Raw genomic sequence first — 72,089 nt, 5'->3', positions numbered from 1 at the left:
ATTTTTGTTTGAAAAGCAACCACTTTGGCTCTGATACCAATTGTTGAGAAAAAAAACTTTGGGAAACACTTTAACAAACGTTAGTACAAGATATGATTGCGGAATAAGTTAATCTCATAGGATCATATTAGCTCAACAATAATAAGTTAGAATTGTTAGATAGTTAGTTGCGGAAACATAAACTACGGAAATGTAAAGGAAATATAAATAGCAACAAGTTATATCAAGTATACATCAAACTGATTCTTAACATGGTTTACAATCAAACACGAGTTAGTAAGTGTGGTCTGTTTAAGATGAAGAGAATCTTGGATGTAAGGTAGATATAAGAGATAATGATCTTTGTATGAGATTTCAACAGATCATAAGAAGAGATAAGAAATGAAAAGAAGTCATAAGTTTTTCTTGAAGAAGAGGACTCTATTTATAGAGCCTCAAAAAGTTACATAGAGAATACAAAATACTAAATTACCGACTTATCATGACCATGTAAGGTTCACTGGTTAATACAATGCTAATAAGACAAGGCAGATAATGTAAATGCAAACTCCATTGCGGATGAGGTGATTGTGGTTGACATCTTCAGGTTGCGGTTGCGATAGTCAAACAAATTGCAGTAGGAAGAATAGATTGCGGTAGGAGATACGGCTACGGATCATCAAATTTAGAGGGTCACTTTATGTATCAACATGCATTAAAAATGTAGTTTTTTGAAAAAAAAATCATTTTTCAAGTATTAATTTCAAAATTTAAGTAATAATCATATGCATATACTCATTCATATGTATATGGACATGTTTTTTTTTTAAAATGTGCATGTGCATAATCACATGTTTTTTAAAAATATGCATATACAAAAAAATATATGAATATGCCTTAAAAATACAATTTTTTTTGAAAATTTCTTTTTTTAAATATTAATTTCGAAATGTAAGAAATGTTTTTGATTTTATTCTGAAAGTGCATTGTTGTTTTTGGTTCTATTTTGAAAGTTCATTGTTGTTTTTGGTTCTATTTACAAAGTTCATTGCTGTTTTTGGTTATATTTTGAAAGTTGATTGTTGTTTTTGGTTTTATTTTAAAATTTCATTGATGTTTTTGGTTCTATTTTCAAAGTGCATTGCTATTATTGGTTATATTTTAAATGTGTATTTCTGTTTTTGGTTCTATTTTAAAAGTTCATTGTTGTTTTTAGTTTTATTTTCAAAGTGCATTACTGTTTTTGGTTTTATTTTGAAAGTGCATTGTTTTTTTGGTTCTATTTTGAAAGTACATTACTGTTGTTGGTTCTATTTTCAAAGTGAATTGTTGTTTGTTGTTTTTGGTTATATTTTGAAAGTTCATTGTTGTTTTTGGTCCTATATTCAAAGTGCATTGTTGTTTTTGGTTATATTTTGAAAGTGCATTGCTGTTTTTGATTCTATTTTAAAAGTTTATTGTTGTTTTTGAAAATACGATTTTTAAGGCATATACAATATATATATATATATATATATATATATATATATATATATATATATATATATATATATATATATATATATATATATATATATATATATGAGAATACATTAAAAATGCATTTTTTTGAAAAAATATTTTTTTAAATCTTAATTTCGAAATTTAAGGAATATTTTTGTAAATTAAAAAAAAAATAATAATAATTGAAAAAAATTTACAAATATATGAAAATATGCCTTTTATGTCGAAAATAAGATTTAAAAACAATTCAAAAAAAATGCTTTTTTAATGTATATTTATATTTTTTTATGCATACATATATTTTCAAAAAAAAAAAATATGCATGTATACCAACATATAGTTACAAGCATATAATTTTTTTTTGCAATCCTCTTAGATATGTATTAACATGCACATGTGAAATTTGGTAACTAAATTCATTGTAAATAAAAAGATTGTTGGTTCTTTTCCTCAATTTAGTTCTCCATTGATATTATATATATATATATATATATATATATATATATATATATATATATATATATATATATATATATACACACACACACAGACGGATTTTGATAGGTATTCCTAAATCTTAATTGGCATGTAACCACAATGCACTTGGTATTAGAGGTGTTCGCGATTCAGTTTGAATCCGTGAAACTTGCTAAACTGGCCATCGGTTTGGTTTTACGGTTTGTATTTTTCTTTACAGTTAGGCTTGCGGTTTGAAACTTTCCAAACGGTAATGAACAGTTGGGCTTACAGTTTTTAAGATTTCTAACCATATAAAAACCGGACCAAACCGTAAGGTTTGTATATATATTAATTATTTTTTTATATGTAATTGTATTTTATTTTATTGTATTGTATATTAATTTTTATATACAAATAATAAAATTTAAAACCCACAACATCTAATTATCCCAACCCAATTGTAGTTTTTTTTTTTGTGAACTGAAGCCCAATTGTAGTTTATTTAGTGAAATGAAGCCCAATTAAGACAACTGAGTGTCCACCACCAACTCCATGCAATCGTTTAATTCGTTTCCACATGCCCTAATCACAAAGACGCGAATCGCAAAGCAGAGTATCGACTGTGGTTGTTCTTCTGTCTCTACTCTCTATCGTTAATGAAGATATCTTCCATTCGACTACGCTTCACAGCCATCGTCTGCAACAGCTCCGTCTACACCTTCGCTTCCAGCAGCTCTGCCTCCAACTCTGCTTCCAGCCTTCCAGGTCCCCTTTGTGCTTGCCCTCTTTCTCATCTCATTGCTCCCTCTCTGATAAGGTATGTGACTATGTTCCGAGCTTAGTGTTTTTTTAGTTAAGGAAGTCCAATAATAGCAACAACAGCTCTATCATAGATTCACATTTTCACAGTTGTGATGAAATTCGTTTTTATTGATTGATAGTTCTGATCAAATTCGTTTTTTATTGATTGATAATTTATAATGTTTAACATCACATGACACAGAACATAGTTTCACAGTTTCACTAAGATTCACAGTTTTGAATTATTTTTGTTCTTTTTTTTTTGTTTCTCCAAGTCCATAAATGGATAAAGATAACATCTACATTTCAATTAGTGAACCTGAGAACATCATTGATGATGACGATGATGATGATGATGATGATATGGAAGAGATTTATGTAGATGATATTGTTGATTTGGAGCAAAATGGAGGTGCTACTGATAATAACCAAGGAAAGGGACGAAAACACTCTATTATTTGGAAATGCTTCAACAAACCGGATCTAGTTCCACCTAAAGGACCACGCACCGCATGTATTCACTATAAGAAAAGTTATCTCTATGAACCAAGTGAGAATGGTACTAGTGCTATGATGAATCATTTGAAAAGGTTATGCAAGTTTGATACACTTAAATGTAAATTAGATAAAAAAAAACAAACAACGAAAATATTTTTTTGGAAAGGGTGAGGATGGAAAGTTACAATGTGGTTGTTTCATAAAGGAATTGGGTAGACAAGCTCTTGCTAAAATGATTATTATTGATGAACTACATGTTAGATGCCATTTTATGCATCTTTTAGGGTATTTTAATTATCGTACATTTTCATTTCATTTGTTTAAATAATGTTTAACTCATGTATTTCGTTTGAATTCCCATACTACTCATGTTTTATTGTCAATATGAGATAGTTCGAGTGGAACAGTGCTTTGGGAGTAGTTGGATGCGCGTTTGGAGCTTAAAATGGAGTAATAACGTATGGAAGATGTTGAGAAATGCCTGGAAATTGTTTTGGTCAAAAAACATTCAATCGAATAGATCACAGGAAGATAGAATCTGCAATTTAAAGTTAAAGGATGTTGCTAGCAGTTTTGACCCCCTGTCAGTATTTTGAATGTATTTCATGAATCGTAAGTCCGATTGATGCGATTCAAAATGAGCTAAAAAGTAGACGAAATTTCGGACGTCTTAGACAAAACATACTGATAAAATAAAAACAAACTTGAAGATCGATTAGATCTATAAAACAGTTAAATTAATAAACGAGTAAACAGCAAGAACACAAGAATGGATCAAAGATGTCGAATGATTAATAAACAATCCTCTGCAGAGCTCGATAAAGAACTTCTACTGTAGAGGATTTAGGGTTTACAAGAATGATGAAGAAGATCTGTAAAGCTATCGTAATTGCTATCAATCGTTAACCTAATATGCATGCAAGCACATTATTATATACTAAACCCTATCAGCTCACGGTTGGACAGGCCCAAACCGGAGTGCAAAACATGGACTATTAACCGAGCCCAATGACGCAATACAAAATAAATCTGCTACCCAACAATCTCCCCCTTTGCGTCAAATTGGAGCGAGATCATTACTTCTTGCTTGGGCTAGCAGTGGGAGCCTTCTTCTTTATAGTCTCAAACAGACGTGAGATAAGGGCAAGGATCGTCTGTCTGAACCGGATGTACCACTGAATCATGTCGTCAAAGTATTTGATATCATCCACTGTATTTTCTTTGCATCTGTGGATGATCCCCAGCACATCCTCTAGACAAGCAGTGGTATAAAGATGTTTATCCGCTAAGGCAAAGAGACATTTCTGTCCTTCACTCCTAGTGAACATGACCGAGTTTCGCCTGGGGTCAATCTTTCCCATCTTCATCTGGTTTAGATCACTGGCTGAGCCAACAGGAGAGATCTTCAGTTTCTTCTTGAAGACATTCGCAATCTCCTGATCCATCAGTGCGACCTCCATGATGTAGCACACCAACATCCTTTTGAGATGGTCAATGATCGGACCATATTCAGCTTCATTAGTCAATAGGATGTTGTGCAGAACGATCCAGTCATGGGGGTTGAGGTTCGGTAAATCTGCTAAGGATATGGCATGTTCGGTTTTTGCAGATCCTCTGAGCACTTTGAACCGAACGTTGATAAATCTCCCTTCAGTGTATGGCTTCAGAACCCGAACGTTGATGATCCTCTGAGCGCTCCAGGTTTGGTACTGGGGTTGAGTGGCCTTCAGATAGAACTCAATCAATTCCCGATCAACCTCCGGATGACGATGAGGGAACTCAGCAACGTTGGCGAAGGCGTGAAAGATGAACGCCTTTCGGGTTAAGGGCATGTCGAACTGAGAGTTGACAGAATTGTAGCAGTCAAAGGAGATTACCGGTTCAAGCCATAAGATACTCGGAGTATCGATTGCCTCCTTTATCATCCTCTCGAGAGTCCAAGCAGGAAACAGAGTCTTCCTACTCTCGAGAAGGTCGTGGGCTTCCTTCTGTTTTCGCTCAGCTTCTTCAGCTTCTCTCGCCACACGAACATTATCGTCTTCAATATTGCGACGCCTTTTGCGTTTCAGCAAGTCAACAATGGTTTCTTGATCGACTTCCTCTTCTTCCTCAGCTATCTTCTTTCCTTTATCCTTCACACTTGAACCAGAGGCTTGACCTATAGGAGGAGGTTCGGTTGTGTGAGCAGCTTTTGAGGAATGAGGTGGTTGCGATCCGGACTCCTTTTCTCCCCCTTGTTTCGGAGAGGACACGAAACTGGGTAGCCCTTCAATTTTACTTAGCAGATCCAGGGCAGGAGCGAGTTTCTCTGCAAGGGTACGCCTCACAGAGTGATTCAGGATCGGATCGTGCGCTTCAAGGATGTTGGATATAGCTGAGTGTACATCCGAAACACACGTCTTGATAACCTCCCGTTCGGATCGAAGAGTGTCAATTTGTTGTTGAGAATTTGAAAGTTGAGCACTCTTGACCTTTAGGGCAATGGTCTTCCTTGCTAGAACATCCATCAACGAGTTTTCGGCGGCCAAATCCTCTTGGAGTTTAGAGAGACGCTCGTCAATGGAAGTACGGAGGGCGGAATTGTCATCACTGAGCGATTGGCGAAGTGTGGCAAATGACTTCAATTCCGTGGAGACAAACGTGGCCAACTGTTAAACAATCGGTTCCAACGTTGTCTTGGTAGCAGAGGCACTCTCCTGCAATGATTGTAACAGGGTAGAGGCATCTGAGAATAGTTTATCGACTTTTTCGGTCGCTGCCTCACAAGCTTTCGTCGAGGCATCTATGGCGGCGGTGGCAGAAGCGACCGAATCTTGCTGAGCCCTGGAGAAGGCATCAACAATCTTCTGAAGAGCAGCTTCAGAGAGAGATGATTGAGAGTTGGAGGAGGAAGCAATGAGCAAGTCGACCTTCTTATGTAGCTCCTTAAGGTGCTTCTTTATGACCGGAGCATCCTCATCATCGTCGCTTTGCACTTGAAACGGACTGTAATAGACCGAATCAAATGTCATGTTTTCCCCGCCAAAGAATGGGTTATCTCCATCAGAGGCATGACCGGGAGATGATGGTGGTGGTGAAGCTGGTGGTGGTTCGGTTATATGGGTGGGTTCTTGTTGGGTTGTTTCGGGTGTAGGGGTAGGTGTAGGTGTAGGTGTAGGTTCGGTTTGTTTTTGAGTAGGGGTGGGTTCGGGTGGTTGTTGGGTTTCGGTTGTGTGTATGGGTTCGGTTACTGGCGGTGGTTCGGTTGCATCGATATGAACCCCCGTATCAGATATGTTGGTTGTAACCTTTGCTGTGGATGTTGTTGTTGCATCAGTGAAGATGGGTGGTGGCATTGGGAATGAGGTTTTGGGAATATGGGTAGAGGGGTTTATGGTGGGAATGGAAGTAGGAATTGTTTGAGTAGGAGAGGGAATAGGAGAAGTATGGATTTGCATGTCAGGGGTAGGTGATCTAGGTGGTGTGTTGCCCCTTGGAGGTGTGTTGCCTCTTGGAGAGTCGTCAGAATCCGAACACTTTCCCTCCGACTCACTGGAAGAGGAAGCGATAATGAGCTTTCGCTTTGGTTGAGTCTTTCGCCTCTTCTGCTGCAGGGACTGAGCAGCTTTGGTTGCTTTCCTCTTTTTAGGAGAAGGGCCTTTAGCCCCTTTGGCCACTTGCTTCCCTTTGTCTGCCTTTTTGCCTCTCGGAGCAGGCTTATCGGCATCATGAATGGACTTGAGCATCTCCGGCGTGAGATCCCTCGGACCAGACTTCTTGAACTCCTTGTAGGTCCGGATGATCCTGCTGTCAGCTGGAACATCAGCGTACATGGTTTCCGGGATGGAACCATTGAAAGGGAATTTCGATGCATCAGAGATGATAATCTTCGTGGTATGAAAGGTACCAATTGAAGACATTGGGGCACCGGCAACGGTGGGGACATTGTTCTTGTCCATCACCCACTTTGTGATCAAAGTCCAAAACCTGGCATACGACACCTCAGAATGTCGTGAAGAAGAAGATAAACTCTGGATGAGTTGTTGCCAGAGAACCAACCCATAGTCGACGTTGATGCCGTTGTAAACTCCGTACAGAATGGACAGGAATAGTCGACTGGAGCCATCTGAACCTGAGCTCCTTTCTGAGAGACCCTTGAAAAGTACAGTGAACATTCCGTTCCACTGTGGCGGTAAACACGACTTTTTGAACTTTGCGACGGAGGTGAGCGCCTCCGTGTACACCATATTATAGAACATATTGAAGAGATGCCCCATCGGAATAGTCTCCGGATTAACCCTTGAAGGGTCAGCTTCAAACCCCAGCAGTGAGCCAAATCGTTGCTTGGAGATAGAGGCTTTATGATGAGCAACTTCGAAAAAGATCCTGTCGACGACTTTGTCGTAATGCGCCATCGCGTAGATCTGTGAGAGGAACTCCATTGGCACTGATTCTGCCCGTGAAAGTGCAGGTGCGATTGGCAAATACTTCAAACATTCGATGAATGGGACCATGTAGGAGTCATATGCGTGAGGGGTTAAGTCAATGATGAGACATTGCTGAGGGCGAATGGGCAGGATATGAGAAGTAGCGTGAATGGAGGATGAATCTGTTATTGTTGAAGAGAGGGAAGAAGATGATGAACAGTTAGGGTTCAGGGAATTCTTTTGCTCTGGGAATTTTGATTGCAGTAAAGAGGTAAATGGTAGATGCTAACGCCTTTTTATAATGGGGTTTAAGGAGAGAGAAGGATCTTTCAAATCTTCAATCGAAATACCAAGAGTTTTTCGGAGTGACTGATGCGTGACAGTTGTGGAACCGATGATCACGCATGAGAGAGAGTGTCGGATTCCGAAGAACACGCCTCCCATCAAGCACCGTTTCTGCTAAACCGTTTCAAATTCACACGCGCCTTTCTATTCCAGAGAGGAATCGTTTCAAATTCGCACACGCGTCTGCGACGTCAGTTAGAGATTAGACGCTTCAAATTCGCACGCTTTCCCTGTTCCGCTGTTTGAAATCAAATCAATTAATCTCCCGCCTGAGTCAGCAACTCTTCATCTTATCCCTTTAATGTGTAACGGCATCAATTGAATAACACGCCCACCTGGATTAATGTTGACCGCATCTTATAATTAATTACCAATCCAAAGAAAAAGCCTGTAATTATTAGTACCAGAATTTTGGAAAATCAAAGATTTTCGTGCTAAGGGTGTAAAAAGAAAAGAAATAAAGCAAATATTTTTAGGAATGATTGTGATGTCAATAAAGACACGAAACAAATGATCACGGGCATGAATCTCTTCCTTCAAAGTCAAGAGAAACCTTAAAGTGTTAGTGTCGTTTCCCGTTGAATAACGATCAAACACTTATTAAGAAGTGTTGAAAGGCTTCTTTTAATTAGGCCTCTTAAGGTGGCTTTAGCTTTGATTCAACAGTTCTAATCTTGAAATAAGATAGAAAGTGAACAAAGTACTTGTGAAACCGGTGTAGTCTGTTGAACAAGTAGGTAGGAAATAATTTTAAAGTGGCTTGGAAAATATAAAATCTCAAAAAAAATTTAAAACTGGATCCCAAGGGAAGAAATGTTATGGTGTTTAACAATTTCATAGGAATCACACAAAATAAAAACTTGAGATTTCATGAGGATACGTCCGTCAATTCGTTAGTGAAAACTTGAGCAAATTGATTGTTCACCGTCAATTCAGATTTGGTGTTGAATTTTGGGTTTCAATCAACTCGTAGTGGCACGAAACTAAGATCATGAACACAGTTTTTGAGTAACCATAAACCTCAGTGGTAAATTCTGAGAGTCTCAAGGGTTACTTTGGTGAAACGAATTTAATGGAGAAATGTAATGGAGATGGTGTAAGAAAGCAAAGTACCTCTGCTAGGAAAAGTAGGACTAAGCAGAAAACTCTTATTTCATGTGAGAAGAGAGTTAGGTAGCTCATGATTAGAATAAATGTGATAGCCTAATTGGGAATACAAGGTTTGTGTATACCAAGTCATTAAGGCTAGTATTCAGAATCTGATGAGGCTTGGGGCACATACAGCAGCATGCTTCTAGGGACACTTAACTAATCCAACAATTATATCCCCATAAACGAACGAACACTCAAAGAAAAATTAAAGACAAAAAGCAAATAAAGAACAAAATATTTTTGGAGTTTTGATATATATATAAAAAAAATAAAAAAATAAGACTAAGAAAGAAAATAAAAAGATTTAAAAAAAACTTGGAAAAGAAAAGAAAAACATTAAAAAAAACTTTGGAAAATTTTGGAACCGAACCCGAGTGTTCGGTTGATTTCGGTTGAGAAAAATTTTGAAAAACCGAACCCGAGCGTTCGGTTGGTTTCGGTTTTGAAAAATTTTGAAAAACCGAACCCGAGCGTTCGGTAGATTTCGGTTTTGAAAAATTTTGGAAAACCGAACCCGAACCTTCGGTTGATTTCGGTTTTGAAAAATTTTGGAAAACCGAACCCGAACCTTCGGTTGATTTCGGTTTTGAAAAATTTTGAAAAACCCGAACCCGAACCTTCGGTTGATTTCGGTTTTGAAAAATTTTGAAAAACCGAACCCGAACCTTCGGTTGATTTTGGTTTTGAAAATTTTTGGAAAACCAAGGAATTTGGACTTTCAAAAAGGAAAGACTTTTGACAATAAGATAAACAACTTTGTACATGAAATTTACAACCAAGAAAACTACCTTTGAAATGATGAGCGAGTGCAGATGATTCAACCGAACCCGAACGTTCGGTCTATTTCGCTTCTTACGTTTGAGATCGAGAGGCAGTTTGTGGTACTAACTCTGATTCCATCATACCTAGCCCTTGTAAAATTTTATTGAATGATGCTTCAGGAAGAGCTTTGGTAAAGACATCAGCCAGTTGATCAGTGGTTCTAACAAAGTGAATTTCAACGTTTCCATCTTCCACATGATCTTTGATGAAGTGATACCTCAGTGCTATGTGCTTGGTCTTGGAGTGTTGCATTGGGTTATGACAGATCCTAATTGCACTTTCAGAGTCACAATATAGGGGAATCTTTCTCATATTGAGTCCATAGTCTCTGAGTTGACTCTGGATCCAAATCACTTGAGAGGTGCAGGATGCAGCTGCAATATATTCTGCTTCAGTTGTAGATAAGGACACACAAGTTTGTTTCTTTGATTGCCAACTAACCAACTTCCCGTCAAGGAATTGGCAGCCACCAGTGGTGCTTTTCCTGTCGCGTCCACAACCTCCAAGGTCTGCATCTGAGTAGGCTTGAACGAAGAAGCCTGAGTTGGAAGGATACCATAGACCTAAAGAGGTAGTTCGCTTGAGATATCGTAGAATGTTCTTCACTGCAAGCATGTGAGGTTCGCGTGGGTTTGCCAGAAATCTAGCACAATAACAAACAGAAAACATTATGTCAGGCCTGCTAGCAGTGAGATACATTAGAGAGCCTATCATTTGACGATAAAGCGTAATATCAACAGCCGGTTTATCCAGGGATGGAGTGAGCTTGGTGCCGAACGCCATTGGAACTTTGACTTTGGAATCTCCCATCATGCCAAATTTTGCAAGGAGAGTCTTCGTGTAAGCTTCCTGATTAATAAAGATGCCTTCGGGTCCCTGTCTAATATTTAAACCAAGGAAAAAGTTAATAGGACCCATTGAGCTCATTTCAAATTTAGTCTCCATCAGCTTTCTGAAATCAGCCCTTAAGCTGGGATTCGTAGAGCCAAAGAAGATATCATCGACGTAAATTTGAACGATCATAAGGTGGTTACCTTCCTTCTTGCGAAAGAAGGTTGGGTCAACCGAACCTTGTTTGAATTTGGACATCTTTAAGAATTTAGTCAGCGTTTCATATCAGGCTCTCGGAGCTTGGTTCAGTCCATACACGGCTTTATCCAAAATGTAACAATGATCAGGATACCTTTCATTCACGAATCCAGGAGGTTGCTCCACGTATACTGTTTCTTCGAGTTCACCATTGAGAAATGCACACTTGACGTCCATTTGGTAAACTTCAAAGTTTTTGTGTGCAACATAGGCGAGAAAGATTCTAACAGATTCCAGTCTATCAACAAGAGCGAAAGTCTCTTCGTAGTCGATACCTTCCTCCTGATAGTATCCTTTCACTACCAGACGTGCTTTGTTCCTTATAACGTTCCCTTCCTTGTCCATTTTATTCCTGAAGACCCATTTGAGACCAACAACCGAGGCATCTGGAGGAGTTGGAATAAGTCGTCAAACTTTGTTCCTTTCGAATTCATTCAGTTCATCTTGCATAGCTTGAACCCAATCGGAGTGATCAAGAGCAGTGTTAACTGTCTTTGGTTCAATTTTTTATACGAATGAGTTAAACATGCAGAATTCGATTTTAGAAAACAAGGAAGTCTGTTTTGCCTTGAGTTGTGATCGAGTCAGAACTTTTTCAGATACATCACCAACAACTTGAGAGACAGGATGATCTCTGGTCCATTTGGTGAGAGGAGGGTAGTTAGGATCAAATGTTGGATCTAATTCAACGTTTATCATTTCTTCTGGTTCGGACTGGCTATCATAGTCGTAAGACATATCGGCTTGCTCCCCCTCGATAGATGATCTTACAGGAATGTCTTGAGAATCTTGAGCTACAGAGGTTTCTTGTGGTACTGAGCTTTCAGGCGTTGATGCACCTTCGGATGGTGAGTCACTTTCGGTTGGTGAAGTGCTTTCGGTTAGCGAAGTGCTTTCGGTTGGCGAAGTGCTTTCGGGAGTAGTTTGAGACCTTAGCTCCCCCTCAACTTGTGAGCTCGACTGGGATGATGATGGCGGATCCTCCCCCTCGACTGAAGCATTGGGTGATTGAGGCTCGTCAGAACTTGATCCTCCTTCATTCATTCTCCTTGCAGCGTCTTCAAAAATTTGCTTCATGTGATCTACCTTGTTGTCTGCTGCACTGGATTCAGAGAGAGTGGCCTTCTCTGGTTCATCAAATAGCTCCATGAACTTCTCGAATAGATTAGCGATCGAGGCTGTGACTTGGCCAGTTTGAGGAAAGATTTCCCCAGCTGTGTCTTCGTTGGCCTTTAGCTTTTTGACATAGCTATCATCAAAAGTCACGTAGTAAGTTTCTTCTATTTTCCTCGAACGCTTGTTTAAAACCCTGTACGCTTTAAAAGTGAGAGAATAGCCCAGAAATATCCCTTCGTCAGCTTTGACATCGAACTTGTTGCGGTTTTCTTTAGAATTGAAGATAAAACAGCGTGAACCGAACACATGGAAAAACTTCACGTTTGGCTTCCTATTGTTGATGATCTCATAAGGAGTGAGAGTGAAGCGCTTGTTAAGATATGACCTATTCTGTGTAAAACAAGCAGCAGAAATAGCATCAGCCCAAAAATACAAAGGTAAGGAAGCGAAACTTAGCATGGTTCGGGCAGCTTCACACAAAGATCGGTTTCGTCTTTCGACGATTCCGTTTTGTTGAGGTGTGTAGGGAGCTGAGAAGTTGTGACTAATTCCCTTTTCTGTCAGGAATTCTTCGAATTCTTTATTTTTAAATTCTAGACCATTGTCGCTCCTGATGTTGCGAACGACCTTCTTCAGCTGTACTTCAATCTGCTTGATGAACACCTTTAGCTTATAAGTCGCTTCAGCTTTAAGCTTCAGAAAGAACACCCATGTAAATCGCGAAAAGTCATCAACAATAACAAGAATATACTTGCTACCACCGATGCTTTCGATAGATGATGGACCACACAAATCAATATGAAGTAATTCTAGTGGTTCAACAACTTTAGTGTTTATTATAGAAGGATGACTTTGATGACTCTGCTTCCCCATTTCACATGCAGCACGCAAATGGTCTCTATCGTACTTAAGCAATGGAAGACCTCGAACATGGCCTCCAGTGACAAGTTTGTTGATATCTTTAAAGTTGAGATGAGAGAGCCTTCGGTGCCACAGCCAGCTTTCGTCAGATTGTGCTTTTGATAACAGGCAGATAGCTGGGTTTCCTTTGATGGGTTTGAGGTTTAGAGAAAACATTTCACCTTTACGCTCCGATTTGAGAATAACTCTTTTCGTTTTCTTCTCAATTATTTCAGAGCCCTCATCGTCGAATGAGACTTTGAGACCGGTACCTCCAACAAGCTGAGATACACTGATGAGGTTGTGTTGTAGCCCTTCCACGTATGCAACCTTCCTTATCGTGAAATCACCATTTGTAATCATTCCATATCCTTTTATGGTGCCGAAGGCGTTGTTTCCAAACTTGACGTTTCCACCATTTGAAAGAGACCTGTATTCCCTTAGCTCTTCCTTCCTTCCTGTCATGTGACGCAAGCAGCCACTGTCAATGTACCATTCTTCGTCAAACTGCTCGTCACTGATAACCTGCAAAAATTAAGCAGATTTAGGAACCCAAGGTTTCTTGGGTCCACGTGAGCCTTTCATAGGAATAGGAATAGTAAGAGAGATGTCAACAAGGTATGTTCTTTTTATTAGTGTTGTTTCATCTTCCTTTTTGATGGTAAAAACTTTAATTTTATTGGGATTTGATGCTTTCGGTTCAGATTCAGGTTTAACTGATGAGACCTTTTGTTTTCCTTTTTGTTCAGCTGATGATTGAGATTTTTGAGAGGGAATAGAATGGAATTTAGAACGAGGTGAAGAAGAGATAGAAGAGTTTGAAGAATTAGAGGAGTTAGAATGAGAGAGCTTAGATTGAGATGACTTCTTGGCTTGAGATTCTAGGTGACCCTTTTGCTTTTGATCATTAATGGGACAAACCTTAGAATTTTGATCTCTTTTGATTTTCGAAGCGAACCTTTGCTTTCGGTTGATGTAGTTCCCTAAACCGAACTTCTGCTTTCGGTTGGAATCATTCTCAGAACCGAACCTTTGCTTTCGGTTGACGTTTTTCTCCGAACCGAACCTCTGTTTTCGGTTGTTGTTTTTCTCTTGCGATTTAACAGGACCTTTTTCTGATTTTAAGTTCTTGTCTTGATGTGAGAAATAAGCATTCTGAGATTGCCAAAACTGTTTTCTTTCAGAGAGATTCTTCCTGTATCTCTGATTCCTTTGACGTTTTTGATTTCTCATCTGCTTCGGTTGATGATGGATGTTAGCTTTCGGTTTTTGTTTTTCTTCAGCTGGTTCACTCTGAACTGATGAAGTTTCACTTGGGGATGTGAATTCTTTTGTAGGAATTTCATTTTACTGAGGAACTTCTTTCGTACCACTAGTACTTGGCACATCAAATCTATCAGGTTTATTCAAAGGTTCTGGCACATATCTGCCTTTGCTTTTCCACGAAGTTCTTTCAGACAAACCTACCGTTTCATCAGCATTGTCAATGGGAGCTGACCAGAAGAACTCGTCACAGCCATCAGCATTGTCTTTGTTTACAATAGCTGTGAGTTCAGCAGTCTGATGTTCGGTTACGCCTGTGACCTTGTACACCTGATTTGGAGTGGTTCTTACTTTTTGATATACTACTGCCTTCTCTGCAAGAATCGGGGACTTTTGTTGGGACATACGAGCGAACTCCACTGAATTTTCTGAAATAAGATTCTTGTGGTTTTCGGGTTCGCTTTTGACAAATTCTGAACAGTCAACTGTATCCTCTACAAAAATTTCACTCATATTGTCGTCCTCATTAAGCTCAGATGCATTTTCAACATCAATTTTATTTTCTGAGCTCAAGTTGGCGTTTAAAGAGTCAAATTTTTGTATGGTTTCGGTTCTCAGTTTCAGTTTATCATTTTCATCCAAAAGGTTTTTAAGCATGTCCTTATGGTCCTTAGACTTAATAAAAGATTCGATTTTGTCCAGTCCATACATATATGTCGGATTAACATCCTCAGATGAAATAACACTCTCACAATTATACGCTTCAGCATCAATTTCATCCTCCTTAAACTCAAGGAAGGGTAAAATCATGCGATGAATCTTTTGTCCTATTTCACAATCCAAATGAAGCTGAGTAATATTAGTGTAAAGACGTTTGGCAATCAAACAAAAAACATTTCGCTGTTTCAAAAGCTTTAAATTGTCTCTTTGCAAATAAATGTTTTCATCTTTTATTTTGATTAATTCCGACTCCTTCAGTTCGATCCACATCTGCCGTTCCTCACTCTTCGAAGACACCCTGCTTAATTGGTCAGTTAGGTTAGAATTGGTGACTCGAGTTTGAGTTAAACTACTATCTAGATGAGAGATTCTTGAATTAACACTTTTTTAATTCTTTTTCATATGAGCATTGTGGGACTTTAAATGAGACAAAAGTTGATTGTACCTTCTTGATCAGTTCATCAAGCTCGTTGAACTGCACGCTGAGCAGTTTGGCTGTAAAGCACAAGTTCTGTTGCTCCTTCGTGTCATCATTCCCACCATCAGTGTTGTATCCCCTCATCTGAGATACGTCGGACACCATCAAGCATCTTCGTCCACTGCTCTCTTCTTTCACCACATAAGCCTTTCCATGAGAAGGCTTCCTCACTTCATCATCTTCAGAGTCGGTTGACCAGACCTCCACGCCACCGAACTCATCATCAGCTACCGAACCCTGCACAATTAACGCATTCATATAAGGGTTAGCAGTAGATTTCTTCTTCCTGATTTCATCTAGCTTTTTCTGCAACAAAGCTTCTTCATCCTTTTCCTCATCCTTTTCTGCCATCTTTTTAAGGACACAATCCTTTGCATAGTGGTTCTTTCCTCCACAATAATAGCAACTCACTCCCGAATCTCCTTCAGCCTTCGGTTCCTTCTTTGATTCTTCAGCCTTCGGTTCATCTTTGACCTTTTCATAACTATAACTCCCCTGCCAGTTTCGGTTTTTGTTGGTGGGGAATCTCTTCTTGATGAACCTCTTAGGGTTTGACACCATCATAGCATAGTCTTCAGAAGTGAGGTCATAGTCCTCCAAGTTGAGGTCTTCTTCCTCCATCACCGCTTTGCTTTTGGACAGGAGGGCCAACGAACCTAGGCTTGAAACCACATTTTTCTCCTGTAGCACGATCTTTTCTTGAGATTTTAGAATGCCCACCAGTTTCGCCAAGGAATAGGATTTAAATTGCTCGTGCGCTTTAACTGTGGACACAACTGCTCTCCACTCAGATCTGAGTCCGTTCAAAAACGTAACCTTCTGCTCGATAAGCTTCCTTTCAATGTCGTGTTTGATCATCTTGCTAAGAAGATGATTGAAGCGATCGAACGTTTGAGTCACTGTTTCTTCGGCTCCTTGCTTGAATTCACCAAACTCAGACAAGAGTAAGGTTTGAATGGAGTGTTCAAGATCTTCGTTTGTAGAGTACAATTCATGTAGCCTGTCCCATATCTCTTTTGCAGTCGTGCATGAACTCACCAGCCTAAAAGTATCGGATTGAAGAGCGAATCTAATCAATCTTAACGCTTTGATATTGCACTGAAATTTATCTTTTTCGTCTTGCGCAATATCTTTAACATCTTTCAGAAGATCATTGTACTCCTTTTGAGTTTTAATAATCCTTGAAGTTGCTGAATGAGAAAAGGGTCCAGAAACGATTGCTTCCCAGATGAGGTATCCATTATCCTCAGATCCTATAACGTAATCTTCAAAGTGATGCGCCCAGACTTCATAATCATGGGTGTACAGGATGGGAATCTTCGTTGTTGATCCAATGCTGCTCGAAATATTAATAGGATTGGATTGCGACTCGTCCATAATTGATCGAATAACCTGTTCAAAGATCAGACTTGTAATATATCAAATTAGGGCAAAACAATAAATATCAAGATACATCAATTATGAGATGACGGCTTAATAAATATCAATAAATGCGGAATAACCCTAATCGAAACCTTTTTCACAGAAAAGAAGTGTATGATTTACACAACCTCCTGCTCTGATACCAATTGATAAAATAAAAACAAACTTGAAGATCGATTAGATCTATAAAACAGGTAAATTAATAAACGAGTAAACAGCAAGAACACAAGAATGGATCAAAGATGTCGAATGATTAATAAACAATCCTCAGCAGAGCTCGATAAAGAACTTCTACTGTAGAGGATTTAGGGTTTACAAGAACGATGAAGAAGATCTGTAAAGCTATTGTAATTGTTATCAATCGTTAACCTAATATGCATGCAAGCACATTATTATATACTAAACCCTATCAGCTCACGGTTGGACAGGCCCAAACCGGAGTGCAAAACATGGACTATTAACCGAGCCCAATGACGCAATACAAAATAAATCTGCTACCCAACACATACGATTGCAAATATGGTCCATGCGATCGCATGGAGCCTTTATGCGATCGTATCTTTGGTTGTAGCTTGGATTCGAGGTTTTTTAGTGCCAAAAATTCATCCAGAAGTAAAAAAATGAGAACATGCGATTGCAGCTTACTTCTATGCGATCACGGGTCTCCCAAAAAGCGCCAAAATACCATACTACTTCATTAAAAAGGCACGTGACACGTTTTCTTCAAAACCTGCGATCACAACTTTGATACATGCGCGTCATTTTTGCTGTTGGATGTATAAATAGACCCTCATAACTTTCCTGTAACCTAAGTTGGCGATTCCAGAGGTACCAGATGACAAAAATACGATTTTTGAGGCGTTTCCTCTCCGATTTCAACGATTTCTGAAGATATGAAGACTGTGGATAATCTTCTTTAAGTAGATTAGTAAGATTAGTTGTTTGATGTTTGTTTTCATTTGTTTTTATCAGATTTTAGCCATGTCCGGCTAAAACCTTACTTTTCAGTTCTGCAAAGACAAGTACTTTTCATGTGATTGATCTTTAGATCTGGTTTTTGATTTGTGTTTCTATCTAGATTGTTCAGTTTTATTCTTAATGAATGTTTGATATTGATTCTTTTTTTCTGATCACCTAGCTAGAGTTTTATCATTCCGGTTAATCATTTATAGAATACGTAATTGTGCTTGTCAACTCATAATAAGTAACAAGTAATAAACCAGTTCCATGTTTGGGATTTAACTTTATTATAAACTGTAAAAATCATATCTTTACACTTCCGAGTTTGTGACAAGTATTGGGTATTGTTGGGAATTTACAAAGAACTTAATGCAACTTTTCTGATCTTAGTTAAGAGCAAGTTTGAGTTCACAGTAAAATGTTAGGGTTAATTGAAGAGCTGTTTTGGTTAACTAAATAAGGTAAATGATATTATACTAGATCTTGTTAGTTTTTCTCAGTACCATCTTTGATAGAACACATCTCAAATAACCAAATCAATATTGATTGCATGATTAGGAATGTCGCAATAGTGCTAAAATTGTTTTAATATCGTTTTTCGTTTAATTTTAGTATCAGTGCATTTTTAGGTTTTAATTTAACCAAAATCCCCCTTCTTAATAATTTTTGTCTTAACTAGATTGTGCCTGATGCAAAAAGGCAATGACTTTTAAGCTGCTTCCTTGAGGATTCGACCCTGCTTACCTATGTTATATTTTTAGTGCAACCAACAGTGATAATTTAGTTGTTTAATACGCACGCGACTGCAGTTTTAACAAATTAGCACTGTTGTCGGGGACACGATACTGCTAATTTTTTTGTGTCAAAATCTTTAAGTACAGGTAATCTAGACTTCAGACATGGTCGAGCTAACAACCTTAAAAAAGGGCGACTTTCCGAGAGGCAACCCGATGAGTATTTTTAGTTTTTATGCTTTCAATAAAGACATGATCGTAGTTACAAGCAAACTTGGAAAAATTAGAGGATCATCAGAGTTGCTGAAATCCAGATTTTTCATCAACATTCATCGTCAAAATCAGATTTCGGCAAACTTATCAGGTACATATTTTCCTAGCTGCACATTTTTGTTTTTATTTGCTTTATTGACCTGTTCATTCATCTCTAAGCATCGAGGATAATGCATGATTTTAAGCTTGGGGAAGGGGTTAGTGTAAAATGTTTGCATTTTTGTGAAAAAAAAAAATTAATTTATCAGTTTTTCATTTAAAATTTTCAAATTTTATTTTTCTTTTTGCATTTATTTCTATTGCACTTGCACATAAAAATTCAAAAAGCCAAAAATATTTTAGTTTCCTTATTATTTTTCAGCATTCATAAAAAAACCCAAAAAGATTTTTGTTTCTAGTTATTTTATTTTTTATTTTATGCATAATAAATTTTTTTAAAAATCAAATTAAAAAACTAAAAAATTACATGAGATGAGGATATCTTTTTTACATTTGATAACTCTGTTAATATGAAGAGTTATAGTTACCAAAAATAACGATCTCATTACATTCAATTTTAAGAATTATATTTTCAAGTGTTTTAAATGTTTTCAATATGAACTAACATATGAGTCAAATAATTTTTATAATGGAAGTGTGGGATGGAAAAATGAACAGTGTTTTGAGAATAATTTTCTTCAATACCCTAAAAAGAACCTAGATTTGATAATCCTTCTCATTCCTTGAAGTACTGAACCCTATAGTTTTTGCGCCTTTTGAGGTTAGGAGGGAACTCTTGTTATACCCACAATTTGTTATCATTTTTTAATGTTATAAATGCTACATCAAGCAACTTGAAAAAAATCTACAATTCAAAGTCAAATCTACAATTCAAAGTCAAATCCAAGTCAAGTTCAAGTCATAATCAAGCAGCAAGCAAAGTCAAATCTGAAGAATTGATCAAGACAAAGGAAATGTGTGGTATAATGAGATGGATCCCTCGATAGTGGAATTATAGGGGTAAGCTTGGATTTTCTGTCCATAATGGAGCTTACCGCGTTTACTCGACGAGTTCGGAAAAAAACGTAGGGTTGGTCAAGCTAAGTTCTTATAAATCAATTTTTGTGAAATGATTTTTAAATACATTGTTTTCAGAAATTGAATTCGACGTAAAAATTATTTCCTAAAGCTTGGTTTGACTTATTAAATATGAAATTTGAATCGTTAATATAAAGTATTGAGACTGTTATCTAGGTAGTGATTTCATTGGAGCTTTCTCGTTGTGAAATCTGATCATGTGACAAAAAAGAGTGAAGTACTTTATTTTAATTTTTCTTTTTATTTTATTTTAAATTGTTTTTAGGTTATCTACATCTTTCCATTTGTTTATAATGTTTATTTTTTTTTCTTACTTGAGGGCAAATAAGGTTTAAGCTTGGGGAGATTTTTTAGATGTCATTTTATGCATCTTTTAGGGTATTATTATTATTATTATTATTTTAGCATCATATTTTGTACATTTGCATGTCATTTATTTAAATAATGTTCAGCTCATGTATTTCGTTAGAATTCCCGTAATGCTCATGTTTTATTGTAAATTTTAGATAGTTCGAGTGGAGCAGTGCTTTCGGAGTAGTTGGATGCGTGTTTAAAGCTTAAAATGGAGTAATAACTTATGGAAGATGTTGAGGAATGCCTAGAAGTTGTTTTGGTCAAGAAAAATTCGATTGAATTGATCATAGGAAGATAGAATTTGCAATTTAAAGTTAAAGGATGTTGCTGGTAGCTTTAACCCCATGTCAGTATTTTGACCGTATCTCATGAACCGTAACTCCGATTGACGCGATTCAAAATGATCTGAAATGTAGACGAAATTTCAGACTTCTTAGGAAAAACATGCGGTCGCAAATCTTGTCCATACGATCGCATGGAGCCTTTATGCGATCGAATCTTTGGTCGCAGCTTGGATTCAAGGTTTTTTAGTGCCAAAAATTCATCCGGAAGTAAAAAATGAGAACATGCGATCGCAGCTTCCTTCTATGCGATCACAGGTATCCAAAAAGTGCCAAAACAGCATCCTACTTCATTAAAAAGGCCCGTGACGGGTTTTCTTCAAAACCTGCGATTGCAACTTTGATATATGTGACCGCATACACAACGTTTTTGCTGCTAGACGTATAAATAGACCCTCATAACCTTCAAGTAACCTAAGTTGGTGATTCCAGAGATACCAGATGATGAAAATATGATTTTAGAGGTGTTTCTTCTCCGATTTCAACGATTTCTAAAGATTTGAAGACTGTGGATCATCTCCTTCAAGTAGATTAGTAAGAGTAGTTGTTTGATGTTTATTTTCATTTGTTTTTATCAGATTTTAGCCATGCCAGTCTAAAACCTTAGTTTTCAGTTCTACATAGACGAGTACTTTTCATGTGATTGATCCTCTGGTTTTTGATTTGTCTTTCTATCAAGATTCTTCAGTTTTGTTCTTAATGAATGTTTGATTTTGATTCTTGTTTGTCTGATTACCTAGCTAGGGTTTTATCATTCTCGTTAATCAGTTATAGAATACGTAATTGTTCTTGTCAACTGGTAGTAAGTAATAAGTAATAAATCGGTTCCGTGTTTGGGATTTGAGTTTATTATAAACTGTAAAAATCATATCTTTACGCTTTCAAGCATGTGAGAAGTATTGGGTATTCCTAGGAATTTTACAAGGAACTTAATGCAACTTTTCTAATCTTAATTTAGAGCTTGTTTGATTAGGCAGTAAAAAGTTAGGGTTAATTGAAGAGTTATTTTTGTTAACTAAATAAGGTAAAAGAGATTATACTAGAGTTTGTTAGTTTTTCTCAGTACCAACTTACATAGAACGCATCTCAAATAACCATGTCAATATTGATTGTATGATTAGGAAAGTCGCAGTAGAGCTGAAATCGTTTTTAATATCGTTTTTCGTTTAATTTTAATATCTCCGCATTTTTAGCTTTTAGGTTAACTGAAATCCCTCTTCTTAATTATTTTTCTCTTGTCTAGATTGTGCCTGGTGCAAAAAGGCATTGACTTTTAGGCTGTGTCCCTAAGAATTCGACTCTGCTTCCTTGTGCTATATTTTTAGTGCAACCATCAGTGATAATTTAAAAGTTTAATACGCGCACGACAACAGTTTTAACAAATTGGCGCTGTTGTCGGGGGACACGGTACTGCTAATTGTTTTGTGCCAAAGTCTTTACGTACAAGTAAAATCTAGTCTTCAGGCATGGTCGAGCCAATGACCTTAAAAAAGGGCGGCTTTCCGGGAGGCAACCCGATGAGTAGTTTTAGTTTTTATGCTTTCAATAAAGAGATGGTCGCAGTTACAAGCAAGCTTGCAGAAATCTGAGGATCTTCTGAGTTGCTGAAATCCAGATTTTTCGTCAACATTCATCATCAAAATCAGATTTCTGCAAACTTATCAGGTACATTCTTTCCTAGCTGCATATTAATGTTTTTATTTGCTTTATTGAGTTGTTCATTCATCTTTACGCATTGAGGATAACGCGTCATTTTAAGCTTGGGGAGCAGGTTAGTGTAAAGTATTTGCATTTTCGTTAAAAAATTTAATTTTTCAGTTTTTCATTAAAAAATTTCAAATTTTATTTTACCTTTTTCATTTTATTCTATTGCATTTGCACGTAAAAAATTCGAAAATCCAAAAATATTTTAGTTTCCTTTTTATTTTTCTGCATTCATAAAAAAAACCAAAAAAGATTTATACATTTCTAGTTATTTTATTTTTTATTTTCTACATATTAAAATTTTTTGAAAATCAAATTAAAAAAATTTAAAAAAAATAAAAAATTACATGCGATATAGTTATCTTTTTACATTCGATAGCTCTGTTAAGATGAAGGGTGATAGTTACCGAAAATAACGGTGTCTCATTACAATCAATTTTAAGAATTATCTTTTAAAGTGCTTAAAATGTTTTCAATATGAACCAACATATGAGTTAAATAATTTTTACAATAGAAGTGTGCGATGGAAAAAAAACAGTGTTTTGAGAATATTTTCCTTCAATACCTTGAAAAAGAACGTATATTGGATAACCCTTATCATTCATTGAAGTACTGAACCCTATAGTTTCTGTGTCTTTTGAGGTTATGAGGGAACTCTTATTGTACTCACAATTTATTATAATTTTCGAAGTATTGATGATATGGTTGGTCTAAAAGTAAAATTCGCGCCCAGTCTATATATATATATATATATATATATATATATATATATATATATATATATATATATATATATATATGATAGTTTAAATAAAAACAGCAAATAGTGTGAGAAGGTAATAACACTATTTTTATGATATTATTCTGCAATTAATTTTGTATCCACAGTTTTATGTTATTATTCAACAATGAATAAACGAATAGTCATAGGTTAAATTACAATTAGAATTTACTACAAAAATGCACATACATAAATTTATAATAGAATAAAAAGATTCTAATGAATATATGAATAATCAAACGTTACTATTCAATCGAGAATTTGTTCAACGCTACACATATACAACATTGATTACAAAATAACAACATAAACATAGTGTTTTTACGTTCTCACACTATTTACTGTTTTTATTTGAACTTACGTCTATATATATATATATATATATATATATGTGTGTGTGTGTGTGTGTGTGTGTGTGTGTGTGTGTGTGTTAGAAATGGTACATCAAGCTACTTGAAAAAAATCTGCAATTCAAAATCAAATCCAAGTCAAATTCAAGTCGAAATCAAGAAGCAAGAAAAGTTAAATCCGAAGAGTTGATCAAGACAAAGAAGACGTGTGGTATAATGAGATTGATCTCTCGCTAGTGAAATCATAGGGGTAAGCTTGGATTTTCCGCCCATAATGGAGCTTACCGCGTTTACGGGACGAGTTCGGAAAAAAAGGAGGGGTTGCTCAAGCTAAGTTCTTATAAACGAATTTTTGTGAAATAATATGTAAATACACTGTTTTCACAAATTGAATTATATGTAAAAATTATTTGCTAATGCTTGGTTTAACTAATTAAATATGAAATCTGAATCGTTAATATAAAGTATTGAGACTGTTGTCTAGGTAGTGATTTCATTGGAGATTCCTCGTTGTGAAATCTGATCATGTGAAAAAAAAGAGTGAAGTACTTTAGTTTAAGTTTTCTTTTTATTTTATTTTAAATTCTTTTTAGGTTATCTACATCTTTCCATTTATTTATAATATTTTATTCTTTTTTTTTTACTTGAGGGAAAGTAAGGTTTAAGCTAGGGGGCATTTGTTAGAGGCCATTTTATGCATCTTTTAGGGTATTTTTAATATCATTTTAGCATCATATTTTGTACATTTGCATGTCATTTATTTAAATAATGTTCAACTCATGTATTTCGTTAGAATTCTCGTACTGCTCATGTTTTCTTGTCGATAGTCCGAGTGGAGCAGTGCTTTGGGAGCAGTTGGATGCGTGTTTGGAGCTTAAAATGGAGTAATAACTTATGGAAGATGTTGAGGAATCCCGGAAGTTGTTTTGGTCAAGAAACAATGGATCGAATTGATCACAGGAAGATAGAATCTGCAATTTAAAGTTAAAGGATGTTGCTAGCAGCTTTAACCCCCTGTCAGTATTTTAACCGTATCTTATGAATTGTAACTCCGATTAATGCGATTCAAAATGATCTGAAAAGTAGACAAAATTTCGGACTTCTTAGGCAAAACACGTGGTCGCAACTCTGGTCCATGCAATCGCATGGAGCCTTTATGCGATCACATCTTTAGTCGTAGCTTGGATTCGTGGTTTTTTAGTGCCAAAAATTCATCCGGAATTAAAAAATGAGAACATGCGATCGCAGATTCCTTCTGTGCAATCGCAGGATCCCAAAAAAGTGCCAAAATAGCATCCTACTTCACTAAAAAAAAGGCTCGTAACGTGTTTTCTTCAAAACCTGAGATCGCAACTTTTATATTTGTGATCGTATGCACGTTGTTTTAGCTGCTGGACGTATAAATAGACCCTCATAACCTTCCAGTAACCTAAGTTGGTGATTACAGAGGTACCAGACGATGAAAATACGATTTTGGAGGCGTTCTTCTGCGATTTCAATGATTTCTGAAGATATGAAGACTGTAGATCATCTCATTCAAGTAGAATAGTAAGATTAGTTGTTTGATGTTTCTTTTCATTTGTTTTTATCAGATTTTAGCCATGTTCGGCTAAAACCTTAGTTTTTCAGTTCTGCAAAAACGAGTATTTTTCATGTGATTGATCATTAGATCTGGTGTTTTATTTGTGTTTCTATCCAGATTCTTCAATTTTGTTCTTAATGAATGTTTGATTTTGATTCTTATTTGTATGATCACCTAGCTAGGGTTTTATCATTCCAGTTAATCAGTTATAGAATACGTAATTATTCTTGTCACCTAATAATAAGTAACGAGTAATAAATCAGTTCCGTGTTTGGGATTTGAATTTATTATAAACTATAAAAATCATATCTTTACGCTTCCGAGCTTTTGAGAAGTATTGGGTATTGCTGAGAATTTTACAAAGAACTTAATGCAATTTTTCTGATCTTAATTAAGAGCTTGTTTGAGTAGACAGTAAAAAGTTAGGGTTAATTGAAGAGTTGTTTTGGTTAACTTAATAATGTAAAAGAGATTATACTAGATTTTGTTAGTTTTTCTCAGTAAGAGCTTAAATAGAATGCATCTCAAATAACCACGTGGATGAATAGAATAAGTTACCGGTAGCCATCCTCGACTGGAAAACGAAGGATCTGAGGAACAAGAGGGTTGAGTTAGTGAAGGTGTAATGGCTACACCGCAAGGGCTCGGAATGGATTTGGGAGCTGGAGGACGAGATTAGGGAGCACTACCCAGAGCTATTCCCAGACGCATCTGACTTCGAGGACGAAGTCTATAATAGGTGGGGGAGATTTGTAACACCTAGTTCCTGGTATGTATTTTAAATAAATTTATTAATTTTTACAGGAAATTGATGAGTTGGAGGCCCCGAACTTTTCGAGTAGGAACGGAAATTGGACGCAGAACTTAAAGTCTACTTGACGAGTTGAGGGACTCAACTCGACGAGTACGGCTGCCAGAATGGAATCCTAATTTTTAGGGTTTGCACCCTATTTAAACACCTTAACATCCAAAGAATGGCCTCATTTGTAGCCTCCATCACTCTAAACCCTAGCCACAAAACCCTAATCTACTTTTGGAGAGTTTTGAGCCATATTGTGCTTTCTTTGTGATTTTGAAGCTTGAGAACAAAGGAGAAGCTTGAGGATTCAAAAGGAAGCTAGTATATCTAGAGTTTGAGCTGCATTTCTAACTCATTTGAGGTATAAAGTTGATACCTTGGCTTTCTATTGCTTAGATCTTCATTTAGGGTTGTATATTGTCACTTTCAGGCCATATTGAAGTCATTTTCGGAAATTGAGTGTATCATGAAGTTGTGACTTTAGATCCAGCCACTCATGAGCTTATGAGGCTAAACGTTGCCAACTTTATCAAGCCTTGGCCCTTACCCATGCCCTATATCTCTTATATAACATAGTTTTAGTGTTTCTAGCTTCATGACACCATGCATGAACGTAAAGTTAACAACTTTGAAGGTAACTTAGTCTTAGGGAACCAGATCTATGGTTTGGGAGCATTGAACTCGACTGGAAGTGACTGGATGGATTTAGAATAAGGGGGACTCAACGATTTGTTCATCCAATTGGGCGAGTTGGGTCGTGGTCACCCAACCTTTTCTATTACTAAGCAAACTCGTTGAGTCTAGGAGATGACTCAGCGAGTTGGCCATGGTTTTTGGGTTTTGAAGATTGAAGAACTCGACGAGTTCAAGGAGGAACTCGGTGAGTTGTGAGTGAAATGTCTTGACTCTGTTATGAGGAAGAACTCGATGAGTTCACGAAAGAACTCGATGAGTTGGATCGAGATTTCCAGGGTTTTATGTATCATGGAACTCGACGAGTTAATGGACCAACTCGGCGAGTTGAGTCAACCAGGATGTTGACTTTGACTTTGACCATTAACCAAAGTTGACCCTTAGAGGGGTTATGAGTATAAAAAAGGGTACTTAAAGGAAATGCTTATGTGTAGGAGTCTGATAGGGATTGATTTCAGAGCATGAGCCTTTACAACTATTTCCCAGTTATCGAGGTGAGTTACCTTCTAGTAGAAGTGGGTCTAAGGCACTAATATCGACCCACTAGTATTTGATTATAGTTGAGATGATTGAGTTTCTGATAATTTTATGGTATGCCACTATTTGTTATGTTTTATGTGCTAGTATGTTTTGTTGCTATGCGTTAGTGGTGGGAAGGGTAGGATAAACCCTGTTACCAGTCGAAAGGAACAAAGGGGTAAGCCAGCACCTAAATATGCTAGGCAATATGTGATTTATGTATATTCACTAGGATATTATGTGGTAGTGGTAAGGGTGAAATAGCCCCTGGTTTCTGGTTGAAAGAGACCAAAGGGGTAGGCTAGCACCCAGGTATGCTAGGCAGATACCGGTTGAAAGAGACCGAAGGGGTAACCCAGTACCCAAATATGCTAGGCAGTATGTTATTATATCGTATGTGGTATGATGGGGGAACTCAGTAAGCTTTGTGCTTCCGGTTTTCAGTTTTGGTTTCAGATACTTCCTCTTCGAAGGGAAAGGAGCCGACATGACTCCAACGCATCACAACGCAATTTTCCGCACTATAACGTTCTTGGGATTTGTACTCTGACATTGTTATGACTTATTTTGAGACATGTGACATATGGGTTTTTATGATATGAAATAACTTAATGATGTTTCCAATAATTTGTTTTATGAATTATTAAATTAAAAATGAAAATTTTGGTCTTGGATTTTGGGATGTTACACTGCAATTCAAGTTATTAGAAATGTTGTCAGGTATGATAGATCCTCGCCTTCAATGGTGGCTAAGTTCAAGGAATGTTTGAAGATAGAAAAGTTAAATGTTACTGGAACTGTTTGTTTAGATGTTTCCACGATGTGACATTCGACTTACTTGATGTTAGAGTCAGATTTGAAGTATAGAAAAGCATTTAGTCGGTTGGAAGAAGATGGATATTATGCAAGGTTTTTTTTAATGTGGGTCCTAGGAGCTTGTTGAAAAAAGTATATGCAAAGAAAAAGTATAATGCCTCTAAAGTCGGTCCATGATATGTGTTCATTGCATAGCTATATTCATGAATGCATTGAAAGTGATGATTGGCAATTGAGTTTGATGGCTATGAATATGAAATGAAAGTATGATAAATATTGGGGAAATACAGAAAAGATGAATCCTTTATTGTATGTAGCTGTTGTTCTTGATCCTCAATACATGTTAAAATATGTCAATTGGAGTTTGGAAGAAACGTACTATATTGATGATATTGCATCTGACTTGAAAAAGAAGTTAAAAGCCACTTTGACTCGTCTTTATAAATTCTATTTGGAAAAAGATCTTATGCATGCCAAAAGTTTTTCTTCAAACAAGAATCGTAACAAAAGGAAAGTTAATGAGAGTCTTAGCATGCAAGGGAAGCGTATGTTAATATATAAGGCACATTTGGAAGATAACAAAACAAGAGAAGTGAGTGAGCTTGAAAGATATTTTTTTTTTCCAGATAATCAATGGCTAAGCTATGAGTCATTTGACTTGTTGGATTGGTGGAAAACAAATGAAGAAAAATATAATATTTTGGGAAAAATTGCAAGGGATGTCTTGGTTGCTCCAGTTTCTATAGTTGCTTTAGAATTTGCATTTAGCATGGGGGTAGAGTTTTGGATTCAGTTAGGAGGAGTCTTTCTCATAAAACAGTGCAAGCGCTGTATGCACATAAAATTGGATTCGGGGTGTGTTTAACAAAACTGCAAAAGTTGGTTCTGAAGATATGTTGAAAGAAATTGAAGACCTTAAAGAAATTGAAATGGTAAGTTTTTGAATTTTCAAAAGTTATATATTTTCTCTTAGTTACTATTTCCAACAAAATATAACTTGTATTTTAGATTTTGTAAGCAAACTTAATATTTGTACAGACAATATCAATTGAAAGGTACCCTTTCTTCTCATGGTTTTATATTGAATTTTTGGTGTGATGTTTTAATATTGACTTTTTTGGACAACAAAAACTTATGAATTTTATAACATTTTGGAAGTGAGCTTGTTGATAATGTTTTTTGGACAATAATTTGGCTGTTTTGTACAACTTATTAGGTTGTATGTATTAGTCTAATGTTTGATGTAATGGAAACAATATGTTTTAATTTACTGTTCTGAATGATTTTTTAGGCTGCATGAATTGGACAAATGGTTGATGTAGTAGAACAATGTTTGATAATTTCATTTACTGTTTTTTATTTATTGTTTTGGTAGTTTTTTTTTTAATTTTATTTTAACAGCTTTAATATTGCAATTTTTTTAGCAATATTTGCTAGAATTTTTATTATTTTGACAGTTTCAATATTGCACCTTTTTTTTTTTTTTTTTTAACTATTTGGTAATATTTTTGTTGTTTTAATAGTGTTAATAGTGCATTTTTTTCTTTTTTAAATTAGTCTAATGGGTTCGATTAAAATAGGCCAAAAAAACCCAAACCATGAAACCAAACCGAAGCCAAACCATTAGTAACAATATAGTTTGGGTCGGTTTTAAATTTTTAATGGTTCATCTTCGGTTTTCTCTTGACAAAAACTGTTACTAATAGTTTGGATTTGATTTGACCTAAAAACCAAACCGTGAACACCGTTGCTTAGTATATATTTGGTCTTTAAAATTTAAATAATTGTTTGAGATTTATTTGTCTATTTTCTTTATATTGATATTCTATGCTTATAAATTATATAAACAAAAATATCGTATCGAGTATGAGTTATATTATTACAACAAAATCATTGCAAGAAAGAACACCATTAAAATATGAATAACGTTCCTTGTTAAATCGAACAGTTCCTTATTATCTGCATGTTAAGTATGGGTGAATATATTAACCGATAAATCTTATTAAAACCAAATTAACCAATATATTGAACCATTTTAACAGAAAAGGTATGGTGCAATTTTTAATTTTGATTAATTAAATATCGATTATTGTTTTTATCTAAAATCAAACCATATAAAATGAACTGAACAAATAATATTAATAAATTTTTTAATGTAATATAATATTAAATATATGGTATGTAAATTATATTAGGATTTGAAAATTTAAACGGTAATTAATTGGAATTAGATAGGATAAATAATTTTTTTTATCAATACCATTATATATACACAATAATTTACTTTTTATAGCAATGGGCTTTATGTTTTCCAATTTTTATAGAAAATTATTTTTATTTTATATTATTTTGGACCATTATAATTAACTGATATTAACCATTAATCGACCAAAATCGTTAATCAAAACAAATATTAACCGTTACCTAATGACTATCGAAATACATTAACCAATTGTAATGGTTATGGTTCGGTTTTGAACAATAACCGAACCAAACCATCTCATGCACACCTCTAGTATTAAGATTTTGGTTTGAAGTATAATTAGCAAAAACGAATGATGATGTTAATTATAGTTGATCATAAGATGATGTTAATTATGGTTGATCATAATGCACTATGAGGGGTTAGAACTTAGGGTTCATGTATTATAAATATAATATTCGTTCAATTTAAATAGATGATAACACAAGTGTTTGTAATTTGAATTATAGAAGAATATAATCTAATACTTTATTTGTGATTTTTGTTAAGTCCGGCATATTTTGTTAATAACATTGAGAATTATATATATGAAGATTAAAAGATAAACCTCAGATTAGAAAATAATCCTCCTAACTAACAACCATGAGAATAAAGAATAATTTGATGCCAACTGATTGAGATGTTTACTACAAGGTTCAACACATGAACAAAAAAACAAAAGAGTCAATGAACGAGCGCCATAGACTTTCTCGATTTGGGAGGTTGAGGTTTCCTGGAGTTTACTTAAGTGAGAGATTAACAAGCCGTCAACACACACTTTGGACCCACTTAATTAGGATCTTGAGGGATATTGTATGGTTGATTGCAATCGTTCAAATTGGTTGAATTTGTGGACCATCTGGTCCAAATTTTACTTTCCAATTGTAAGTATGAGGCTTCTTAGTCGGCCATCAATTTTTGACTTTTTGCAATCTATGATATTGTTCCAAACTGTTGGAAGTATTACAGACTTTAGAATTTGCCTCGACTATATTTTTGGCTGTCTTCATCATATAATTTGTTGTTTGGATACTAAAATGTTAATATTGTGAGGAAAACCGAATAGGATTAAAGTTCTAAAAAATTCAGGTAATCACATTTATTCTAATAAGAAGAGAACTCAAAGACATTCTAAAGTCCTTGTTGCATTTTCTTTATTTAAAAGATAAAAAGTATATTTTACATCAAATTATTCGTCCATCCAAATTAGGCCTATTCGGTAACTTGGTCGGTTAGTAATATTAGGTTTTAAGCATTTCAACAAATAACAAATACATGTACGAATTCATATATAGTAATAGTGCAAACGAAAAATGAAAGACCCCAACTTTCGTATTTATGAAAGACCCAAACTTTCATACTATTTCAACATTATTCTTAAGTTACTTCCTCAAAACATGCTACATGCATATTTATAAAATAATATTTTATATTGATAAAGTGATTACAAAGAATTGAATACAAACCGACCATGTTTTATTACATTTCATATCTACCCAGGAATCTATTATTCATATACATACTTGAACATTAGAATACAGAGAAATAATATTAACTATTCTAAATCTTTCAGCAGTATAAAACTAAATTGGATACTCATCACCTGCAATTGTTAAACATTGAGAGGGATAAGCGATAACACTTACTGAATTCAATAAATAGATACAATATAATCTTATGCCTTATATATACCAATATGACAGAAGCAAAAGGGAACAAGAACAACAATAGCATATGCGTATCATATGTCAGACTTTCAATATCAACTCAAGATTTGATTCAAAGATTTACAATCAATGAGACATAACGATTTCAATACTTGATATGCATTAATAAAGCTTTGGCCTAAATGGCACAGAAGACATAAAACTTCTGATTAACATTTTGGTAGATTTCAGGCTTATAGCCCTGTCTAACCATTTGCCAATACCATAGAATAGAGTTCATTCTCTTACGGAGTCATGCTCTACATGGTCAGAGGCTACATACCATTCATATCTAAACTTTTGCCAATACCATAGAATAGAAGTCATTCTCTTACGAGACATGTTCTATATGGCCAGAGGCTACATACCAGTACCACCATGAATCTAAGTCCTTTCACTGATCACATGGTCAAAGGTATAGCTTTGCTATTAAAAATAGCGAATAAAAATAACACGGGAAAATAACTCAGAATAATAACACTGCAAAACACATAGCACATATAACACATAACATACAATTGTTCCTATATATTGAACTCACCATAAAATAATCGGGGTTTAAAATAGTAATTTGAGTAGTACTTCAGCTCGATAAATAGTTTTCGTCGTTGAAAACCGGGAAATATATTGAAAAATAGGCCTTGCGAGGGTAGAGCTTCAAACCGAAAAGAATAATTTCTCGGGCTCTTAGGGCACTTCGGGGCGTATTCCGGGCTTTAAAAATGTTACCGGGGCTTCGGGGTAATTTAAAATAGTGAAAATATTGAAAAAGGGGCCAAAAATGCCAAATTTGGGATTCTAGTCGGAAGATCTCGCAACCCCCTTATTTATAGGGTGCGAGACCGAAGTCGGCTGGGAAGGAACCAGGCAGCGAAGCAGCTCGGTGGCATCAGCAGCGAGGGGCACGAGGCTGCTGCGTGGCTCGGACATAGCTCGCATGCGAGCCTCCAGGTGGCTCGCTTCGCAGATCAACACGAGAAGGCAGGTGGCGGTCTCAGATTGGCTGAGCCTTCGGTGCGAGGGGGTTGCGACACGCGTTGCCAGCTCCTCGGATGACTAAGCTGCTTCGGACACAAGGTGGACACGGGGCGAGATCCGGACCAATCAGAAGGTGTCAGCGAGGCTGCGGTCCAATCAGAAATTGCCACGTGGATCATCACTATTCATGCGAAAATTAAATAAAAAATGTGCCAAACCTTATAAAATCCATAACTTTTGCACACGAGCTCCGTTTTTGACGTTCTTTATATGCACGCGTAGCTAAAATTATGGTCTACAACTTTCGTTTAGACTTCGTCGGCTAATTTTGACTTTAATTTTAATATTATTATTTTTAACAGACCGGGACAGGAAAATCCGTTAAAAATTCATAACTTCTTCATCCGACGTCCGTTTTCGTCAGACTTTTTACCGTTGCACTACAAATGATGAGACCTTCAATTCTCATTTAGGTTGTGTTGGCTAAAAATCACTCGATCTAAAATTCGAGTTTTTTTAGCTATCTACTGCTAAGCTGAAACTTCGAAAAATCATAACTTCCTCGTACGAAGTCAAATTTTGGCGTTCTTTATATGAAAGTTGATTATTTTCACGAGTTCTACAACTTTCATTTACATCACTAAGGCTAAAAATTAGTTTATCAAAAACTAAATTTTTACGCGAAAAAGTATTTTCCAGATTTATCACAGATATTCGTTTGGTCATAATTTCTTCGTTATAACTCGGATTTCGACGAGGTTTTCGCCTAAATGTTTCTAACGAGATTCTTTGAAACATTAAATAATAAAATTTCACTTATTTCAAATTTTATATTTTCGCTAAATTTCACTATTTGGCTTTTAATTGGAATCTCATAAGACTTCCAACATTTTATGAGTGATTCTAAACATAGTTTTACTTCATTTCTAATAAAAACTATCTGTTAGAACTCAACACTCAATTTTATTCACTTTTAATAATAACAATATACAAATTTCAAAATGTGTATGTTATAAAAAAACAAGAACACAATCAATTTATGTAAGGTCCGAATAAGGATCTTTACCAGCAATCAAGCAATAAACACTCACAGAATAAGAACAAGATGAAAAGAAACCAAGCTTGCACACGATTATATTCAATAAATCATCAGGTACAACTCGATGGACCGCTCTGTAAACTCTATGGCATCAACAACCACAAAAGACCAACTCCTCCACTATTTATACTCGACTAGACCGCAAACTGTGTTTGCGACCGTAAAAAGGGTTTACGGCCGTAAACTCTGTTGACGGTTGTGAACACACAAAATGACCAAAATGAAATAAACAACTCATAAACTGTATTACAGACTCATGCCAAACAAAATACACTGAAAGCCTAGACCAAACCATTAACTGGACTCTTCAATCTCCCCCTTGGTTTGGTGCTAGCTTGGACTCAGTTGTCGACCACTAGTACATCGGACTTTCCCATTGCTCCGTTCCATATTTTCTTCTCTATAATTGCAGCCACCATCGATGTGTATTCTTTTGCAGCAGGCTCAAAGATATCTTCAGCCACCACAATCTTATGAGTAGCGAGATAATGTATGTCCTGCTTGCCAAATTGAAGCAAATCCCTTTTGTCATACAGACGGATGCAATCTTCCTTAAGCTTGATGACAGTAGCATCTGTGGATTCATCATACACCCAATATTGCATGGATGCGAGAGAACCATCTGAATAATTTTGAAGAACAGGAATGTGCTTAACTTGAGCAGTAGCAGGCCACATCACTGACCGAAGTGGCTGACTTGTTTTGGGATCAATAACCTTTTTGTGGACCTTGACAAAAGACTCCGCAGTCTTCATTGACGGAAAGACCTTGGCCACTTGATCTTCCAAAAAGGATTTGAACTGACTCACCCTGGGATTGCCTGATGGATTTGAGAAAGGAGCATTGGACAGCTCAATAAGATCAATCTTAGTAAAAGAATGAAAGTCGTGAGCATCTTTGTATAGTTCTTTATTGTCGCTCTTTCTCCTCACCATAAACATATTCATGGTGTCATGGAATCCCCACGAGATGATTCCTGACCTATCGCCATACATATCTCTGAAACGATGCACGCCCATATCCGCAACGATGATCTGTGGATTATCCCAGGGTGCCTTATGATATACGCTCCTTTTGAATAGCAATTGACCTTTGTCAGTAGACTTGTCCAATTTGGCGCGTTTTAACGTTGCTGTACTTGGAGCTTGATCTGGTTCCTTTTCAAAACGGTCCTCGATGATGGTGGTTCTGGTAGGTTGAGGAACAATGGGAGCATCTTGGTTGGGAATGTAAATTTATGGCTCGTCAACGGATGACTTGAATTCATCGCCAAGTTTATCTTCCAACTTTTTCTTCAAATCGTACTAGCTGGCGGTCAACAGGCCAAAATGTGTCTGAAGATCTGTAATCTGCTTTGTCTTCAGAACTTTATCCTCATTAAGTTGGGCCACTTGAATATTGAGCTCTGTGTTTTCAATTTCAAGGTCTGCGACCTTGATAACCAGCCCAATATTTCTCTGATTAAGATCAATATTCATCTGATTTAGTACGTTGATCTATTTTTGCAGTCCAAGAAGTGAGGGAATCTCTCCTCCTGAGCTGTCACCCCTAATAATAATTCCTTTTCCGCGTGAGGGTGGTGTAGAAAATTGTTCTTCTGCCAGGAGTCTAGCTAGCCTGACTGAGGCAGCATCATCCTCTGTCCTGGGAGGAGAGAAACATGTTGGGAATAAAGAGCCACCAGCTTCATAGAAAGTACTAGGACCTTCACTAACGGGTTCAGCAGAGACTATTGCAGGTGTGGTTGTTGGTGGAGCTGTAACACTTTGAGTTGCTAGTCTAAGGACGAGTCTGCGTCTTTTACTTGGAGGAGGAGAGGCTTGAGTAGTGGTGGGATCACTTTCCACTGGTTCAGATGTAGGTATGACAACATCAAGGGGAGGAATCCTTGATACTGTCACCATAGGAGTTGCTATTTCTGCCGATGGATTGGTAGGAGTAGTGCGGCTTCAAGAACATCGTCTTCTTCCTTATCTCTGTTGCCGGATGAGTAATTTCATCGACATTATCAAGCAACTTGTAGAGGCTTTCTCCGGTTATAAAATCTTCATTGCTACCGAAGTTTAAGGGGATTTCATCATTATCGAATCCTGTGAGGTCGAGATCCTCATACAATTTAGTCTCAGCCCCCGACCCCTCATTGTAATCCCCTTGAACTTGTACCGAATGCAATTCGTGTTCCTCGGTGACTTGGGCATTTTCAGCTGCAGTTTCATCGGCATCATGATCTAAAATGGTGATGACATCATCAGGAACAACCCTTTCAGAGGAAGTGGGCTCAGATGATGCTTTATTAGATGTTCCATGAGATTCGGAAGATTCATCAAGCTCATCAAATTTCCCGAACTTCACCAAAGGATGTAATCCTTGAAAAACAACCTTGCCCTTCCGGTTTTGTTTAATAAGACCAACAGTGTGAGGCCCCAAGGATTTTATATCCAGCTTGTCACCATCCTTGACCATCTCTGGAAATTGATCATCGATGAACGCTTGAATAAACCTCAGATATAACTAGAATGCATCTCTGGTTCCCCGGGTCATGGCATTTATGTTCACCAAGAACTCATCAAGAATAAAATTTGAGAAGTTGAATTTAATGCCAGCAGCCAAAGAGACAATCGCCCCTGTGTTCCTGAGAGAGATTTCATCAGCTCCTGATCTCCTGCCTGAGATGCAGCTCACGAACACGTGTGCTAGGAATCGCTAGTAAGGAGGCAAGAGCTTTTTCACTGTGGGAGTGTAGGTACCCTCGTATCCCATCTTCTCAAGAATCCGTTGTACATCATCAATCCCAATTTCAGTAGGAAAATTGGATTCATCATTGACCAGCAAAGTATCTCTGATGTACTACTCCGTGATTTTGATCTTGCAACCTTTAACCACAGCTTCAATCAACATTTCTCCATTGACTTTTGACATCTTAGCCGTCTGCCAGAACTCCCGGACAATGTTCTGATAAATGACAGGATTCACAGTAATGGCACATGCTAATCAACATTCTCTTAGTCTTTAGATCATTGATTTAAAGTCTCCATGAGCAGCCGGGGGTTCATCCAACACAATCGCCAAGTTGTGCATGTCAGCAAATTTAAGATTCGCCATTGATCTGCACTAAACAGGCCAAGTAAGAAAACAAAGTATTTAAAAAATTTAAAGCTTTATGTTTTCTTAATTAAACAATTTTGTATTGGCCTTAAAAATTAATATCTTGATCAAAAATTTGAGTTTACGGTCAATATTGGTCAAACAGGGTTTACGGTCCAAACTGGTCTTCTGACCGTGCACTCAGATGAGTTTACGGTTGCAAGCCCAAAGCGAGTTTACGGTCGTAAGGCCAAAAAGGGTTTACAGTTCTTGAATATCCCCAAACCGTAAACTCTCCCAAAACCGTAAACGCCGATAAACACTAAAACTTCGATTACTCCTCCAGTTTTAGTCGATTCGATGAACATATTGCCTTTCCCCAGTCGGTTTTAGCGTACCTTCGAAGTGAACTAGTTGATTTCGCAAATAAAAACTCTAAAAAATTTCCAAGGAGAGAGAGTAATGGGAGGAGGCTTGCGACTATAAAAGGGAGAAGTGGGAGAGGAAAGGGTTTACAGCAGTAAACTCTTCCTTTTATACTCCCTTAACTTTTACCTGTCTCCCACACAGTATTATGCACAGTCCAAATCTCGATTAAATTTTCTTAAAAATAAAACCTTTTGAGGATAATTTTTTTAAAATAAAAAATAAAACAAAATAAAAATAAAAATAAACTAATTTCTAAAAATTTAAGAATTAAAAATTAAATTTTTAACAATTATAAAAATAAAAATAAAAATTAAATAAAATAAAAAGAAACTCAAAAATAAAAAGAAAAAGAAATTTAAATTTTGAATAAGCATAGACAAAATTTATCTCAACATTACAGACAGGCTCTTGTGACACTAGGATCAAAGTTGTTAGACAGCCTTAATCCACTTGTCGGTACCGTTCATCTTCACGTCTTTGTCTGGTCGATCGTCGGTATTATGGTCCACTTTAACACGAAAAATTATGACAGATTTAGGACATGCTATTAGTTACAAGACAAAGTGATCCTAAGTTCCTAGATGTTATATCTTAATGACCATTCAGCTGACGACGACCAAGGATATTGTCGTCCACCTAAATTGAGCAACGAGATCTATAGACAATCTTTGAGTGTTCAATTTTAATTGTACTGGAACATGTTTCCCACTTCCTGATATGTCCCAGTAATCAAGGGCTTCCAGAATACTCCTTACATCGGGTGAGCAGACAATTATAAAGAGAGAAGATAGATTAAGAATGCATATGGTATACACCCAGGTCGGATCTCATCTAATCACGCAGAGGGTGAAACATATGACTAACCGAAGTTTTAGAGGGATTGAGAAGTAGAATGGTGCATATACTATGTACCAGGTCAGATTGTGAGTCACACAAAAGAGACAGTATATGACTAACAGATAGAAAGAATTACATAGATAGAAGATGCAGAGAAATAGAGTTGCATATGTTACAGTCTAGGTCAGATTTTGAGTCACGCAGAGGAGGTAACATATGACTAACAGATAGAAAGAAAGAATATAACCTTCTACGGACCTAATTTATCGGAATTCACTAGTCGCCCCATCAATACCGGAATCAAGGACAGAATCTGCACATCGAGGAAAAGTTATTCCACGGTTCCAGGTACAGGTTCTTTAATGTGACCAGTAGATTACCATATATATATCTCCTTACTCAACCTATCCAAGCGTCGTATTGTCAGGCTAAACAGATCTAACTAGGTTAAAATTTGCCAAGTCTATAAATTTCCTAAGTTCAACTCTGCCTAGTCATGTCCATTTAGAATCTTTCATGCCTACCGACACATCAAACCCAGAGCATAGACCCTTCAACTTTGGGTACGTTTCGCAGACTTAGATTGCCTGTTATCACTTGATAATAGCACTTCCCAGTCCTTTATCAACAAGCAAAACTATATGCAACAACTTTTTTAATTTTTTTGAATTTTTAATGTTTTTGGATTTTTGAATGTTTTCTGAAAAAAATAAAACAGAAGCAGAATGTTTTTGGATTATTTTAATTTTTTTCAATTTTTGTTTGGTTTTGTTTATTTCTCCCCCTAAATTTGTGCATGGAATAGAATGAAATGACTGAAATGCTCAAATTTAAACTAACCTAAATAATAACAAAAATTAATCCTCAAAACGAATCATTTTCAAAAATCCCATAAGCACATCGAATCGAGCTTTGTTAAAAGGCTTAGTGAACAGATCCACCACATTATTGGCAGTGGGAACCTGTTCTAGCCGGATGAGCGAACGCTCATAACAATCTCTGATAAAGTGAATTTTGATGTCAATGTGCTTGGTTTTGGAATGTCGGACTAGATTTTTAGTGATTTGAATAGCAGCCTCATTATCACAATGAATTGGGGTTTCTAGATAATTCAAACCGTAGTCCAACAGCTGATATTGGATCCAGATAACTTGAGAACAACAAGCTGATGCAACAACGTATTCCGCTTCTGCTGTTGAGGTAGAGACGGTATGCTGTTTCTTGCACTGCCACGACACCAGCCTATTACCAAGGAATTGGCACCCTCGTGATGTGGATTTCCTGTCAAGCTCACAGCCTCCGTAATTACTGTCAGCAAAAGCATATAAATCAAATTCAGAATTCTTTGGATACCAAAGACCCAATTATGGGCTTCCTTTGATATACCGAAAAATCCTTTTGACAGCAATAAGATGTGAAAGTTAGGCTTAGCCTGATAGCGAGCGCATTGACACACTGCACACATGATATCGGGACGGCTTGCAGTGAGGTACATCAGGGAACCAATCATCGATCTATAGTGAGTCTGATTTACGGATTCGCCATCAATATTTGGATTCAACAGGGGTCTTTCAGCCATTGGTGTCGATGCAGGCTTTGCGTCTTCAAACCCGAACTTCTCAAGAATATCCTCCACATACTTAGCTTGATGTAGCAGGATTACGGTTGAACTTTGTTTGACCTGAAGCCCCAGAAACATGGTCATTTCACCTAGAGAACTCATCTCGAATCTCTTCATTATCACGCCTTCAAACTCTTTGCAAAGCTTTGGACAGGTAGACCCGAAGATAATGTCGTCAACATAGATCTGAACTAGTATCTGATCATTATCCACATGCTTGATGAATAAAGTTTGATCAATAGTGTCGCGAGAGTATCCATGCTCGAGCAAGTGCTTTGTTAGAGTCACATACCATGCTCGACGAGCTTGATGTAACCCATACAATTCCTTATCCAACTTGTAGACATGATTAGGGAACTTTGAGTTAACAAACCCAGGGGGTTGATCAACATAAATTTCTTCCTTCACCTTGCCATACAAGAAGGCAGTCTTGACATCCATTTGGTAGACCGTGAATTTCATGTAGGAAGCGTATGCGAGAAAGATATGAATAGCCTCCAAATGAGCCACGGGAGCATACACCTCAGTATAATCAAGACCCTCAATTTGTCGAAACCCGCAAACCACCGACCTTGCTTTATTACGCACTATTACAGCAGAATCATCCTGCTTATTACGATAGACCCAACGCGTATCAAGAGGCCTTTTGCCTTTTTGATAAGTTATAAAACTAACTTGAAGATCGTTTGGATCTTTATAATAGGTAAAATAATGAATACGAAAACTGCAAATAACACAAGTATGGATCAAAGTGTGTCGAATGATTAGATCAACAATCCTCAGCAGAGCTCGATAAAGAACTTCCGCTGTAGAGGATTTAGGGTTACAAGAACGATAAAGAAATAATGCTCTGATCTATCAAGATAATCGTTTTCTATCGTTACCCTAATATGCATGCAAGCATATATATATTTATACTAAACCCTATCAAGCTCTCAGTTGGACAGGCCCAAACCGGAGTAACAAAACTGGACTTATAAGCGAGCCCAATAGACGCAATACATATCAAAATGCTACCCAACAATCTCCCCCTTTGCGTCAAATTGGAGCGAGATTACTTCTTCTTTTTGCTTGGGCCAGCAGCGGGAACTTTCTTCTTGACAGTATCAAATAGACGTGAGATAAGCGCAAGGATCGTCTGTCTGAACCGAATGTACCATTGTATCATGTCATCAAAATACTTGATATCATCCGCTGTATTTTGTTTGCATCCGTGGATGATCCCCAACACATGCTCTAGGCAAGTAGTGGTGTACAGATGTTTATCAGCTAAGGCAAAAAGACATTTCTGTCCTTCATTCCTAGTGAACACGACTGAGTTTCGCCTCGAGTCAATTTTTCCCATCTGCATTTGATTCAGATCACTGGCCGAGCCAACAGGAGATATTGTTGGTTTCTTCTTGAAGACGCTTGCAATCTCCTGATCCATCAGTGCAACTTCCATGATGTAGCACACCAGCATCCTCTTGAGATGGTCGATGATCGGACCATATTCAGCTTTGTTGGTCAGAAGGATGTTGTGCAGGATAATCCAATCATGGGGATTGAGGTTCGGTAGATCTGCTAAAGAAATGGCATGTTCGGTTTTGGCAGATCCCCTAAGCACCTTGAACCGAACGTTAATGAACTTCCCTTCAGTGTACGGTTTCAAGACCCGAACGTTGATAATCTTCTGAGCGCTCCAGGTTTGATATTGAGGTTGAGCAGCCTTCAGATAGAAATCAATCAAGTCCCGATCAACCTCCGGATGAGGATGAGGGAACTCTGCAACGTTGGAGAAGGCGTGAAAGATGAACGCCTTTCGGGTCAGTGGCATGTCGAACTGAGAGTCGACAGTATTGGAACAGTCAAAAGAAATAACTGGTTCCAACCACAAGATGCTCGGAGTGTCGATTGCTTCCTTTATCATCCTCTCAAGAGTCCAAGTAGGAAAAAGAGTTTTCCTACTCTCGAGAAGGTCGTGGGCTTCTTTCTGTTTTCGTTCAGCTTCTTCAGCTTCTTTTGCCACACGAGCACTATCATCTGCATCATTGCGTCGACTTTTGCGTTTCAACAAGTCGGCAATGGTTTCTTGGTCATCTTCCTCTTCATCCTCAACAATCTTCTTGCCTTTGTCTTTCACACCCGAACCGGAGGCTTGGCCTACAGGAGGAGGTTCGGTTGTGTGAGTTGCCTTTGAGGAATGAGGTGGTTGAGATACAGACTCCTTTTCTCCCCCGTGTTTCGGAATGGACACGAAATCGGGTAGCCCTTCAATTTTGCTTAACAGGTCTAGGGAAGGAGCGAGCTTCTCTACAAGGGTACGCCTCACAAAATGGTTAAGGATAGGATCATTTGCTTCGAGGATGTTAGAGATGGCTGAGTGGACATCCTAAACACACGTCTTAATGACCTCCCGCCGGACCGAAGAGTGTCAATCTGCTGTTGAGAATAGGAGAGTTGAGCACTCTTGACCTTCAGAGCAGTGGTCTTCTTTGCCAAAACGTCCATCAACGAGTTCTCAGCAGCCAAATCTTCTTGGAGCTTTGAGAGACGCTCGTCAATAGTAGTACGGAAGGCTGAGTTGTCGTCTGTGAGCGATTGACGAAGTGAAGCAAAGGACTTCAACTCAGTAGAGACAAATGTGGCCAACTATTGAACAATTGGTTCCAACGTAGTCTTGGTGGCATTAGCACTTTCCTGTAAAGACTTTAACAGGGCAGAGGCATCAGAAAATAGTTTATCGACTTTTTCAGTCGCAGCATGACAGGCTTTTGTTGAGGCATCGATGGCGGAGGTTGCAGAAGCGATAGAATCTTGCTGAGCCCTTGAGAAAGCATCAACAATCTTCTGAATAGCAGCTTCAGAGAGTGATGATTGAGACGTGGAAGAAGAGGCAATAAGCAAGTCGACCTTGTCATGGAGCTCCTTAAGATGTTTCTTTGTGATTGGAGCGTCATCATCATCATCGCTCTGAACTTGAAATGGACTGTAGTAGACCGAATCAAACGTCATGTTTTCCCCGCCAAGGAAAGTGTCGTCTCCGTCAGAGGCGTGACCAGGAGATGGTGGTGGTGGTGAAGATGGTGGTACAGTGGTATGGGTAGGTTCGGGATGGGTTGTTTCAGGTGTAGGTGTAGGGGTAGGTTCGGGTGCTTTTTGGGTTTCGGTTGTGTTTATGGTTTCGGGTGCTGGTGGAGGTTCGGTTGCATCAGTATGAACCCCCGTATCAGATACGTTGGTTCTAACATGTGCAGTGGATGTTGTGGTTGCGTCGGTGAATATTGGTGGTGGCATTGGGATTGAAGTGTTTGGAATGTGGGTAAAGGGGTTTATGGTGGGAATGTAAGTAGGAATAGTTTTAGGAGGAGAGGGAATTGGAGAAGGAGGGATTTGAATCTCAGGGGTAGGATATCTGGGTGGTGTGTTGCCTCTTGGAGAGTCGTCAGAATCCGAACTCTCACCCTCTGACTCACTGGAGGAGGAAGCGATAATCAACTTTCTCATGGGTTGAGTTTTTCGCCTCTTATGCTGCGGAGACTGAGCAGCTTTTGTGGGTTTCCTCTTCTTAGGAGAAGGGCCTTTAGCCCCTTTCGCCACCTGTTTCCCTTTGTCAGCCTTCTTGCCTCTTGGAGCAGGCTTGTCAGCGTCATGGATCGACTTCAACATCTCCGGTGTGAGATCCCTCGGACCAGAATGCTTGAATTCTTTGTAGGTTCTGATAATCCGGTTGTCAGTGGGAATGTCAGCATACATAGATTCCGGAATGGAACCATTGAAGGGAAATTTGGAAGCATCTGAGACGATGATCTTCGTGGTATGAAAGGTACCAATCGAAGACATCGGTGCACCGGCGACAATGGGGACGTTGTACTTGTCCATCACCCACTTCGTAATCAAGGTCCAAAACCTAGCATAAGATACCTCTGAATGCCGTGAAGAAGAGGAGAGACTTTGGATGAGTTGTTGCCAAAGAACAAACCCATAATCGACATTGATGTCATTGTAGACACCATACAAGATGGACAGAAACAATCGACTGGAACCATCAGAGCCAGAACTCCTTTCAGAAAGGCCTTTGAATAACACAGTGAACATCCCATTCCACTGTGGCGGCAAGCACGACTTCTTGAATTTGGCGACGGAAGTAAGCACCTCCGTATAACCCATGTTGTAAAACATATTGAACAGGTGCCCCATTGGAATTGTCTCTGGATTAACCCTCGTAGGGTCAGCTTCAAACCCTAACAGGGAGCAAAATCGTTGCTTGGAGATGGACGCTTTGTGATGAGAAACGTCAAAGAAGATCCTGTCAACCACTTTGTCGTAATGAGCAGTCGCATAGATTTGCAACAGGAACTCCATTGGAACTGATTCCGCCCTTGAAAGTGCAGGAGCAATCGGCGAAAACTTCAAACACTCGATTATGGGGAACATGTAGGAATCATAAGCATGAGGGGTTAGATCGATAATGAGGCATTGTTGAGGGCGAATGGGCAGTATGTGAGAAGTGGCGTGAACAGAAGACGAATCTGCCATTGGTGAAGAGAGTGAAGAAGATGATGAACAGTTATGGTTCAGGGATTTCTTGCGCTCTGGGAAGTTTGATTGCAGTAAAGAGGTAAATGGTAGAGGATGTTGCCTTTTATACTGGGGTTTAAGGAGAGAGAAAGATCTTCCCAAATCTTCGATTGAGAATGGAAGGGTTTTTCGGAGTTGACTGATGCGTGACAGTTGGGGTTGCCAATGATCACGCATGAGAGAGAATGTCAGACCCCTAAGAACACGCCTCCCATCAAGCGCCGTTTAGATATGAAGCGTTTCAGATTCACACGCGCCTCTTCTGCGCCATTTGGAGAAGAACCGTTTCAAATTCACACAGGCGTCTGCGACGTCATTTGGAGATTAAGACGTTTCAAATCTACACGCGTTCCCTTTTACGCCGTTTGAAATCAAATCGATTGGACTCCCGCCTGAGTCAGCAACTCTTCATCTCAACCCTTTAAAGTGTAACGGTATCTTTTGAACAATGCTTCCACGTGGATGAAAATTGACCACAGCTTATAACAAACCACCAATCCAATGAAAAAGCCTGTAATTATTAGAACCAGAATTTTGGAAAATCAAAGATTTTCGTGCTAAGGGTGTAAAAGAAAAGAAATAAAGCAATCCTTTTTAGGAAAAATTGTGATGTCATTAAAGACATGAAACAAATGATCCCGGGCACGAATCTCTTCCTTCAAGGTCAAGAGAGACCTTAAAGTGTTAGTGTGGTTTCCCGTTGAATAACGATCAAACACTTATTAAGAAGTGTTGAAAGGCTTCTTTTAATTAAGCTTTTTAGGGTGGCTTTTGCTTTGATTCAACAGTCCTAATATTGAAATAAGATAGAAAGTGAACAAAGTACTTGTGAGACCGGTGTAGTCTGTTGAAAAAGTAGGTTTGTAATAATTTTAAAGTGGCTGGGAAATATAAAATCTCAACAAAAAATGAAGAACTGGATCCCAAGGGAAGAAATGTTATGGTTTTTAACAATTTCATAGGAATCACACAAAATAAAAATTTGAGATTTCATGAAGATACATCCGTCAATTCATTAGTGAAAACTAGAGCAAATTAATTGTTCACCGTCAATTCAGATTGGGTATTGAATTTTGGGTTTCACTTAGCTCGTAGTGGCACGAAACTAAGATCATGAACGCAGTGTTTGAGTAACCATAAACCTCACTGGTAATATCTGAGAGTCTCAAGGGTTACGTTTGTGAAACGAATTTAATGGAGAAATGCAATAGAGATTGTGTAAGAAATCAAAGTACCTCTGCTGGGAAAAATAGAACCAAGTAGAAAACTCTTATCTCATGTGAGAAGAGAGTTAGGTAGCTCACGATTAGAATAAATGTGATAGCCTAATTGGGAAGACAAGGTTTGTGTATACCAAGCCATTAAGGCTATTATTCAGAATCTGATGAGGCTTTGGGCACATACAGCAGCATGCTTCTAGGGACACTTAACTAATTCAATAATTTCCCCATAAACAAACACACAAATAAAATTAAAGCCAAAAAGTAAATAAAGAACAAAATATTTTTGGAGTTTTTGATATTAGAAGAAAAGAAATATTTTTGGAGTTTTTGATAAAAAAAAAAATAGGACTGAGAAAGAAAATAAAAAGATAAAAAAACTTTGGAACCGAACCCGAGCGTTCGGTTGATTTCGGTTGTGAAAAATTTTGAAAAACCGAACCCGAGCGTTCGGTTGATTTCGGTTTTGAAAAATGTTGGAAAACCGAACCCGAGCGATCGGTTGGTTTTGGTTTTGAAAATTTTTGGAAAACCGAACCCGAGCGTTCTGTTGGTTTCGGTTTTGAAAAATTTTGGAAAACCGAACCCGAGTGTTCAGTTGGTTTCGGTTTTGAAAAATTTTGGAAAACCGAACCCGAGCGTTCGGTTGGTTTCAGTTACCGAAGAAATTAGACTTTCAAAAAGGAAATACTTTTGACAATAAGATAAATAATTTTGGAACAATTGTACATGAAATTTACAACCAAGAAAACTACCTTTAATTGATGAGCGAAAGGCAGAATATCCAACCGAACCCGAACGTTCGGTCTATTTCGCTTCTTACGTTTGAGTTTGAGAGGTAGTTTGTGGTACTGACTCTGATTCCATCATACCTAGCCCTTGTAGAATTTTATTGAACGACGCTTCAGGAAGGGCTTTGGTGAAGACATCAACGAGTTGATCAGTGGTTCTAACAAAGTGAATTTCAATGTTTCCATCTTCCACATGATCTTTAATGAAGTGATACCTCAGTGCTATGTGCTTAGTCTTGGAGTGTTGCACTGGGTTATGACAGATCCTAATTGCACTTTCAGAGTCACAATATAGTGGGATCTTTTTCATATTGAGTCCATAGTCCCGAAGTTGACTTTGGATCCAAATCACTTGAGATGTGCAAGAGGCAGCTGCAATGTATTCTGCTTCAGCTGTAGACAAAGACACACAGGTTTGTTTCTTTGATTGTCAGCTAACCAACTTCCCGTCAAGGAATTGGCAGCCGCCAGTGATGCTTTTTCTGTCTAGTCCACAACCTCCAAGGTCTGCATTTGAGTAGGCTTGAACGAAGAAGCCTGAGTTGGAAGGATACCATAGACCTAAAGAGGTAGTTCGCTTGAGATATCGTAGAATGTTCTTCACTGCAAGCATATGAGGTTCGCGTGGGTTCGCCTGAAATCTAGCACAGTAACAAACAGAGAACATTATGTCAGGCCTACTAGCAGTAAGATACATCAGAGAACCAATCATCTGGCGATAAAGCGTAATATCAACTGCCGGTTTATCCAAGGATGGAGTGAGCTTGGTGCCGCACGCCATTGGAACTTTGACCTTTGAATCTCCCATCATGCCAAATTTTGCAAGGAGAGTCTTCGTGTAAGCTTCCTGATTAATAAAGATGCCTTCGGGTCCCTGTCTAATATTTAAACCAAGGAAAAAGTTAATTGGACCCATTGAGCTCATTTCAAATTTAGTCTCCATCAGCTTTCTGAATTCAGCCGTTAAGCTGGGATTCGTAGAGCCAAAGATGATATCATCGATGTAAATTTGAACAATCATAAGGTGGTTACCTTCCTTCTTACGAAAGAAGGTTGGGTCAACTGAATCTTGTTTGAATTTGGATATATTTAAAAACTTTGTCAGCATTTCATACCAGGCTCTCGGAGTTTGTTTCAGTCCATACACGGCTTTGTCCAAAATATAACAATGATTAGGATACCTTTCATTTACGAATCCAGGAGGTTGCTCCACGTACACTGTTTCTTCAAGTTCTCTATTGAGAAATGCACACTTGACGTCCATTTGGTAGACTTCAAAGTTTTTGTGTGCAGCATAGGCGAGAAATATTCTAACGGATTCCAGCCTAGCTACAGGAGCGAAAGTCTCTTTATAGTCAATTCCTTCCTCCTGACAGTATCCTTTCACAACCAGATGTGCTTTGTTTCGTATCACGTTCCCTTCCTTGTCCATTTTGTTCCTGAAGACCCATTTGAGACCAACAACTGAGGCATCTGGAGGAGTTGGAATTAGTCGCCAAAATTTGTTCCTTTCGAATTCATTCAGTTCGTCTTGCATAGCTTGAACCCAATCGGAGTGATCAAGAGCAGTGTTAACTGTTTTTGGTTCAACTTTTGAGACGAAGGAGTTAAACATGCAGAATTCTACTTTTGAAAACAAGGAAGTCTGTTTTGCCTTGAGTTGTGATCGGGTCAGAACTTTTTCAGACACATTACTAACAACCTGGGAGACGGGATGATCTCTGGTCCATTTGACAATAGGAGGGTAATTTGGATCATAGGATGGATCCAAATCAGCGTTTACCATCTCTTCTAGTTCGGATTAACTATCATCGTCATGAAGCATATCGGCATCCTCCCCCTCGACAGATAAGCTTTCTGGTGTGTCTTGAGTTTTTGGAGCTACAGAGGTTTCTGCTGGTGCTGAGCTTTCGGGTACCACTGGACTTTCGTTTGGTGTGGCACTTTCGATTGGTGAAGTGCGTTCTGGAGCATCTTGAGAACTGTGCTCCCCCTCGACATGTGAGCTCGCCTGTGATGACGAAGATGGATCCTCCCCCTCAACTGAAGCATTGTGTTGTGGAGGGTCGTTAGAATTTGATCCTCCTTCGTTCATTCTCTTTTTGCAGCATCATCGACAAGTTGCTTCAGATGATCTACCCTGTTGTCTGCGGCACTTGCTTCTGAGAGAGTGGCCTTCTCTGGTTCATCAAATAATTCAACGAACGTCTCAAATAGGTTTGCGATTGAGGCTGTGACTTAGCCAGTTTGAGGAAAGATTTCTCCAGCTGTGTCTTCGTTGGCCTTTAGCTTTTTGACATAGCTATCGTCAAAAGTCATGTAATAAGTTTCTTCTATTTTCCTCGAGCGCTTGTTTAATAACCTGTACGCTTTAGAAGTGAGAGAATAGCCCAAAAATATCCCTTCGTCGGCTTTGACATCAAACTTGTTGCGGTGTTCTTTAGAATTGAAGATGAAACACCGTGAACCGAACATATGGAAAAACTTGACATTTGGTTTCCTGTTGTTGATGATCTCATAAGGAGTGAGAATGAAGCGCTTATTGAGATATGACATGTTCTGTGTAAAACAAGCAGCAGAAATAGCAACAGCCCAAAAATATAAAGGTAAGGAAGCGAAACTTAGCATGGTTCGGGCCGCTTCACACAAAGATCGGTTTCGTCTTTCGACAATTCCATTTTGTTGAGGTGTGTAGGGAGCTGAGAAGTTATGAATGGTTCCTTTTTCGGCCAAGAATTCTTCGAATTCATTATTTTTGAACTCCAGCCCATTATCGCTCCTGATGTTGCGAACGACTTTCTTCAGCTGTACTTCAATCTGCTTGATGAACTTCTTCAGTTTGAGAGTTGCTTCAGATTTGTGCTTCAGAAAGAACACCCATGTAAAACACGAAAAGTCATCAACAATAACAAGAATGTACTTGCTACCACCGATACTTTCGATAGATGATGGACCACACAAATCAATATGAAGTAACTCGAGTGGTTCAACAACTTTAGTGTTTATTATAGATGGATGACTTTGACGACTCTGCTTCCCCATTTCACATGCAGCACACAAATGCTCTCTATCGTACTTGAGCAATGGAAGACCTCGAACGTGACCTCCAGTGACAAGTTTATTGATGTCCTTAAAGTTGAGATGAGTGAGCCTTCGGTGCCACAGCCAGCTTTCGTCAGATTGTGCTTTGGATAACAGGCAGATAGCTGGGTTCCCTTTGATAGGTTTGAGGTTTAGGGGAAACATTTCACCTTTACGCTCCGATTTGAGAATAACTCTTTTTGTCTTCTTCTCAATTATTTCAGATCCCTCATCGTCGAATGAAACTTTGAGACCGGTACCTCCAACAAGCTGAGATACACTGATGAGGTTATGTTGTAGTCCTTCCACATATGCAACCTTCCTAATCGTGAAATCACCGTTTGTGTTCATTCAATAGCCTTTTATGGTGCTGAAGGAGTTGTTCCCGAATTTGACATTTCCACCGTTTGAAAGAGATCTATATTCCCTTAGCTCTTCCTTCCTTCTTGTCATGTGACGCGAGCAGCCACTGTCAATGTACCATTCTTCGTCAAACTGCTCGTCACTGATAACCTGCAAAAATTAAGCAGATTTAGGAACCCAAAGTTTCTTGGGTCCTCGTGAGCCTTTCACAGGAACAGGAATAGCAAGAGAGATGTCAACAAGATATGTACTTTTTATTAGTGTTGTTTCATCTTTCTTTTTGATGGTGAAAACCTTAATTTTATTGGGATTCGTTGCTTTTGGTTTGGACTCTGGTTTAACTGATGAAACCTTCAGTTTTCCTTTTAGTTCACTTGATGATTGAGGTTTTTCAGAGTGAATAGAATGGAATTTAGAATGGGGTTGAGAGGAATTAGAAGAATTTGAAGAATTAGAAGAGTTAGAATGAGAGAACTTAGACTGAGATGATTTCTTGACTTGAGATTCTAGGTGACCCTTTTGCTTTTGATCATTAGTGGGACCGAACCTAGAATTTTGATCTCTTTTGTTCTCTGAACCGAACCTTTGCATTCGGTTGATGTTATTTTCTTAACCGAACCTCTGCTTTCAGTTGTCGTTGCTCTCTTGTGATTCAACAAGACTTTTCTCTGACTTTAAGTTCCTATCATGATATGAGAAATAGGCATTTTGAGATTGCCAAAACTGTTTTCTTTCAGAGAATTCTTCTTGTATCTCTGATTCCTTTGTTGTTTTTGATTTCTCATCTGCTTCGGTTGATGATGGATATTGGCTTTTGGTTTCTGTTTTTCTTTAGCTGGTTCACTCTAAACTGATGATGTTTCGCTTAAAGGAGTGACTTCTTTTGCAGGAATTCCTTTTTCTTGAGGAACGTCTTTTGTACAACTAGTACTTGGCACATCGAAGCTATCAGGCTTATTCAGAGGTTCTGGCACATATCTGCCTTTGCTTTTCCACGAAGTCCTTTCAGACAGACCTACTGTTTTGTCAGCATTGTCTATGGGAGCTGACCAGAAGAACTCATCGCAGCCATCAGCATTGTCTTCGTTTACAATGGTTGTGAGTTCAGCGGTCTGATGTTCGGTTACGCCTGTGACCTTATACACCTGATTTGGAGTGGTTCTTACCTTTTGGTATACTACAGCCTTTTCTGCAAGAATCGGGGACTTTGGTTGGGACAAACGAGCAAACTCCACTGAATTTTCTGAAATGAGATTCTTGTGGTTTTCAGGTTCGCTCTTGACAAATTCTGAACAATCAACTGTGTCCTCTACAGAAATTTCACTCATATTGTCGTCCTCATTAAGCTCAGATGCATTTTCAACATCAATTTTATTTTCAGAGCTCAAGTTGGCATTCAAAGAGTCAAATTTTTGTATGGTTTCGGTCCTCAGTTTCAGTTTATCATTTTCATCCAAAAGGTTTTCAAGCATGTCCTTATGGTCCTTGGACTTTATGAAAGATTCGATTTTGTCTAGTCCATACATATATGTCGGATTAACATCTTCAGACGAAATAACACTTTCACAATTATAAGCTTCAGCATCAATTTCATCCTCCTTAAACTCAAGGAAGGGTAAAATCATGCGATGAATCTTTTGTCCTATTTCACAGTCCAAATGAAGCTGAGTGATATTAGTATAAAGACGTTTAGCAATCAAACAAAAAAACATTTCTCTGTTTTAAAAGCTTTAAATTGTCTCTTTGCAAATAAATGTTTTCATCTTTGGTTTTGATTAACTCCGACTCCTTCAGTTTGATCCACATCCTTCTTTCCTCACTTTTTGAAGATACCCTGCTTATTTGGTCAGTTAGGTTAGAATTGGTGACTCGTGTTTGAATTAAACTGCTGTCTAGATGAGAGATTCTTGAATTAACATTTTTTAATTCTTTTTAATACGAACAAGGTGGGACTTTGAATGCAAGAAAAACAGATTGTACCTTCTTGATTAATTCATCAAGTTCGTTGAACTACACGCTGAGCGGTTTTGCTGTGAAGCACAAGTCCTCTCGCTCCTTTGCGTCTTCAATCCCACCATCTGGGTTGTATCCCTTCATCTGAGACACGTCTGACACCATCAAGCATTTTCCACCGATTCCCTCATCTTTTGCCACATAAGCCTTTCCATGAGAAGGCTTCCTTACTTCATCATCCTCAGAGTCGGTTGACCAGACCTCCACGCCACCGAACTCATCATCCGCTACCGAACCCTGCACAATTAAAGCATTCATAGAAGGGTTAGCAGTAGATTTCTTTCTCTTGATCTCTTCCAGCTTTTTCAACAATACTGCTTCTTCATCTTTCTCCTCATCTTTTTCTGCCATTTTCTTGAGAACACAATCTTTCGCATAGTGGTTCTTTCCTCCACAATAATAGCAGCTTACACCCGAATCTCCTTCAGCTTTCGGTTCCTTCTTTGGCTCTTCTACCTTCGGTTCTTCCCTGACCTTTTCTGAACTATAACTTCCCTGCCAATTTCTGTTTTTATTGGTGGGGAACCTTTTCTTAATGAACCTTTTTGGGTTTGAGACCATCATTGCATAGTCTTCAGAGGTAAGGTCATAGTCCTCTAGATTGAGGTCTTCATCTTCCATCACTGCTTTGCTTTTGGACAGAAGGGCCAATGAGCCCATGCTTAAAACCACATTTTTTTCTTGTAACACGATCTTTTCTTGAGACTTCAGAATGCCTACCAGTTTCGCTAGAGAATAAGATTTGAATTGCTCATGCGCTTTAACTGTGGACACTACAACTCTCCATTCAGATCTAAGGCCGTTTAAGAATGTGACCTTTTGTTCAATCAGCTTCCTTTCAATGTCATGTTTAATCATCTTGCTAAGAAGATGATTGAAGCGATCGAACGTTTGAGTTACAGTTTCTTCTGAACCCTGCTTAAATTCACCAAACTCGGACAGGAGTAAGGTTTGAATGGAATGCTCGAGATCTTCGTCCGTTGAATATAACTCTTGCAGCCTATCCCATATTTCTTTAGCAGTTGTGAAAGAACTCACCAGCCTGAAAGTGTCAGATTGAAGAGCGAATCTGATTAATCTCAATGCTTTAATATTGCACTGACATTTATCTTTTTCATCTTGAGCAATATCTTTAACATCCTTCAAAAGATCATTATACTCCTTCTGAGTCTTAATAATTCTTGAAGTTGCTGAATGAGCAAATGGTCCAGATACTATTGCTTCCCAGATGAGGTATCCATTGTCTTCAGATCCTATAACATAGTCTTCAAAGTGATGAGCCCAGACTTCATAATCCTGGGTGTAAAGAATGGGAATCTTCGTCGTTGATCCGATGCTGTTCGAGATATTAATTGGATTTGATTGTGACTCGTCCATGCTTGATCGAATAACCTGTTTAAAAGATCAGACTTGTAATGAATTAGATTAGGGCAACAAAAATAAATACCGAGTTACGTCAATTATGAGATGACGACTCAATAAATATCAGTAAATGCGGAATAACCCTAATCGCAATCTTTTTCACAGAAAAGAAGTGTATGAATTACACAGCCTTCTGCTTTGATACCAATTGATAAGTTATAAAACTAACTTGAAGATCGTTTGGATCTTTATAACAGGTAAAATAATGAATACGAAAACTGCAAATAACACAAGTATGGATCAAAGTGTGTCGAATGATTAGATCAACAATCCTCAGCAGAGCTCGATAAAGAACTTCCGCTGTAGAGGATTTAGGGTTACAAGAACGATAAAGAAATAATGCTCTGATCTATCGTGATAATCGTTTTTGATGAGATTAAAACTAAACTTGATGATCGATTAGATCTCAAACAGGTTAAATAAACAGTGAACAGCAAGAACACGAAAACAATAAATAACTCAAGAATGAATCAAACGTGTCGAATGATTATAAAACAACCCTCAGAAGAGCTCGATAAAGAACATCAACTGTAGAGGGTTAGAAGGTTTACAGGAACGATAAAGAAAGAACTTTGTAATGTTATCTTCTTCTATCAATCGTATTCTCTAGATCGTTAACCTAATATGCATGCAAGCATATTCTTATATAGTAAACCTAACAGCTCACGGTTGGACAGGCCCAAACCGGAGTACAAAATTATTGGACTATTAACCGAGCCCAATGACGCAATACTAAACGAATCTGCAACCCAACAATCTCCCCCTTTGCGTCAATTGGAGCGAGATCTTCACTTCTTACTTGGGCCAGCAGCAGCAGGAGCCTTCTTCTTTACAGTCTGAAACAGACGAGAGATAAGGGCGAGTATCGTCTGTCTGAATCGGATGTACCACTGTATCATATCATCAAAATATTTGATATCATCCGCTGTATGCTCTTTACACCGATGGATGATCCCTAACACATGCTCAAGACAAGTAGTGGTATAAAGATGTTTATCCGCTAAGGCAAAGAGACATTTCTGTCCTTCAGCCCTAGTGAACATGACCAAATTACGTCTCGGGTCAATCTTGCCCATCTTCATCTGATTGAGATCACTGGCCGATCCAACAGGAGAGATCTTCGGTTTCTTCTTGAAGACTGTGGCTATCTCCTGATCCATCAAGGCTACCTCCATGATATAACAAACTAACATCCTTTTGAGATGGTCTATAATCGGACCATATTCAGCTTCATTTGTCAAGAGGATGTTATGCAGAACGATCCAATCATGGTGGTTGAGGTTCGGTAGATCTGCTAAGGATATAAGATGTTCGGTTCTTGCAGACCCTCTGATCACCCTGAACCGAACGTTGATGAATCTCCCTTCGGTATATGGCTTCAAAACCCGAACATTAACGATCTTCTGAGCGCTCCATGTTTGGTACTGTGGTTGAGCAGCCTTCAGATAGAATTCGATTAACTCCCGATCAACCTCAGCATTAGGATGAGGGACTTCAAAAATGTTGGAGAAGGCGTGGAAGATAAACGCCTTTTGGGTCAAGGGCATATCAAACTGCGAATCGACAGAATTGTAGCAGTCGAAGGATATTACCGGTTCGAGCCATAGGATGCTTGGAGTATCTATGGCCTCCTTTATCATTCTCTCTCGAGTCCAAGCAGGGAAAAGAGTCTTCCTGCTCTCGAGGAGATCGTGGGCTTCTTTCTTCTTGCGTTCGGCTTCTTCAGCTTCTCGCGCCACACGAATGTTGTCATTATCAACATTGCGACTATTTTTGCGTTTTAGCAAGTCAACAATGGTTTCTTTATCATCTTCATCCTCTTCCTTGGCTATTTTCTTTCCTTTATCCTTCACACCCGAACCCGAAGTTTGACCAGTAGGAGGAGGTTCGATTGTGTGAGCAGCTTTTGAGGAAGGAGGTGGTTTCGATCCGGACTTCACTTCTCCCCCTTGTTTCGGAGTGGACACGAAACTAGGTAGCCCTTCAATTTTGCTGAGAAGGTCCAGGGCAGGAGCAAGTTTTTCAGCAAGGGTGCGCCTCACCGAATGATTGAGAATCGGATCGTGTGCTTCTAGGATGTTGGATAGGGCAGAGTGTACATCCGAAACACATGTTTTGATAACCTCCCGTTCGGATCGAAGAGCTTCAATCTGTTGCTGAGAATTGGAAAGCTGAGCGCTCTTGACCTTGAGGGCGGTGGTTTTACTAGCAAGAACGTCCATTAACGAGTTTTCGGCAGCGAGATCCTCTTGAAGTTTAGAGAGGCGCTCGTCAATGGAGGCACGAAGGGCCGAGTTGTCGTCGCTGATGGATTGGCGAAGGGTAGCGAACGACTTTAACTCCGTTGAGACGAACGTGGCCAATTGTTGAACGATTGGTTCCAACGTTGTCTTTGTTGCATCTGCACTCTCCTGTAAGGACTTTAACAGGGAAGAGGCTTCAGAGAATAGTTTATCGACTTTTTCAGTCGCTGCCTCACAAGCTTTTGTGGAGGCATCTATTGCTGCAGAGGCAGAGGCGACGGAATCATGCTGAGCCCTGAAGAAGGCATTAACAATCTTCTGAAGAGCAGCTTCAGAGAGAGAGGACTGAGTGTTGGAGGATGAAGCAATAAGCAAGTCAACCTTCTCATTTAGCTCCTTAAGATGCTTCTTTGTTACTGGAGCATCCTCCTCGTCGTCGCTTTGGACCTGAAACGGACTAAAGTAGACCGAATCGAAGGTCATATTTTCCCCTCCAAGAAAAGGGTTATCTCCATCAGAGGCATGACCTGGAGATGATGGGGGTGGTGAAGCTGGGGGTGTGGTGGTTTGTGTAGGTTCAGGTTGAGTGTTGGTGAGGGTAGTTTCGAGTGGTGGTTGAGTGTGGATAGCTTCGGTTGTATGCTGGGGTTTGGTTACAGGTGGTGGTTCGGTTGCATCGGTATGAACCCCCGTATCAGATACGTTGGTTGTAACCTTTGCAATTGTTGTTGTTGTGGTATCAGTGAAAATGGGTGGTGGTATAGGGAAAGAAGTTTGAGGAATGGTGGTAGAGGGGTTTATGGTGGGAATGGAAGTAGGGATTGTTTGAGTGGGAGAGGGAATTGGTGAGACATGGATTTCCATGTCTGGGGTAGGTGATCGGGGTGGGGTGTTGCCTCTTGGAGGGGTTTCGCCTCGTTGAGAGCCGTCCGAACCCGAACTCTCACCTTCTGAGTCACTCGAAGAGGAAGCGACTATAAGTTTGCGCTTCGGTTGAGTCTTTCGTCTCTTCGGCTGCGGGGACTGTGCAGCTTTGGTTGGTTTCCTCTTCCTGGGAGAAGGACCTTTAGCCCCTTTGGTCACTTGCTTCCCTTTATCTCCTTTTTTCCCCTATTAACAGGCTTATCAGCGTCATGGATGGACTTGAGCATTTCCGGTGTGAGTTCCCTCGGTCCAGACGCCTTGAACTCCTTAATAGTCCGGATGATCCGGCTGTCAGATGGAACATCGCCGTACATGGTCTCCGGAATTGAGCCAATGAAAGAGAACTTGGATGCATCTGAGACGATAATCTTCATGGTATGAAAAGTACCGATCGAAGACATCGATGCACCGGCAGCAGTGGGGACATCGAACTTATCCATCGCCCACTTGGTGATGAGAGTCCAGAACCGTGCATACGACACCTCAGAATGTCGTGAAGAAGAAGAGAGGCTCTAGATGAGTTGTTGCCAGAGAACAAACCCATAGTCAAGATTGACACCGTTGTAGACGCCATACATTATCGACAAGAAGAGTCGACTAGAACCGTCGGATCCTGAGCTCCGTTCAGATAAGCCCTTGAAGAGGACCGTGAACATGCCGTTCCACTGTGGCGGCAAGCAAGATTTTTTAAATTTCGCGACAGAGGTGAGCGCCTCCGTGTACCCCATGTTGTAAAACATACTGTAGAGGTGCCCAATCGGAATCATCTCCGGATTAATCCTGGAAGGGTCAGCCACAAACCCTAGCAATGCGCCAAATCGTTGCCTTGAAATGGAGGTCTTGTGATCAGAAACCACGAAGAACACCCTATCGACTACTTTATCGTAATGTGCAGTCGCATACACCTGCGATAGGAGCTCCATGGGCACAGACTCAACCCTAGAAAGGGCAGGAGCGATTTGTGAGTACTTCAGGCACTCGATGACCGGAAACATGGAGGAATCGTACACCTGAGGGGTTAGGTCAATCACCAAACACTGTTGAGGGCGAATGGGAAGGATGTGTGAGGTGGCATGGACGGAGGATGATTCTGCCATTGTTGAAGTTAGGAAGAAGAAGATGAACAGTAAAGGCTTTAGGGGATTTTTGCTCTCTAGGAAATTCGGATGCAGTAAAGAGGTAAATAGGAGAGGAGACTGCCTTTTATAGTGGGTGAAAGGAGAGAGAAAAATATGTTCAAATCTTCTATGGAAATACGAAAAGGTTTCCCGGAATGACAGATGCGTGACAATTAAGGCATGCGATGATCACGTAGGAGAGAGAGTGTCAGATTCCTTGGAACACGCTGCCCAACAAGCGCCGTTTCAGAAGAAACCGTTTCAAATCCACACGCGCCTGTTTAGTGTCAGAGAGGAACCGCTTAATATTCTCCCACGCGTCCACGACGTCAGTTATGGAAGGGGCGTTTCAAATTCGCATGCGTCCCTTTTTACCGCCGTTTGAAATTCAATCCATTTGTTTCCCTCCTGAGTCAGCAACCTTTTAATCTTATCCCTGTAACGGCATCTTTGAATAAATCTCCCACGTGGATTATTTTTTACCACAACTTGTAAATAACCTCCAATTTAGTAAAACAGCCTGTAATTATTAGTACCAGAATTTTAGAAAATCAAAGATTTTCGTGCTAAGAGTGTAAAAAGAAAAGAAATAAAGCAACTCTTTTTAGGAATAAATGTGATGTCAATAATGACACGAAACAAATGATCCCGGGCACGAATCTCTTCCTTCAAGATCAAGAGAGACCTTAAAGTGTTGATGTGGTTTCCCGTTGAATGACGATCAAACACTTATTAATAAATGTTGAAAGGCTTCTTTTAATTAGGCTTCTTAGGGTGGCTTTATCTTTGATTCAACAGTCCTAATCCTGAAATAAGATAAAAAGTGAACAAAGTACTTGTGAGACCGGTGTAGTCTGTTGAACAAGTAGGTAAGAATTAATTTTAAAGTGGCTTGGAAAATATGAAATCTCAAAAAAAAATGTAAAACTGGATCCCAAGGGAAGAAATGTTATGGGGTTTAACAATTTCATAGGAATCACACAAAATAAAATTTGAGATTTCATCAAGGTACATCCGTCAATTCTTTGGTGAAAACTTGAGCAAATTAATTGTTCACCGTCAATTCAGATTTGGTGTTAAATTTTGGGTTTCACTCAGCTCGTAGTGGCACGAAACTAAGATCATAAACACAGTTGTTGTGTAACCATAAACCTCAGTGGTAATTTCTGAGAGTCTCAAGGGTTACATTGATGAATGAATGTAATGGAGAAATATAATGGAGATGGTGTAAGAAATTAAAGTACCTCTGCTGTGAAAATAAGGACCAAGCAGAAAACTCTTATCTCATGTGAGAAGAGAGTGAGGTAGCTCACGATTAGAATAAATGTGATAGCCTAATTGGGAAGACAAGGTTTGTTTATACCAAGTCGTTAAGGCTATTATTCAGAATCTTATGAGGCTTGGGACACATACAGCAGCATGCTTCTAGGGACACGTAACTAATCCAACAATTATATCCCCATAAACGAACGAATACACAAAAAAATAAGAAAATATTTTTGGAGTTTTTGATATATAAAGAAAAGTAAAAAAAAAAATAAAAGAAAATAAAATAAAAAAATAAGCAAGAAAAAAAATAAGACTTAGAAAGAGTAAAAAAAAACTTTGGAAAAAATTGGTAACCGAACCCGAACGTTCGGTTGGTTTCGGTTTAAGAAAATTTTGAAATACCGAACCCGAGCGTTCGGTTGGTTTCGGTTTTGGAAAATTTTGAAAAACCGAACCAGAGCGTTCGGTTGGTTTCGGTTTAAGAAAATTTTGAAAAACCGAACCCGACCGTTCGGTTGGTTTCGGTTTAAGAAAATTTTTAAAAACCGAACCCGAGCGTTCGGTTGGTTTCGGTTTAAGAAAATTTTGAAAAACCGAACCCGAACCTTCGGTAGGTTTCGGTTTTGGAAAATTTTGAAAAACCGAACCCGAACCTTCGGTAGGTTTCAGTTTTGGAAAATTTTGAGAAACCGAACCCGAACCTTCGGTAGGTTTCGGTTTTGAAAAATTTTACAAAACCAAGGAATTTAGGCTTGCAATAAGAAAATACTTTTGACAATAAGATAAACAACTTTGTACATGAAATTTACAACCAAGAAAACTACCTTTGTGGTGATGAGCGAGTCAGATGATTTAACCGAACCTGAACGTTCGGTCAATTTCGCTTCTTACGTTTGAGGTTGAGAGGTAGTTTGAGGTACTGACAGTGAGATACATCAGTGAGCCTATCATTTGTCGATAGAGCGTGATATCAACAGCCGGTTTGTCCAGAGATGGAGTTAGCTTGGTGCCGAATGCCATTGGGACTTTGACTTTGGAGTCTCCCATCATTCCAAACTTTGCTAAGAGAGTCTTCGTGTAAGCTTCCTGATTAATAAAGATGCCTTCGGGTCCCTGTCTAATATTTAAGCCAAGGAAAACGTTAATAGGACCCATTGAGCTCATTTCAAATTTAGTCTCCATCAGCTTTCTGAATTCAGCTGTTAGGCTGGGATTCGTTGAGCCAAAGATGATATCATCGACATAAATTTGAACGATCATAAGATGGTTACCTTCCTTTTTGCGAAAGAAGGTTGGGTCAACCGAACCTTGTTTGAATTTAGACATCTTTAAGAATTTAGTTAGCGTTTCATACCAGGCTCTCGGAGCTTGTTTCAATCCGTATACAGCTTTATCCAGAATGTAGCAATGATTTGGATATTTTTCGTTCACAAACCCAGGAGGTTGCTCCACATACACTGTTTCTTCGAGTTCTCCATTAAGAAATGCACACTTGACGTCCATTTGGAAAACTTCAAAGTTTTTGTGGGCAGCATAGGCAAGGAAAATTCGGACAGATTCAAGCCTAGCTACAGGAGCGAAAGTCTCTTCATAATCAATCCCTTCCTCTTGACAATATCCTTTCACTACTAGACGAGCTTTGTTCCTTATGACGTTTCCTTCCTTGTCCATTTTGTTCCTAAATACCCATTTGAGACCAACAACCGAGGCATCTGGAGGAGTTGGAATGAGGCGCCAGACCTTGTTGCTCTCGAATTCGTTCAGTTCATCTTGCATCGCTTGAACCCAATCGGAGTGATCGAGAGCAGTGTTAACTGTCTTCGGTTCAACTTTTGATACGAATGAGTTAAACATGCAAAATTCAACTTTGGAAAATAAGGATGTCTGTTTTGCCTTTAGTTGTGATCGGGTCAGAACCTTTTCAGAGACATCACCAACCACTAGAGAGACAGGATGGTCTCTTGTCTATTTGGTGAGTGGTGGGTAGTGAGGATCAAAGGTAGGATCTAATTCAGCATTTATCATTTCTTCTGGCTCGGACTGGATTTCGTAGTCGTATGACATATCAGCTTGCTCCCCCTCGATAGATGAGCTTTCTGGAATGCTTTGAGAAACTTGAGGTTCAGAGGTTTCTTGTGGTGCTGGGCTTTCAGACGTTGATGCACCTTCGGATGGTGAGGCACTTTCGGTTGGTGAAGTGCTTTCGGAAGCAGTTGGAGACCTTGGCTGCCCCTCAATATGTGAGGTCGGCTGATTTGATGACGGTTGATCATCCCCCTCAACTGAAGCATCGTTTGATGGAGGTTCGTCAGAATTCGATTCTCCTTCATTCATTCTCCTGGCAGCTTCTTCGACAATTTGCTTCATATGGTCTACCTTGTTGTCTGCTGCGCCTGCTTCTGAGAGAGTGGCTTTCTCTGGTTCGTCAAATAGCTCCATAAATTTCTCGAATAGATTAGCGATCGAGACTGTGACTTGGCCAGTTCGAGGAAAGATTTCCCCAGCTGTGTCTTCTTTGGCCTGTAGCTTTTTGACATAGCTATCATCGAAAGTCACATAATAAGTCTCTTCGATTTTCCTCGAACGCTTGTTTAGTACTCTGTATGCTTTGGAAGTGAGAGAGTAGCCCAGAAAGATTCCCTCGTCGGCTTTGACATCGAACTTGTTGCGGTGTTCTTTAGAGTTAAAGATGAAACACCGTGAGCCGAACATGTGGAAAAATTTCACATTGGGCTTCCTGTTGTTGAGAATCTCATAAGGAGTGAGCGTGAATCGTTTGTTGAGATATGACCTGTTATGTGTAAAACAAGAAGCAGAAATAGCATCAACCCAAAAATAAAGAGGTAAGGAGGCGAAACTTAGCATAGTTCGGGCAGCTTCACACAAGGATCGGTTTCGTCTTTCGACAATTCCGTTCTGTTGAGGTGTGTAGGGAGCTGAGAAGTTGTGACTTATTCCCTTTTCTGCTAGGAATTCTTCAAATTCTCTATTTTTGAATTCCAGACCATTGTCGCTCCTTATGTTGCGAACGACCTTCTTAAGCTGTACTTTAATCTGCTTGATGAACACTTTCAGCTTATGAGTCGCTTCAGATTTAAGCTTTAGAAAGATCACCCATGTAAAACGCGAAAAATCATCAACAATAACAAGAATATACTTGCTACCACCGATGCTTTCGATAGATGATGGACCACACAAATCAATATGAAGTAATTCGAGTGGTTCAACAACTTTAGTGTTAATTATAGATGGATGACTTTGACGACTCTGCTTCCCCATTTCGCATGCAGCACACAAATGATCTCTATCGAACTTGAGCAATGGAAGACCTCGAAGATGACCTCCAGTGACAAGTTTGTTGATATCTTTAAAGTTGAGATGAGAGAGTCTTCGGTGCCACAACCAACTTTCGTCATATTGTGCTTTTGATAACAGGCATATAGCTGGGTTTCCTTTGATGGGTTTGAGGTTTAGAGGAAACATTTCACCCTTACGCTCCGACTTGAGAATAACTTTCTTTGTCTTCTTCTCAATAATTTCAGAACCCTCATCGTCGAATGAGACTTTGAGACCGGTACCTCCAACAAGCTAAGATACACTGATGAGGTTGTGTTGTAGTCCTTCCACGTATGCCGCCTTCCTTATAGTGAAATCACCATTAGTAATCATTCCGTATCCCTTTATGGTGCCGAAGGAGTTGTTTCCAAACTTGATGTTGCCACCATTTGTAAGATACCTGTATTCCCTGAGCTCTTCTTTCCTCCCTGTCATGTGACGCGAGCAGCCACTATCGATGTACCATTCTTCGTCAAACTGCTCGTCACTGATAACCTGCAAAAATTAAGCAGATTTAGGAACCCAAAGTTTCTTGGGTCCACGTGAGCCTTTCACAAGTACAGGAATAGTAAGAGAGATGTCAACAAGATATGTTCGTTTTATTAGTGTTGTTTCATCTTTCTTTTTGATGGTAAAAACTTTGATTTTATTAGGATTAGGTGCGTTCGGTTTAGATTCTGGTTTGGATGCTGAAACCTTCTGTTTCCCTTTTTGTTCTGTTGAAGATTGAGATTTTCGAGAAGGAACAGTATGGAATTCAGAACGAGGTGGAGAAGAATTGGAAGAATTAGAAGAATTAGATAAGTGAGAATGAGAGGGCTTGGATTGAGATGACTTCTTGGCTGGAGACTCTAGGTGACCCTTTTGCTTTTGATCATTGGTGGGACTGACCTTAGAGTTTTGATCTCTTTTGATTTCAGAACCGAACCTTTGCTTTCGGTTGGTTTCGTTCTCTGAACCGAACCTTTGCTTTCAGTTGGAGTCATCCTCAGAACCGAACCTTTTCTTTCGGTTGGAATTCTTTTCTGAACCGAACCTTTGCTTTTGGTTGTTGTGGCTCTCGTGCTTTTCAACAGGATTATTCTCAAACTTTAGGTTCTTGTCTTGATGTGAGAAATATGCATTCTGGGATTGCCAAAATTTTTTCCTTTCAGAGAGATTCTTCCTGTATCTCTGGTTCCTTTGACGTTTCTGATTCCTCATCTGCTTCAGTTGATGATGGATGTTGGCTTTCATTTTCGGTTTCTCTTTGGCTGGTTCACTTTGAACTGAGGAAGTTTCACTTTGAACTGAGGAACTAGAGGGAATGTCTTCTTTTTCGGAACATCCATTTTCTTGAGGAATGTCTTTCGTACCACTGGTACTTGGCACATCAAAATTATCAGGCTTGTTCAAGGGTTCTGGCACGTATCTACCTTTACTTTTCCATGAGGTCCTTTCAGATAAGGCTACCGTTTCATCAACATTATCGATTGGAGCTGACCAGAAGAACTCATCACAGCCATCAGCATTGTCTTCGTTTACAATTGCTGTGAGTTCAGCAGTCTGATGTTCGGTTACTCCTGTGACCTTGTACACTTGATTTGGAGTGGTCCTAAACTTTTGATATACAACGACTTTCTCTGCTAAGATCAAGGACTTTTGTTGGGACAATCGAGCGAACTCCACTGAATTTTCTGAAATTAGATTCTTGTGGTTTTCAGGTTCGCTTTTCACAAATTCTGAGCAGTCAACCGTGTCCTCTACAAAAATTTCACTCATATTGTCATCCTCATTAAGCTCAGATGCATTTTCAACATCAATTTTGTTTTCTGAGCTTAAGTTGGCGTTTAAAGAGTCAAATTTTTGTATGGTTTCGGTTCTCAGTTTCAGTCTATCATTTTCATCCAAAAGGTTTTTGAGCATGTCCTTATGGTCCTTGGATTTAATGAAAGATTCAATTTTGTCCAGTCCATACATATAGGTCGGATTGACGTCATCAGATGATATCACACTCTCACAATTATAAGCTTCAACATCAATTTCATCCTCCTTAAACCCAAGGAAGGGCAAAATCATGCGATGAATCTTTTGTCCTATTTCACAATCCAAATGAAGCTGAGTAATATTAGTGTAAAGACGTTTTGCAATCAAACAAAAAACATTTTGTTGTTTTAAAAGCTTTAAATTGTCTCTTTGTAAATAAATGTTTTCATCTTTTATTTTAACTAATTCCGACTCCTTCAATTCGATCCACATGCGCCGTTCCTCACTCTTCGAAGACACCCTGCTTAATTGATCAGTTAGGTTAGAATTGGTGACTCAAGTTTGAGTTAAACTACTATCTAGATGAGAGATTCGTGAATTAACACTTTTTAGTTCTTTTTCATATGAGCATTGTGGAAGTTTAAATGAGACAAAAACCGATTGTACCTTTTTGATTAGTTCATCGACCTCGTTGAACTGAACGCTGAGCGGTTTGGCTGTAAAGCACATATCCTGCTGCTCCTTCGGTTCATTGCTTCCACCATCAGTGTTGTATCCCCTCATCTGAGATACTTTAGACACCATCAAGCACCTTCCTCCACTGCTCTCCTCTTTTGCCACACAAGCCTTTCCATGAGAAGGCTTCCTCACTTCATCGTCTTCAGAGTCGGTTGACCAAACTTCCACGCCACCGAACTCGTCATCAGCAACCGAACCCTGCACAATTAGAGCATTCATGGAAGGGTTAGCGGTAGATTTCTTCTTCCTGATCTCATCAAGCTTTTTCTGCAGCAAAGCTTCCTCATCCTTTTCCTCATCCTTTTCAGCCATCTTTTTGAGGACACAATCCTTTGCATAGTGGTTTTTCCCTCCACAGTAGTAACAGCTTACTCCAGAATCACCTTCTGCCTTCGGTTCCTTCTTAGACTCTTCAACCTTCGGTTCATCTTTAACCTTTTCTGAGCTATAACTCCCCTACCAGTTTCGGTTTTTGTTGTTGGGGAATCTCTTCTCGATGAACCTCTTGGGGTTAGACACCATCATAGCATAATCTTCAGTCGTGAGGTCATAATCCTCCAAGTTGAGGTCTTCGTCCTCCATCACAGCTTTACTTTTTGACAAGAGGGCCAGAGAACCTAGGCTTGAGACCACATTCTTCTCTTGCAACACAATCTTCTCCTGAGATTTGAGAATGCCCACCAATTTCGCCAAGGAATATGATTTAAACTGCTCGTGGGCTTTCACTGTGGACACAATTGCTCTCCACTCTGATCTGAGACCATTCAAGAACGTAACCTTCTGTTCAATAAGCTTCCTTTCAATGTCATGTTTGATCATCTTGCTGAGAAGATGATTGAAGCGGTCGAACGTTTGGGTCACGGATTCATCGGCTCCTTGCCTGAATTCACCAAACTCAGACAAGAGTAAGGTTTGAATTGAGTGTTCAAGATCCTCGTCTGTAGAGTACAATTCACGTAGCCTGTCCCAAATTTCCTTTGCCATCGTGCATGAGCTTACCAACCTGAAGGTGTCGGACTGAAGGGCGAATGTGATCAATCTTAACACCTTGATATTACACTGAAACTTATCTTTTTCATCTTGTGCAATATCTTTAACATCTTTCAGAAGATCATGATACTCCTTTTGAGTTTTAATAATCCTTGAAGTTGCAGAATGAGAAAACGGACCAGAAATAATTGCTTCCCAGATGAGGTATCCATTATCCTCAGATCCTATAACGTAATCTTCAAAGTGATGCGCCCAGACTTCATAATCGTGGGTGTATAGGATGGGAATCTTCGTTGTTGATCCAATGCTGTTTGAAATATTGATGGGATTCGATTGCGACTCGTCCGTAATGATCAAATAACCTGTTTAAAGATCAGACTTGTAATAAATCAGATCAGGGCAAAACAATAAATATCAAGATACGTCAATAATGAGATGACGGCTCAATAAATATCAGTAATTGCGGAAAACCCTAATTGAAACCTTTTTCATAGAAAAGAAGTGTATCGATTACACAGCCTCCTGCTCTGATACCAATTGATGAGATTAAAACTAAACTTGATGATCGATTAGATCTCAAACAGGTTAAATAAACAGTAAACAGCAAGAACACGAAAACAATAAATAACTCAAGAATGAATCAAACGTGTCGAATGATTATAAAACAACCCTCAGAAGAGCTCGATAAAGAACATCAACTGTAGAGGGTTAGAAGGTTTACAGGAACGATAAAGAAAGAACTTTGTAATGCTATCTTCTTCTATCAATCGTATTCTCTAGATCGTTAACCTAATATGCATGCAAGCATATTCTTATATAGTAAACCTAACAGCTCACGGTTGGACAGACCCAAACCGGAGTAACAAAACTGGACTTATAAGCGAGCCCAATAGATGCAATACATATCAAAACGCTACCCAACACCTTTGGTAACTCAACCAACTTCCAAACCCCGAGCTTTTCAAATTGATTTAGCTCTTCATGTATTGCATCTACCCAGCTGGGCTCATTCAAAGCCATTTCAACGTTCTAGGGCTCTATTTGAGATATAAAGCAAGAGTAAAGACATGCATTAACATCTCCACTCTGACTTCTAGTTTTAACTCCATCACCCAGCTGGCAAATGACGTTATCGATCGGATGATCATGCTGAATTCTTGAAGGTATGTCTTGGCTGATATCATTGAGTGAAACAGGAAGAGTGTGTATGTTGAAACCTCCATCATCTACTGATTGATTCACATTAGATGAATCTGCTACAAACTCATTGGTTATTTCTTCAGGAAAGAGTAGTTCCATAAAAGTTGGATTTTGACAGCGGAAGCATCTCTAGACATGAACTCTCTCTCAACAGGAGTAAGAGGTCTAGCATCAACATCAGGAGTTTCATTTGTAACCTTAGACTCTGGACTATTTGGTTGATCAGATGACTCCCCCTCAGGTGGAGCAGAGGGCGCCCCCTCAGATGGAGCAGAGGACTCCCCCTCAACCATTAGAGGTTTGTAGACAACTTCTTCATCTTCGTCTTCAGAAACAATCTTCGAACCAGAAGAGGATCCACTTGAACTATCTATAGACACATTTAAAGATTTGAAAAGTGCTGTGTAATCGAATAACCAGTCGGGTGTGACGTCCCCAATTTCTCAGCCAGAAAAGACCGATTTGTTTATGCTTGGTTTTTAAAATCAGAGTAATCTTTTAAAGAAAACAGTTGCGGAATTTGTTCCCAAAATATGATAAAGATTTATCAAAGCATTTCTTTAGAGAAATGTATTTTTATTATATAACAAAATCTCGGGATGTCATGTTCCGATACAGACACATAAGCATAAACAGAACTTACATTATTTACACTAAAGAGTTTACATCTCCTTTAATCTCTCCGTGAAATATATCTTCGTATCGATACCTGTAATACAAGGAAAACTGAGTGGGTCAGGCTTGGGAGCCTGGTGAGCATATAGGGTTTTCAACCCACAATAATATAATTATTATAGTTAATTATCAAACAATCAATTCAAATACCCACCCCCATTATCTCCATTTATTCCTTAAAGATTTATCCTAAGAACCAATTACCCTTCTCCCATTCATTCCTAAGGATTGCCCTCTGGAACTGACACAATGTCTAGTGCTGCCAAGGTTCTTAGATTACCTCTAGTGAACACGCAATTCACAATAATTAATGAACACCTAGTTCAAGAACACCTAATGAACACTTAGTTCCAATATTACCCAATGAACACCTAGTTCACAAACACTTAACGAACACTTAGTTCAATTATCTCTGATGAACACTAAATTCAAATATTTAATGAATACTTAGTTCGAATATCCCTGGTGAACCAAATCACCTAAGGAACACAGAGTATGAAAGCTCTTAGTTCAAACAACATGATAATAATGTATATCTCGATCCTGCAAAATCACTAATATTATAAACACATATAAATTATATTTCTAAAACAATATATCCCATCCCGTCGATCCCCACATACTGACCCTATACTATCATCTTACGAGATCTAGACTAAGGAATCGGTATGAACAACAAACTGACGAAGCTGCTTCGGAAATTCCCTTGCAGCAAACGAGGATCAATAAAGACATCAAATGAGGGGAATATAATGAGTTTCACCACGAACCTTCGTTCGTAAAACAAAGAACCACAAGACATTTTAAGTCAGGGGTAGTTATCTAGATAACAATGCCTAGGCATGGTCTGACTATCATGAGGTATTATACCCCCAGACTTTACCTATCCCAGCATCGAACTTTGCCTAGCAGTGGCCTGAATACATGAGGTATTTAACCCCCAGACGCACCCTATCCAGCAATATAACACCAAACATACCTAGCAGTGATCTATAACCGACACACTTTATTAGGCAGTCTACGAAGTTCCCTTAATTACTTCGTGAAAGAAAAGGCTGACATATGAAGCTCGGTCGATCACTTCATAAAAGAAACGCTGACTCCAAAGCTCTCTCAAAATAAAAGTATTGGGAAATACTACTAGAGTACTCCCGTACGCTCCTATAACCGACACACAAAATTGTCAAAAAGACTTTGTACATGATAGTACTTCTGGCACATTATAGTACTTTGGTATGCGAAAGAATCGTACCCGAGAACATAATAGTACCCTGGCACAAGCAGCACCTAAGACACAGAGCTTTGAAAAAGACTACGTACATAAAATGTACTTTTGTACGTAGGACGTACTCCACCGATCATCAATCTCACAGCACACGTACTCTTAATAAGAGACTACCCAATGTCCAAACTTAATTGAACTAAACATCCCATTTAGGTCTTAACCCATCACTAGGCAAACCTACAATACTTATATTCAATTCCCGATACTATCTCCGTTTAGGAAAAAGACTACCTAGTGTATACTTAACACAAGGTTTTAAGTAATAATATCATATATATACATCTTAACACATATTGAACCATATATGATTCGTACGTTGTATATCATCAAATATATCTAACACGTATTTCAGAAAATAACAATTACTTCACATACATATGTATATTTCATACTTTAATCAATTCTTGTGTTAAAATCACGTTCCTAAAAGGGACTATACACATGATACCTTATCGAATGAACACGTAATTCAAAAATATATAATCCGTACTCCCGGATCAAAAATTAACCTCTTGATCTGATCCCTACTCTCGGATCTAAAACTAATCTCTTGATCTGATCCATACTCTCGGATCTAAAACTAACCTTTTGATCTGATCTATACATCCAGATCTAAAACAAGTTTATCTCTTTATTCTTTTATCTCATGGTCCAACCCATATTTTATCACCTACCAACAACCTCATCTACTCATGTTCTACCCAACATATCTTTAGATACAAAATACGTATATAGTTTAACTCATTAAAAATTATATAATTCACCTGTTCCACAATTATCTCAAATAAACAACAAAATATTACACACGTAGCACGTATTTCATAGCAAATACTTAATATTTATGTGTTAGAAGAAAGTGACCACACACTCACTTGATCAGAAGATGATCGCACAGCACTACGGCTTGTAGAAGTAGTAATCCTCAACAGATCTGGAAGATCTCTACAAAAATCGAACTTCTCGCGGGCAGAGCTTCGGCTCGGGAATCGCACTTCTCGGGATCTCCGGGACCTCGGGACTTGCTTCGGGGCTCAAGAATGATACTGGGGCTTCGGGGTACTTCTGGCACGCAAAACGAGGCAAAGACCAGAGAGAGAAGGAAGAAATTGCAAAAGAACTAAGGCTGCCTTCAGATCCTATTTATAGAGGCTTGACCTCGGTGTTACGCGGGGCGTACGCCTCGGATCGTCATGGCTTACGTATCCGAAGTACTCGAGTGCGAATGTCGTCGTGCCTCAGTGTACGCGGGGCGTACGCTAGTACGCAGGGCGTATTTCGGATGAGTCCGATGACTCGTCTTCGGATAATGTCAGGATTTAATAATTAAATTTAATTATTAATTATTTAATAAACTTCGAAAGTTCATATCTTCATCATACGAACTCCATTTTCGACGTTCTTTATATCCACGCGAAGGTGAGACTACGCTCTACAACTTTCGTTTAGACTCTGTCGGCTAATTTTGACTTTATTTTTATTATTTATTTTTAATAGGCCGGGACAGAAAATTTCGTTATAAATTCATAACTTCTTCGTTTGACGTCCGTTCTCGCCTAACTTTTTATCGCTTCGATACCAACAACGAGATCTTCGATTCTCGTTTAGATTGCTTCGGCTAAAAACCGCTCGATCTCAAATCGAGTATTTCGGGTTGCATAACGCTAAGTTGAAACTTAGAAAAATCATAACTTCCTCATACGAAGTCAGATTTGGACATTCTTTATATGTACGGAAACCTTGTAACATATACTACAACTTGCTTTAGATTAATCCTTCTAGATAATCCTCCATCAAAAAGTCATTTTTGACGCCTATCGTCTCTAAATTGACTAGCCCTGATCTACGGGCGTTACATCGGGACCCACTCAAGCGTCTGTTTCATTCTCCTCCAACCAGCACACGTCATAGGATTCTAGTATCTACTTAGTCTTTTTGTTGTAAACCCTTTACGCGGTGTGCGCAACATACCCTACAAAGTAACAATCATCGGATTTGGCATTGAATTTAGGGTTGGATTCCAAGTGAAGAAGGGTGCAAGGGCAGCCAAATACACGAAAATGGTTGATAGAAGGCTTGTGTCCATAGAGAATCTCGTACGGTGTCTTCATCTATGCTTTGTTGATTAGAACACGATTATGCACGTAGCAAGCAGTGTTAATCGCCTCGGCCCAAAAGAAAACTGGTAGTTTGGAATCACAAAGAATTGTCCTTGCGGCGTCTTTCAAAGTTCTATTTCTCCTTTCAGCAACACCATTTTGTTGAGGCGTGTGAGCAGAGCTATATTGACGCGCTATCCCCTTTTCTGCGCAAAAATGGTCAAGAACTGCATTGTTGAACTCAGTTCCATTGTCAGTACGAAGCGCCTTCACTTGGTTGTTGGTTTGCTTCTCAATCAACACAACGAACTTCTTTATTAGATCAGCAACTCCCGCTTTGTTGGATAAGAAGAAGACCCATGTAAACCGAGAGAAATCATCGATCACAACGAGACAGTACGAGCTTCTGTTGATGCTTAGGACGTTGATCGGACCAAATAAGTCCATATGCAATACTTGGAGCACTTGACTGATTGAGTTGACTTGCTTGGGTAGGTGTGGTTTCCGATGATGTTTACCTTGAGCACAGGAAACACACCTCTCAAATGTAATAAAATCTCTGACGGGTAGGCCTCGGACCATCTCATTCTTAGCAAGGCGATTCAGGTTTTTCGCATTAGCATGACCGAGCCTTTAGTGCCACAACATTGCATTTTGTTCGGAGACTTTTGAGAATAGGCAAGTAACTTGTTCAATTAGGTTACTGTTCATATCAATAATGTAAGCATTCCCATCCCGTTTAGATTTGACTAGAATCCGTTCTTCCGGGATGACAATGCCTGGCTTAAGAATCATACATTCTTTATTGGTAAAATGGGTAGAGTAGCCTTTATCGCAGATTTGAGAAACACTTAACAAGCTATGCTTTAACTCGGGAGCGAAGTTGACATTCTCAAAGCTTAGTACTCCATTTGTAATGGTTCCTCTCTGTGTGATCTTCCCACCATCTCCGCCCGCGAAGGAAACATAACCCCTATTAAAATATTGAATTTCTCTCGGTTGGGAGATGTCTCCTGTCATATGCCAGGAGCAGTCGCTGTCGACGTACCAAGGACGAACGACATTCCTCCACAACTGTCCCTGCAAA

This window comes from Lactuca sativa, chromosome 4, assembly GCF_002870075.4.
Source record: "Lactuca sativa cultivar Salinas chromosome 4, Lsat_Salinas_v11, whole genome shotgun sequence".
In the NCBI taxonomy this organism is placed as follows: domain Eukaryota; kingdom Viridiplantae; phylum Streptophyta; class Magnoliopsida; order Asterales; family Asteraceae; genus Lactuca; species Lactuca sativa.
Note: the sequence above shows the minus strand (reverse complement) of the source record.